Source organism: Pelophylax lessonae, assembly GCF_965119305.1.
Source record: "Pelophylax lessonae genome assembly, chromosome: 1".
Lineage (NCBI taxonomy): Eukaryota > Metazoa > Chordata > Amphibia > Anura > Ranidae > Pelophylax > Pelophylax lessonae.
The window spans coordinates 614722883-614794971 of record NC_138768.1 but is presented as its reverse complement, the minus strand read 5'-3'; positions in this window follow the sequence as shown (position 1 = coordinate 614794971).

Below are 72089 nucleotides of genomic sequence, written 5' to 3'. Positions count from 1 at the left end.
GAACTCTAAGCAAATCTAAAAAGCTAATTTTTAGTTGGCAAACAAAAAAAAATCGCATTTCATTTTAAATACTGCAAGTAAAAGTTTCTGAAATCTCTTCTTATATTAGCTTCTCATGTTTCCCTTTAATAGATGAGAAAATAGCAAGAGCCATGAATGTGAGACAGTTGGGATTCTATTGCAATGCACTTCACTGTGCTCTCAATTGAAACAATTTCAGTATGGTGCTGCTTTTTCACTGTCCAATCAGGAGGCTGAGAAGAGAAAAGCATGGTCCTGCTGGCAGGTGAACCTCCGCCCCAGTCTCAAGTATTTTGCAAAAGTATTGTATTTTGCAAACAATACTTTTGCAAGTATTTTGCAAACAGGTTTTCTTCTAAGATTACCCTGTATTTGGCTCCATCCATCTTCCCATCAACTCTGACCAGCTTCCCTGTCCCTGCTGAAGAAAAGCATCCCCACAACATGATGCTACCACCACCATGTTTCACAGTGGGGATGGTATTTTCAGGGTGATGTACAGGGTTAGTTTTCCGCCACACATAGCGTTTTGCTTTTAGGCCAAAAAGTTCAATTTTGGTCTAATCTGACCAGATCACCTTCTTCTACACGTTTGTGGTGTCCGCCCTCCCTCCCCTGGCTTCTTGCAAACTGCAAACGGGACATCTTATGGCTTTCTTCTTGCTTCTCTTCCATAAATTCCAGATTTGTGGAGTGCACGACTAATAGTTGTCCTGTGGACAGACTCTCCTACCTGAGCTGTGGACCTCTTGGCTGCTTCTCTGATTAATGGTGTAAGATTCTGGTACCTTCGGTACCCTTCCAGCCCATTTCTTCCGCATTGCGTTCCACCATTTAGGTAGGTGGAACGCATATAGCTACCTGTCCCTTTAATTCTCATGACGTCATCACTAGGCGCCGCTCTGAGCGGCTATTTCAATCGCCGGCTTTCACTCACAAGGTGTTCGTGCAAACCGCTTGTTATACAGCCTTTTCTGACGCTGCCGAAGCCTCCAGTTATTTCCTGTATCTCGCTACCTGATCCTTATCTCATTACCGGACCCCTCATCTCTCTAAACCAACTAGTGATAAGTACCCCACAGGGGATTCCTTCCTATCAACTTACACTATCTACTCTTGCATACTAAAGACTGTTGCTATCTATGCATTACTATTTCTATCATCTGCACTGTTACATAGATTGCTAGCTCTTGAGTCTACTACCATCTATATCCTTGCACTGAGTTAGCAATTCCTGTACACTTCATCTGCTGTCCCCTACCACCTGTTATTTGTACATGATTGCTAACCTATCTGCATACTATCTATCACCATCTGCTAACACTCCTGAACATTACTATTGAGTGCCTATCATTGCTATCACTACTCACGCCTGTCCTTTCAGCACATCACCTCTATACTATCGTATACAACCTATCACTCCAGGAACATCTTATCTGAGTGCCTGTATATTTGCATGCTGAGGCAGGCTGGGCCACAATGATGAGTCTGGAGAGTTGGATATGGTGATTCAACACATCTCTACATGACTACTGAGTGGAAATTCTGCAGCTGCAAATCCAGTTCACTAAACAAACGCCGGAGCGTTACAAATGGTCTGTCAGTTTAGGTGGATGGCCATGTCTTGGTGGGTTTGCAGCTGTGCCACACTCTTTCCATTTTCAAATGATGGATCGAACCGTGCTCTGTGAGGTGTTCAAAGCATGGGATTTTTTTATATAATTTAACCCTGCTTTAAACCTCTCCACAACTTTGCCCCTGACCTGCCTGGTGTGTTCCTTGGCCTTCATGATGCTGTTTGTTCACTAAGGTTCTCTAACAAACCTCTGAGGGCTTCACAGAACAGCTGTATTGATACTGAGACTAAATGACAAATAGGTGGACTCTATTAATTAGGTAACTTCCACTAGATTTTAGTTAGGGGTAGCAGAGTAAAGGGGGCTGAATACAAATGCATGCCACAATTTTCACATATTTATTTGTAAAAAAAAATTAAAACCATTTATCATTTTCCCTCCACTTCACAATTATGTGCCACTTTTTTTTTTTTCCAAAAAGTTTTATTATGTAAGAAAATTAGTTCAAAAGTTGGTACAAACATATGAACAAGCCGTACAACTTTCTCTGTGTTCATTGTAACTATAACGGATGTACAGAGATTACATAGGCTAATACAGTCATTTAAGGTAGAAGAATTCAAAGTACAATCAATGACATGTGCTTTACATCAAAACCTAGGTGAGGATAGGAGATGTAACGTCTTCCACTCTGAGAGGGAGAGGGTCATGGTAGTTTGATGTAGGAAAAACAGAGTTTCGATCTGCCACATAGAATATAGTTAAGTAGCCTCCATCCCTATAATGTATGCAAAAAAGGAGAGAACCAGAGTAACGGGACTTTAAATAAGGCATGAAATGAAGAAAAGGAATATTTATTCTATAGGACATACAGTAATACAGTTCATACATTCTGGTAGACAATTAATGTTAAACAGTATACAATTCATAATGGGAATATAAATATAATATAATATAATAGGATCTCACATAGGGTCTTTACAAAGTAATTCCAATATGGAAACACTGTATATATCAATTCATACATAATTAGAATAAGAGAATAAATAAATATATAAAATATTTGCTTGGCTTTCTCTGCACCTCAGCCCCGGGGGAGGCTACGCCACTGATGCCGTCACTTCCCCTCCTAGACCGGGTCTCATTTCTCCTGTGCCCTATTGACGTTGAGATGATTAAGGTATAAGGTTTTGTACAGATCCCAAAATGATATTTTCATTACATATGTTCTGGTGCAATAATGTCTAAATCCCTTTCCTCTTCTCTAGATACTTTATAAGCATCCAATACTCCTGATGAATGGACGGAGGTCCAAGAAACGCGTCGAGATTACACAAAAACTCAGATGCAGTAATTTATTCTAATATTTTATATATTTATTTATTCTCCTATTCTAATTATTTCTGAATTGATATATACAGTGTTTCCATATTGGAATTAATTTGTAAAGACCCTATGTGAGATCCTATTATATTATATTTATATTCCCATTATGAATTGTATACTGTTTAACATTAATTGTCTACCAGAATGTATGAACTGTATTACTGTATGTCCTATAGAATAAATATTCCTTTTCTTCATTTCATGCCTCATTTAAAGTCCCGTTACTCTGGTTCTCTCCTTTTTTGCATAGTTTGATGTAGGATCGAAGAGTGGAATTAGAACCAAATTGGGACAACCCAAGTGATCGGGGGTAGTATATAGGTGGGAGGTGGGGGGAGATGGTTACCAGCACCATCTCTACCCTTGAGGGATAGGGATGGGGGGTAGGTTAAAGAGGGGAAGGGTAAAAGGTGTGGGGTGAGCAGTGTGAGGTGGATGTGAAAATCGTAACTCACTGTAGGTAATTATGAGTATTTGTATTGATATGGGATATGGTAATGCGACAGGAGGAAAAATACCATAACAGGTGATATCCCAGGGAGCATATTCATTTCATAGTTATTGTATAAGTAATTGAAACCATGGATACCAGGTTGAAGCAAATTTGGTTGGGGAGTCGTGGGAAATTGCTATGAGTTCTTCCATTTCTGCAAGTTTCTCAATTTGATTAAACCATTCTTTTAGAGAGGGGATTCGGGGGTTACCCCAGTGTCTTGGGATACAGAGTTTTGCTGCCTTTACAAGGAACATACTAAGTGATTTACAATATTTTCTATTGGCAGAGGGTAGTAAATGGAACAAGTAAGTGAGAGGGGAAAATGCCAAAGGGATGTTTGTGATACTGTGGATAGTTTCATGAATTTGTTTCCAAAAAATCTTTATGGCGGGGCATTCCCACCATATGTGAAATAGACTCCCTTCATTTTCCTGACATCTCCAGCATTTATTATTAATATCCCTATTCCATTTATGAAGTAAGGATGGTGTGCGGTACCAACGTGAGAGGATTTTAAAGTTATTTTCTTGGGTAGAAACATTGACGGACCCTTTGTGGACAGCATAAAAGATCTTTGACCACTGGTCGTCCGACACAGGGGTTTGTAGATCCTTAGACCAAGAGTCACAAAAATGGCTTTCTCCTGGGGATAAATTATCCCAGTGCCACTTCTTATTGGTCTTTTAAATAAAATCACAATAAAATACATTTACGTTTTTGGTTATAACATGACAAAATGTAGAAAATTTCAAGGGGTATGAATACTTTTTCAAGGCACTGTAGTCCACTAAAACCTGCTGAGAGAATACTAATTCTATGACATCATAAAATACTTATTTATCTTGAAAAGTTCAAATTCTTCTCTATTCTCTATGAGAGACATTCAAGTGACAGTAAAAGCCTCATTTGGATGAGTAATGACTTGTGTCTTGTAAACCCAACTCATTACTTGGCAAGTAAACATGTATCCCTGTGGTGGGTGATGAACTTTATTCACCTTTATGGATCAACTAAGCTGTCAAGCAGGTGTACATGTATTGAGGTAGTTTGTGATGGACTATTGCTATGGATGAAAGGAGCTGTCATTGACACACATAGTTTCATCGTTGATCTGAATTAAAAAAGACACAAGTCCTTCCCGTTCAACCAACAGAGAACAAAAACCCCCAAAACACACAAATCAAAAAACTCAAAATACACTATCCTATACCCACAATTGATCCAGAGGAAGGCAAAAAAACCCCAATAAAGCATAATCCAATTTGCTCCAGCGGGGAAAAAAAATATTTCTTGAACCTCAAAGAGGCAATCGAATATTTCCTGGTTCAACTTTATAGGCAAACATAAGTTTATTAGTTTTCATAAGGAGTAAAGAATATATAGGCATAAACATGTAAACATCTGAATGTAATAACTATTCAGATTGTGGTGGTGGTGTCTTTAAAGACACGTAAAGCTATACAAGCCAAATATGCCATAGTGCAATGCTAATTGACAACAGGCTGCATAACAGAATAGTCGCCACTATACAGCATTCCATAGATCATGGTCAAATGTAGAACAATTAAATAAAGATCAGGGGAAAGAATAAAGGAAAATAGAGGAGAGGCAGAGGAAAACAAGTTACTCCCTGGATTGTATCTATAAATATTAGTATCCAGTTATACCATATTATGTGCATTTAGGAAAGATTCTAGGCCTTCTTTTAAAAGAGAAATATGAGTGTGTTTTTTTTTTTTTTTTTTAGAATCATACTCACCTAGGTGAATGCAGCACGTCTGATGCTGCATCTGTCCCCTAATGGTGTTCTGTCAAAATGGCCAACTTGTCAAAATCTCCAACCATGTCACTCTCATGTCAGCATCAGTAATTGGAGATTTCCACATGTTGGTTGTTTTGACAGTACGGTACAGTACAGACGCATACAGTACGGTACACAATATAATGAGTGGAGATTGTTGGTCCGCCTGCTAGTAACCAACAACATGGCCGCCCCCAAGGTAGCAACAACTTTTTTCCTCCTTAGCCAGTGTTCTGTCAAAACAGCCAGCTCGTTGTGTACTGTAAAAACAGCCAACTTATCGAAAACTCCAATTACTAATGCTGGAGAGTCAACGGAAGTGACGTGGTTGGAGATTTTGACGAGTTGGATATTTTGACAGAACACCAGCTCTAAGGCTGAGAAATGAGCGATCAAACACTGCTGATGGCTCGGTTCTCAGTGCTCCCTGAGCAGAGAGCTGGTTACTGTCAGTCACTGCTGTCTGCTCTACCCCCCTCTGAACTCACTGGAGTGCTGAGCTGTGCAGGAGGCGAGAGTGGCAGGGGGCTGGAGTGGCTAGCTCAGGCTCTCAGCAGCTCACTGAGAGGTTAAGCCAGGTGCTAGTCTAGGCTCCTTGGTGAATTCCGACCATATGGCATATGGAATTGCACTCGAGATCCACAGGAGAAGTACAGTCAAACAAGCTTTGGCTGCACTTCTTCTTTAAAACACTCTATTGTGCTGACCAGAAGCAGCTTTAAGGGAGTATATTCCACATTTTCACAGCTCTTACTTTGAAGAAACCTTTCCCTATTTAGAGATTAAATCTCTTTTCCTCCAGACACAAAGAATGTCCCTTTGTTGTCTGTGATGACCTTAAAGTGAATAACTCTACACCAAGTCTACGATATAGACCACTGTTGACGGATGCTCCAAACACTCCACCAGACACCATAACCACCTCAGACCCCACAAACCGCCACAGCTTGGTTGGGGTCTCACTGTCTCCTACCCATTCAGGACCTACGACAAGGCTCCAGGTTCTGGTGGATGATCCTCTCTTTCCCTAGAGAGTGAAGCAGGAACAAGCTCTTACACAAGCTCTTACAAGAGCTTAGTGATTATCCAAGGGAGTATGAAGAGCATAGCAATCCCTTGTAGCATCTTCCCCCCAATAAGAGACAGGAGATTAGATTGAGGGTAAACTAGAACTCAAACTTTATTGAACAAGAAACAAACTTTTATACAGTTTTCCCCCATAAGGTTACCGCCCAGGTGGACCTTGTGGAGAACAGGACATGACATTCACAATCCAATAGAAACAGAGGTTTACACTCCCATACAGTGTACACAATCCCTCCCCTCTGCCTGATTACAGTAGCATATGCAGATGAAAATTGTATACAGAAACATAATTAACCTAAACCAATTATCTAGCCAGCTGGACAGAACAACGTGAGGTCATTAACATTTAACAATGGGACAGGCACAATCCACATTCCATTTCAATACACAAACAATAGGGAAGTCTGCCAATGACAGTATGTGTGTCTCTCTCACAAACAAGCACACAGAATACACATTATCTAGGAGTAAGACTTCATGGCAATGGTCTATAACAGTCTAAGTCTCCCAGTGTAAAGTAGGATTAAATCTTCATATTTCTATATGAAGCTATTGCTGAAAAATATTACTGTCCCATCTGAACCAATTCAAACCATTAATTATCTGTCTTTCACTCCCAGTGACGGTGAACACCGTCACAACCACTAAATGGACTACTTATATATTTATGCATATTGATCATATCCCCCCTTAATATCCTCTCCAAATAATAAATTAATAATAGAGAATAAATACAGTTCAGCTAATCTTTCCTCATAGCTGAGCTCTTTCATGCCTCTTATGAGTTTGGTTCTTCTCTGCACTTTCTCCACCTCCCAAATATACTTTTTGTGAACTGGTACCCAAAACTGAACTGCATATTCCAGATGAAGAATTACTAATGATTTGTACAGGGGCAAAATGATATCTCTCTCTGGAGTCTATACCTCTTTTCATACAAGAATGAATTTTGCTTGATTTGGAAACTGCAGCTTGGCATTGCATGCCATTATTAAGCTTATGCTCTACCAGAACAACCAGATCCTCCTCCACCATTGATTCCCCTCGTTTTACTCCCCCTAATATGTATGATGTGTGCCTATTTTTTGCACCCAAGTGCATAACTTTACATTTATCAACATTAAGCCTAGTTGCCCATTTAAACATAGTCGCCCAACTAAACAGTGCATTGAGGTCGGTTTGTAAGTGTCATCTGCAAAGACTGAAATGGTACTTTTTTCCCAGACTTTATATAATTTAAAAGTAAGGGTCCCAACACTGAACCTTGGGGTACAACACTGATAACCTTAGACCATTCAGTGTGAGAATCATTAACCACTAATTTCTGAATACAGTCTATTAGCCAGTTTTATCCATTTACAAACAGATTTTTCCAAGCCTGTAGATTTAACCTTACAAATTAGCCGTGCATGGGGAACTGTTTGTAATGCTTTTTGCAAAATCCTTGTGTACTATAGCCACAGCCACTCCTTTGTCTAAGGTTTTACTTACCTCCTTATAAAAATAATTCAGATTTGTCTGACAACTTCTGTCTTTCATGAATAAATCCTGGCTATTGATAAAAATGTTTTTTTCTAGCACAAATCCATCTATGTGGTCTTTAACTCTCCAGTATCTTCTCAACTATAGATGTTAAACTAACAAATCTATAGGTACTTGATAAAGACTTCAACCCCTTTTTAAATATAGGCACCACATTGGCCTTACACAAATCCAGTGGTACTATTTCACTCATTAAATAGCCCCTAAAAATTAAACAATGGCTTTGAAGGGACAGACCTCAATTCTTTTAGGACACATGGTAGTATGCCCACACACAATGCATGCAAGTGGACCAGTGATATCAACAATATTGAAAAAAAACAATACATCCCTGCACACCATGGTGCCCACTGGGGCACTTATACCTATTGTATTATTACAGGTACCTATACAGTGCTGTCAATTTACACAGCACTTTACATATTTATAATACTGTATGAATAAAAGCTCCATTTACCCAGAATGATGTGCAGAAGCATGAATATGTGTACAAGTGCATGGTGCCAAGTGGCATATCCAACACACAGCTCTGCATCTTTGTCAATGAGCTTGTAACGTGTTCCTTCTTCTTTAACTGAACTGCAGTTATATTATGTGGCCTGTTTAGCTGCAAATAGTGCTTACTTGAGTTCTTCTTTAAGGTGTCCAGCTAAGCTGTGTAATAAACATTGATATCTGGCTATGACGTAGTGAGTAATTCGGCTAAAAAAAGACTTGTCTGTGGAAAACATTCTGCGCGATGGATTCCTTCTCACTCCCACTCAAATACATTTGATACTAGTAGTTAACCAGCGGCCTTTTAATCTGTTTGGCATGTTGACATTAAGCTGGAGAAAATAACACCAAGATTACATTTATAGTGAATTAATGTGCCTTTTAATCGCATTGTCTTTGTAATTAAATAAACTGCTGTAATTTAAAAAAAAAAAGTTCAGGCTGTAAAATAAAAGGAAATGCTAAAAAACAAATCTCTTTTTCATTTGTCATAATAAAATGACACCAAGACAATAAAGGTCCTCTAGGCTCCTGATGTTTGTGTTGCCAATGCTGATTCCTGCCCCAATGCTTTTCATCAAACCAAACTTTCTTAGGGAAAAAGTACTATGTCTGACTGCCTTGTAGCTAGGAGATGGTAAATACTGTAAGGGCACATACAGAATGCTGACCATGTGACCAGAGACTGAAATGTCGTCTTCATCAAGAAAGTTCTGTTAGGGTCAGCATCTTGGACTGAATGCATTTATACACATCATCAGGTCCCCATTCAGATTAACAGCATACAAGCTAGAAATATGAACGGCTGTCATCATGCTGTCAGCACCCAAACACAAATAACTAATTAGGTAAATATCTTGTGTTAATATATGAATGGTCTAATCTGTATAAATTAAATGTAAGGAAAAGTGAATGAACCAGGAAATAAAAACACATTCTCATTTACTTTAAAGGGTAATCTATATCCCAAACTTTTTTTTTTTTTTTTTTTTTTTTTTTTTTTTAGATTTGGAAAAAAAAGGGCATGTATTTATTTTTCCCATAAAGGAATTTATAGTACTATATTATGGCAAACAAATTTTAATCTTCCACAGACTAAAAAAAATATTATGTGTAAATAAATTTCACATTTTTTTCACTTCCTAAACTAGAAAACAAATGCACTTACCCGAGGAAATGTTTTTGAGAAACTGTGAAATCTAATTTCTTGGAAAGGGGACAATATCCTTCACCCCAATTTCAACTGCCATACATGAGGAAATGGCCTTGGGAAATTGATAATACCCCAGAAATAGCAGAACTGGACATATAGCATTTTAAAGTGCTCAAGCTGTGGAGGTGAACTATAAAGTCTTAGCTCAATGATATATGATAACCAAAAGGCTATCTATTGTAAACCCCCAATATTCCCCTTTATGTTGCGACCAGGAAAGATCAGTTTATCACTTTTGGTGGTTAGGCTCCGAGGTAAATAGATTTTGGATCAGAATCTTCTCTTTAATCCATTCTCTTTAATCCAATGTTTTCAAGTCACCACAGGTGGCACTTCTTATTAAACTCATTCCTAATATTCTTAAGCATTCCCATCCCTCATACATTTCTCTGACTGCTTAAACCACAATAGCCAAATCATGGAAATCCATTAACCTCCCAATGGAGCTAGCTAAACAAAATTGATCATGGATATTGTTCAATAAAAAACTCACTAGCAGTTAACTCGATAAACAGGAGAAATCCCGTGAACTATTTATCTATAGAGTTAGTAACTCCAGATTATTAATTGTTTAATATCCTTCAGATGCTTGATATGCTTCACTTCTTGAAGAGCCTTGATGACACTTGACTACTCTCCATTTTGTTCTGGTACCAATCCTTGCTTCTCTTCTTTCTAACCTATCTTTATTTATATGCCGTATTGCCCTTTTGACATTAAAGCTACACTATATTGTCAAAAGTATCAGGACGCCTGCTTTTACACACCGGTAAACTTTAATGGCATCCAAGTCTTAGTTTCTAGGGTTCAATATTGAGTTGGCCCACCCTTTGCAGCTATAACAGCTTCAACTCTTCTGGGAAAGCTGTCCACAAGGTTTATGAGGGTTTTTATGGAAATTTTTGACCATTCTTCCAGAAGTGCATTTGTGAGGTCAGGTACTCATGTTGGATGAGAAGACCTGGCTCACAGTCTCTGCGCTAATTCATCTTACAGGTGTTCTATCGGGTTGGGGTTAGGACTCTGTGCAGACCAGTCAAGTTCCTCCACCCCACAATCGCTCATCCATGTCTTTATGGAACTTGCTTTGTGCACTGGTCAAAATAATTTGGTGGAGGGGAGATTATGGGGTGGGGCTTTAGGGGTTGGGCTTGGCCTCTTAGTTCCAGTGAGGGAACCCTTAAGGCATCAGCATACCAATAGATTTTGGACAATTGTATGCTCCCAACCTTGTAGGAACAGTTTGGGGATGGGCCCTTCCTGTTCCAACATGACTGCGCATCAGTGCACAAAGCAAGGTCCATAAAGACATGGATGCGCAAGTTTGGGGTGGAGAAACTTGACTGGCCAGCCCTGAGTTCTGACCTCAACCCAATAGAACACATTTGGGATAAATTATAGTGGAGACTGTGAGCCAGACCTTTTGTCCAATATCAGTGCCTGACCTCACAATTGATTACCTGATAAACTGATGACCTAAGGGAGCTTTTAAGATGTTGCCTATGAAAAATGTTGTGTATCAAAGTTTTTTGCTATTTTGCAGTTTTAAGGCTTGATATGTTGAATATCTGTGTACTTGACACAAGGTAATCTTTTACAGTATGTTTCAAAAATAGGGTCCCTGCCTTCATAGGGGTTTAACTAAACTTCAGGCATAAAAGGATTATTTTTACATGTGTGCAAAAAAAAAAAAAAAAAACATTCATAGCAAAAAAAGCTCTGGCAGAAAAAGTGTTAATTGCAACCATAAACATAAGGCTCTTATAAAATTTTGAAGCCTATTATGGAGTGTTCTTTTATGCTGAATAGAAGTAATCATAAATAACGGTGTTGCAACAATAACCTTGTTCATAGTAGTATACTATCCATGCTGACTACTCATCCACTGCCCATCCTTGATTTAGGCATACCTTATGTTAAGATCAATGACACATAGAGTATCTCACAAAAGTTAGTACACCCCTCACATTTTTGTAAATATTTCATTATATCTTTTCATGTGACAACACTGAAGAAATGACACTTTGCTACAATGTAAAGTAGTGAGCGTACAGCTTGTATAACAGTGTAAATTTGCTGTCCCCACAAAATAACTCAACACACAGTAATTACAGTCATTACTGTCTAAACCGCTGGCAACAAAAGTGAGTACACCCCTAAGTGAAAATGTCCAAATTGGGCGCAATTAGCCATTTTCCCTCCCCTGTGTCATGTGACTCGTTAGTGTTATAAGATCTCAGGTGTGAATGGGGAGCAGGTGTGTTAAGTTTGGTGGTATCACTCTCACTCTCTCATACTGGTCACTGGAAGTTCAACATGGCACCTCATGGCAAAGAGCTCTCTGAGGATCTGAAAAAAATAATTGTTGCTCTACATAAAGATGGCCCAGGCTACAAGAAGATTGCCAAGACCCTGAAACTGAGCTGCAGCATGGGGGCAAAGACCATACAGTGGTTTAACAGGACAGGTTCCTCTCAGAACAGGCCTTGCCATGGTCGACCAAAGAAGTTGAGTTCACGTGCTCAGCGTCATATCTAGAGGTTGTCTTTGGGTAATAGACATATGAGTGCTGCCAGCATTGCTGCAGAGGTTGAAGGGGTGGGGGGTCAGTCTGTCAGTGCTCAGTCAATACGGCGAACACTGCATCAAATTGGTCTGCATGGCTGTCGTCTCAGAAGGAAGCCTCTTCTAAAGATGATGCAAAAGGAAAGCCTGCAAATAGTTTGCTGAAGACAAGCAGACTAAGGACATGGATTACTTGAACCATGTCCTGTGGTCTGATGAGACCAAGATAAACTTATTTGGTTCAGCTGGTGTCAAGCGTGTGTGGCGGCAACCAGGTGAGGAGTACAAGGACAAGTGCCTACAGTCAAGCATGGTGGTGGGAGTGTCATGGTCTGGGGCTGAATGAGTGCTGCTGACACTGGGGAGCTACAGTTCATTGAGGGAACCATGAATGCCAACATGTACTTTGACATACTGAAGCAGAAAGTGATCCCCTACCTTTGGAGACTGGGCCACAGGGCAGTATTCCAACATAATACCGATCCCAAACACACCTCTAAGATTACCACTGCCTTGAGGGAAAAGGGGATGGACTGGCCAAGCATGTCTCCAAACCTAAACCCTGTTTAGCATCTGTGGGGCATCCTCAAACAGAAGGTGGAGGAGCACAAGGTCTCTAGTATCCACCAGCTCATGGAGGAGGTATGTACTGTGACATACTGAAGCAGAGCATGATCCCCTCGATTTGGAGACTGGGCCACAGGGCAGTATTCCAACATGATAAGGACCCCAAACACACCTCCAAGATGACCACTGCCTTGCTAACGAAGCTGAGGGTAAAGGTGATGGACTGGCCAAGACCTAAACCCTATTGAGCATCTGTGGGGCATCTTCAAACGAAAGGTGTGCAAGGTCTCTAACATCCACCAGCTCCATGATGTCCTCATGGAGCAGTGGAAGAGATCTCCAGTGGCAACCTGTGAAGCTTTGGTGAACTTCATGCCCAAGAAGGTTAAGGCAGTGCTGGAAAATAATGGTGGCCACACAAAATATTGACACTTTTGGCCAAATTTGGACATTTTGACTTAGGGGTGTAGTCACTTTTGTTGCCAGTTTGGACATTAATGGCTGTGTGTTATTTTGAGGGAACAGCAACATTTACACTGTTATACAAGCTGTACTCTCACTACTTTACATTGTAGCAAAGTGTAATTTCTTCAGTGTTGTCACATGAAATGATATAAAAATATATTTACAAAAATTTGAGGCATGTACTCACTTTGTGAGATACTGTATTTTTACAGTTGACACTGCCAGCTGCCACAAAACAGAGTTAACTGGGGGGAGCCCCATCAGAAATTTTCTATGGGGCCCAGTAATAAGTGGTTATGGCACTGTGTAATATTGTTAAATTCCACAGGGTTGCTGCTAAGGCAACCCAGGCCCCATCAGCTAAACAGGGTGGCCCAGGGAAACTTTATTGTTCATTTCTTCCTAAATGAATAAATGGATTTTAATAGACCCCACCCCCACTCCTACTTTCTTACCAGGCCTTAAATTACATTTCACTGGGCCCCATCAGGTCAACAGAACGGCCCAGGAGGTGGAACTTTTCTTTTCATTTTAAGGGCATAGGGGGGAAAAAATCAGTACTGCTGTTTTGGATTGAGGTGTAAGTGGGGTTGGAGGGGCCCCCTCCGGAAGGCTGTATGGGGCCTTATCATTTCTAACAGTGGCCCTGAAATTCCATATATATCAGCTAATTCACAACTCTTCATGAATATTTTCCAAGGACTGTGTATTGTTTGTGACAACTAAGCATGAAGTAAAGGCTTGGACATCATTCTGATGGTGTTGGAGTTTGAAGCAGAAAGCCATCAAATCCCTCTGTTCTGCATAAAAATTTCATTTTTTTTTCACATGAGTAGTTTGTTATCCTTTCATCATACAATAAACCAGAGAAAAGGGTCCAGACGTGCATACAAATATTTACTGTAACAATAATAAAAGAGATCACTTAGGAGAAAGGGTTGTCTGAGGATACGTAAATGAGAAGGATATAAACATGGCTTCTGTGTATAACTCGCTGTTTGTTATAATAAATATGATTCTGAGCATATTCTAGTATGAAAAATGCAGAGAATAATGAAACTGTAATAAATCTATATGATAATATTGTAGATTTTATACATTATATAATAATTATATTATATTATGTCACTTTCTATAGATATTGTGTACAATATAAATTTTATTGTAATAACAATAGCAAAGGAGAAAATCATTTTCGGTTTTTGCAGGAATCAGTTTTTGAAGGAATCCGTTTTTGAAGGAAATTTAGGGGATTTTGTAAAAAAAGGGTTAAAATCTATTTCAAGTTTTTTTTAATTTTTTTGCTTTTTCTTTATTTCTAAGGAAATCTTTCACTTCTTATTTCAAAACTCAACAGGAAGTAAATGAGCTTCTTTCCAAAGCAAGAAAAATTTCTCTTAGAGCACTGTCATTGGAACAAGTGTCCATATTGGAATATTTCTAGGGTTCCCAAATAGTGGGACTAAATCGCCTTAACGGGGACACAGAGAGCAAAACAACATAGGGGTTCTAATACTTCATCATTTAAAATGCTTTAGATACACTTCAACTTTAAACTCTATAGATGTTTCTACATGTGCAGCAGCAGAAGCATATAAGAAATGATATGTCCTGCCTTGCTGTGAATAACATATTTCCTGTCCCTTGATGGCTTCTCTTACTCCTCCACTGTTTCCATAGAGGGAGCCTTGGTTGCCATACAGGGTGGACTTCAAACATGTCTGCCTTTGTTCATCTTCATAACATAGGGTGGTGATGACATTAAACATTTATGCAAGAAAGATAACAATGTTTTTGCTCCCAGTTCATCTCGCAGGAAGTGACAAGGATGTGGTGCAGAGGCAGCGAGTCACATGGCAACAGTTCATAAATTTCGGCTCATTAAACAGTCTAGGGTAGTGATGGCAAACCTTTTTGAGTCTGAGTGCCCAAACTGCAACACAAGACCAACCTATTTATTTCAAAGTGCCAACATTAAATTAAACCTGCCAGCAGCTCTGTACAGAGGATGGGACTGATCAACCCTCTAAATGAACCCTAAGGGATCAAAAATGATTCTGCCCAAAAAAAAACTTTTGTACTTTTTTCAAACGATGGAACGCTCATTTTAAAAAGTTAGGCTTTTGATAGTAATGGGTTTCTTAATCATGAGCGTTGGTGCATTTCATTATTACACAATCAATATACTATATATGTGGACTATGGGGCCCTACATCCAAGATGAAAATGGTAATTACCTGCTGGTAAATAGCAGTGGTTTCTACTGATGTCCCAATGGCGTCCTCTAAGGCAAAGCTCTGTAGATACAGCCTGCCTGGGTACTGAAATATGGCACTGGATGCCCATGCCCACGTGTAGCTCAGGGGATTACTGCGCATGCATTGAGGCAGTTCTGGAGCCAACCGAGCCTGAAGCGCATGGCTTCCCCTCGACTGCTTGCTAGGTGGCACCATGCGTTCCAAGCCCACCGTCGCACATGCGCAGCTCCATCATTCCACGGGCAGAACCCCCCAGAAAGGAGGCTCTATCCAGCACTGATGACACCATCTGATGGGCCCACACAAGCCAATCACAGGGGGCCCCCCATGCGCCGCGTGGGGACAATCCAGACCCACAGCGGAGACACTCCCTGATCTCCAAGCAACCAGCCAAGCAAAGGCAAAATATTCCCCACCCTGTGAAATATGCGAAAATATGCACTGATACATAAGGAGGAACACATTGATGTGCAGCAAGTAACATTAAACCTTCTTTCTTCTTCCCTCCTCTTCTGCTTTTGACACAGACCAAGCAACTTGGCCCTGTCCCCGCTCTCTTGTCACAGCATTTGATTGACAGCAGCGGAAGCCATTGGCTCTCGTTGCTATCAAGTTTCCCGCTGCTCTCGTGCACGTCGCTGCATCAGATTGGGCTCATGTAAGAACAGGGGGAGGGGGGCTGGGGGGATCCTGTAGCAGGGAAGGTTTTTCACCCTAATGCAAACTAAAAAACCTTGAGGCTTTAGAACCACTTTAATCAATTTACAAATCAGAAGCTTTGCAGTAAGAATCATTAAACATCAATAAAGCTTTCATTTCAGCATCAGCAAATCCATAATAGTGTAGCACCCTCCTCTAGTTAAGCTGCTAGGTTAAATTTCGTTTTTGGCTTTACTGTAATGAGTGGAGCAGTGGTTGATTGTTTTTGTCTGTTCAGGGATACCTGAGCTGAGGGTTTGATTCCTCCCACCTGCCTTTCAAAGACGTTTTCAGAGTAAAGTGCAAGGAGATTTAAATTACCACTGTGAATATTTATTATGCTCCAGCCAATCCCTGGAAGGAAGCATCCAGAAGGTGGCTGGGGAGGTGAGAAATGTTTGGGAAGCCTTGTCAGAGTGTTCTTTCCACTCCAGGAAGGGTTCCAGTTCTCTTGGGGTTACTGCTCCTGGAGGCAGCCTCACTAAGTCAAGGATTGCAGTTTTGGCCTGGGTAAGATTGACAAAAGTTTATACTTGGTGAAGGGCACTGTCTTGAAGTCTTGGTCCTTCACTCAACACCTGTGGACTTTTAGTTGTGTATACACCAAAAGGGAACTGCTGCTACTATAGGGTCCCATATGTACTAGCCATTCCCTATTACCTTGAGGAAAGGTGGCTACAGAGAAGAGAAGTTTACCCCCCATTATTGTTAGTGATCATTTGGAGTATCCTGTGACCCTAAATCCTTCTCCTGTTCAAGTTCTTTTGCAATAAGTACTAAAACTGTACTTAATTAAATAAATAAACAAGTACTTAAAGGGCTGTCTTGGGACTGTCCTCTGTGTTTTTTTAATGTGGCTTAGGGAGCTGTCTTAAGCTGGCCATATATCCATAGATTTCTTTAATTCAGCCTATGGGCTATATGGAAAAAAATCTATTAGATTCTTCCATCCATGCTAAACAGTATTCTGACAGCCGGTGGTACCAGCTGATAGGATGCAGGCAATGTTCAGCCGTGAACATTCTGTCGATCTTCTCTATAATTGACTCTTGCGGATCAATTGTTGCCAGCAAGCGACCCGATGTCTCTGTATCTTTTGAATTGTCTGTAATTTGTCAGTACTGCAAGTCCCTGATGTCATCCTGTAGGACAAAACATGTTGGAAGGAGCTTTGCATACTGACATCACAAGCTATCAGCACAATTTAGGTGACAGCGATTCATGTAAGTTTAGCTGCCTGCATTTATGTTTTTATGTTGGGAAAACTTAATTTTAATAAAAAGAATTTGCTGCACTATTGGAGTGTTTTTCTCTTTTTTGAATTACATCATTGGAAGAATGTTTGGCACTGAAGACTGCTTCAAAGTATATGGTTTGCCAGGAGGGCTGAGTGCATATTGACCTCAATTTATGCAGTGAGATCCTAAATTTTGGTGAGCGTGCATATTTGAAGCGCATGTATTATTTGCTTATTTGACCTCCTTTGTTGTTTGAGGTCAATGCATCTGGTGAGTGGTAGCACTATATTAGGCACTGTCTGTTGATATGGTGAGCACTTTAGAGGAGGACAGGCCTTTTTGCTGAGGACACTGCTCTTTCCTGTTACTATGGTGACTTCTTTTAAAAGAGTCTGGAGTGATGAAATTGCTTCTGCCTGTTACTATGGTGACCTCTCTCATTCATGTCCCCTCACCCTGTGCCTTACGGCTTGCACTATAGACACTATTTTTTACATTTCATACTCCTGACCACTGCACTCAGTATGCTGGACTTTATGTGACATACTGCACTAATACAGATTGCGCTTGGATAGTTTGCTTCCCTTGCTACAGTAGCTGCATAATAAAATACATGAATACAAGCGAACATTAAGTGAAAATAATGAAATGATTGTCGCTTCTGAGTTTAATACTCCCTTGATCTGCCCTTGCTGCCATAGTTGGGGCAGTTTACTGCAGTCCTGGTTCCCCAGAGGAACTGGAAAGCTGGGAACCGCCATGTGTGTGCGTGTGGGGGGGGGAGGGGTCTGCTGTCCCTTTTTTCCTACCTTGAAAGTGATCAGGTGGTTGTAAAACACCTCAGGTCACTTTTATTGAACAGCTGATAGCTGGCTGAAAAAAGTGATGTCAAGCTCAAGTCTGTAGGTGGTTTTATGAGCTTGCTTTAACAGCATTTTAAAAGGGCCTAAGGATGGCAAATGGTTACCGTAGGCTACGGAACAGTTTTAGTTTTTAAATATTAGTGTGCTCAGGTTTATATGTGTCTGTTAGATTCTCTTTTGTGGCACAGTGATGAAATCTTATTGTGTGGCATTTGTGTGTTGTGTATACAACAAGTAGCCCCAGGTTTTATTTACCCATGCCCCTCTAAGCCCCTCCCAATTAGCGCAATTTGGCCATATCCATAATCCAGCAGGGCACACTTTGCATGCTGTTTTATTTCTGCAAGTAATTTTTTTTTGGTGGGTGGGGTGGGTCTTAAAAAGAATGTTCGGCTTGGGTGCCAGGTATGCGGGATACGCCACTGCACTAGTGGTGTTTGTTCTTGATGCAGCACATAATCAGCAGTTTTCACACCTTGTTCCTGGTTCTAGCTCCATAACAGAAAGCTAAACAGAGCTAGGAGCTCACATCACTCTTCTGTGCTGGGACACCGGAGTCAGTTAACATTGCATTTTAAAATTAATCTGGACACTGACAGATTTGACAGTAACAGGTTACTTTATCTAATTAGAGAACCGCTAAATGTCAGCATGCTTTTTGTTCGATGACAGATTTCTTTTTTACCCAAAGCTGACCACAAAAATTGTTGCAGCTTGGGATTAACTGCCATCATCCGTGTCCAAAGATTTCTTCTGAATTCTGATGCTGTATGAGTTTTATTTTGCCAGTATCTACTTCGGTATGCCTTGCTTACGTCAGCTTACTCAAGAAGGTCTAAATTAATCTATAATAGATATTTAATGCATAAATAGATGCAGATTAGGATGCCAACTATGAAATAATAACATTAGGAACATATTCTTCTTCAATTATATCATTTAATAATAAATAACCGTTATAATGGATTTGATTGAAACCATTCTTCAGAACATCATAGCAAGAGGGCTATTACCTCCAGTCATGATAAAAGTTGCCAAAAAAAGTATGTTGGGTCATGTGTAGTTAATATTTCTTATTGGCAGCTGCAGCAGTACATGTGCAGAATTGAGAATAAAAGCATGGAGTGTGCTTCTCTGTAAGCCTGAACTACATTATGGCTAGGATTTTCTTGTGCCACAGAAGCACAGGCAAACCTTTTATTTAATTTATTTTTTTTTGGGGGGGGGGGTGTAGTGGTGAATGGCTATTACTCCTGTAAAGATTTTTTTTGTTGTTCCCATGAGGAAGAAACTCTTTGTCTATTTGGCATTGTGACCATTGTCCCAAGGGCAGAAAGCGAGGGATAATCTAGGATTTTTTAATTTAAAAGTTTTTATTGAGAATTTGTCAAGAACATACAAAGAAAAGCAAAGGTATTTCAGCAGTAATACAACATTTCAAAAGACCACAATATGGCCTCATTTACAGTATAAACAGCTCGGAGTTAACATACGCTTCATCTGTCGCCCAGAAGCAAATAGAATTACTAAACGATGCAAGCAACAAATTTCCATACTGGATTTAACTCAAAAGACATCTAAACAAAGTGACGTAACATACAACACCAACCATAGTATGTTTGTGACCACCGGTTGACACACATAGGCTAGTGTCTCCCGTCTCCCGTGGTCCCGTATAGGGAAATGAAACGGTCGGGCCCACCCCATACCCTCCGCTCCCGGACACCCCCACGGGGATCAAAACTGTGCCCGAGAACGGAGACTACACGGCGGAGCCACTTCATTCCTTCATATGTAACTACACAATAAACATTTCAAGAGAGAAAAGTGAGCTAGCTAGGAGGTAAAATGACTGCTTTGTGCCTAGACCAATGTATCCAAGGTTGCCACTGCAAGGTTATATCCCGTGCAGTGTTGTGTTTAAGGGAGAGAGTACGCTCAAACACGTAGTGCGTGTTGACAAGGCCAACAACATCCTCAGCAGTTGGGGGAAGCTCTCGTTTCCAAGCCCGGGTAATAACTAGTCTCGCTGCTAACAAAATATGTAATATTGAGTGTCTCAGGTTCTTGGGGACTTCTTCTATCCCGAGTGATAGTAGCGCCAAACTCGGATTTCGTGATATAGGCCTCTGTGCTACCTCAGATATGATTGCAAACACACCATTCCAATAAGGTAGTAGTTTCGGACATTGCCACAGAGAGTGGAAAAGAGTACCCTCCTCCCAACACATCCTCCAGCAGGTATTTTCATACTTACTATCAAATCTATGTAGTCTCGAGGGGGTCAGGTACCATTTAAGAGAAATTTTTAACGATAACTCCCATAAACTGGAGCAGCTAGTAACTTTATGGACTGATTGGAGTGCCCTGGTCCATTGACGATCCGAGTAAGTTTTCCCCAAATCCCTTTCCCATTGTATGTGAGGGGTGGTCTTGGTGAATAGCATTTTATGTTGGAGAAGGTTATAGAAGAGGGTGATTCCCTTTTGTCTAGCGGGTCCAGAAGCAGAGAGATATTTCCAGGCCGGGGTGGAAACGAACTGCGGCCATGGTGCAGTCGAGTGCAGAAAATGAACTAATCTCATGTACGTGAAGAAAAATGTGGGGGGAAGGTGGAATTTAGCTTGGAGGGCAGGGAATGACAGCAACTTGGTACCCTGATACAAGTCATCTATATATTCAACACCTCTCCTCCGCCACTCCATGAAGTATGCACAATCCATAAGGGAATGCAGTGCCGTAATGGGGATCCGAAGAGGGGTTTGTGCTGAGGCCAAGGACTGTTGTGCTAACAAAATCCTCCAGGCCGTGGCCGCCGCTTTCATAAATGGTGGGAAATGGGAGGGTATCCTAGCTCCTAAGGTAGTTGCCATAAGCCAGGCCTTTAAGTCCTTTTTAATACAATAGGAGGCTTCGATCGAACCCCACAAAGTCGTGGGAACCGGTCTAAACCAGTCCTGTAATTGGGTGAGAACCGACGCGGTGTAGTAATCTTGCACATCCACATAACCTGCTCCCCCCACTGATCTATGTTTAATGAGCTTGGCATGCGCACATCTAGGCTTTTTACCTTGCCAGATGAATTTAGAAATCGTCGATTGGAGGGACTTAAAATAGTATTTTGGTATGGGGATCGGAAGCATACGAAATAAGTAGAGTAGTTGGGGAAGGTACATCATTTTGAAGGCTGCCAACCTCCCCAGCCAGGAGAACTCAGAGGACGCCAACTGCTTGAGGTTATCTTGTAGAGAGGAGCGGGCGGGGATGAAATTGTGCTTAAATAGTGATTTAGTGGAAGCTGTCAACTGAACGCCAAGATAAGAAATGCATTTGTCTTCCCACACATAAGGAAATTGCTTTTGGAGAAGATTGCTCGTTACAGCATCTATCCCTATGCCCATGATATGAGATTTCGATTCGTTAACTTTATAGAACGAGACCTCTCCAAACCATTGAAGAGTTCTCTGAATTTCCGGCAGGGAGGTGGAGGGATCAGTTACCATAAGTATAACGTCGTCTGCGAACAGACTGATTTTGTGGTGTTGGTCCGATATACGGATCCCTGAAATTTTGGGGTTGGATCTAATGTGTTCAGCAAGGGTTTCCATAATCATATTAAAGATCAGTGGGGAGAGAGGACATCCCTGTCTGGTACCGTTAGTAATGCTAAAGGGGATGGATATGGCTTCTGTGGTGCGAACTATCGCTGAAGGGGTAGAGTATAATGCCATGATGGCATTATGTATGAACCCGTGTATGCCGAATTTATGGAGGACACCCGAAAGGAATCCCCAGTGGACCCTGTCGAACGCCTTCTCCGCGTCCAAGGATAGGAGCAGAGAAGGCGTTCCAGAGAGGCCCGCCTGGTGGATAACATTGATAACGCGTCTCGTGGCGTCTGACGCTTGGCGGCCTTTGGTGAAGCCCGATTGGTCCTTATGGATTATGGAGGGAAGTAGGTCCACCAACCTAGTAGCTATCAATTTTGCATATATTTTTACATCCATATTTAAAAGGGAAATAGGCCTGAAATTCTGGGGTTGATTGGGCTCCTTGCCAGGTTTGGGTAAAGTTACAACCATAGCCTTTAACATTTCACCAGGGAAAGAAGAGGAGGAAGCAGCATCATTAAATACCCCTCGTAACAACGGAATCAATGAAGACTGAAATGTTTTATAATACTCGGCCGAATAACCGTCGGGGCCAGGAGATTTCAGGTTGGGAAGCTCCGATATGGCTACGGCAATTTCCCGATCTGAAAAAGGGCGATTAAGGGACTCCAGATCAGTAGAGGAAATAGATGGTAGTTTAATGTGGTCAAGGAAGGAAGCAATGTCCTGTGGGGAGGGTTGGTGTGTCATCGGATCATCCTTGAGATTATATAGGGATGCGTAATAGGAACTGAAAGCATTAGCTATGAGATTTGGCTTAAGCAATTTTGTTTTTGAATCAGGATAAAGCATATAGGGGATCTTGGATTTAATTCTTTGCCCTTTAATACGTAGGGCCATTGCTTTGGTGGCTTTGTTGTTAGTGGAGTAAGCGGTAGCTTTCCATTTTTTAAGAGAAGTGCTAAATTTTTCCAACAGGAAGGCTCTAAGTTCCTGTCGCAGGGCAAAAATTTGCGATTGCAAGGCAGGAGAAGGTGATTGTTTGTGTCGCGAGTCCAGGGAGGAAAGTTTACGGGTAATCTCGTCTATTTGCTGTGACCTCCTCTTCCTGTCCCTGGCTCCTAACTGCATGAATACCCCTCTCAAGACTGCTTTGTGAGCATTCCACACGACCAACGGATCAGAATCATGGTGTAAATTGTCAGAGATATAGTTGTCAAGATGCAGTTGGATTTCCTCAACATAGGACGGTTTAGAAATTAAATGATTGTGCAACCTCCATACAAAAGTGGAGTATGCTGGTGGTCCATGCGAAATTGTAATGCTCAGCGGGGAGTGGTCCGACCAGGTGGCCGTGTGGAGCTCAGCAGCCGAAACACGTTCTAATAAATGCTTATCAGAGACACATAGGTCTATGCGCGAGTAGGTGCCATGACGCGGGGAGAGGAAAGAGTAGTCCCTCTCCGACGCATGACAGCACCTCCACACGTCATAGAGATCATTGGTCCACAGAAACTTTGACAAAGAAGAATTATGCCGTTTAGACACTGCGGAGGAATCCAAATCATTGTCCGGAACTAGGTTGAAGTCTCCACAAACAAGGAGATTGCCAAATTGAAGTGCCTTAGCTTTACTTATCACAGAGCGAATGAAAGGCATTTGATGGTTGTTGGGTGCGTACAGGTTCACAATAGTATATCGTCTATTGTCAATAGAGCATCTGAGTATGATATAACGCCCTTTGGGGTCCAGGATAGATTCATGGTGCTGGAACACCAGAGAATGCTTGATGGCCAGAAGAACTCCTTTGCGCTTCTTTTTCCCCGATGCTATATAGATGTTAGGGAAGTGCTTATGGCTACATTTTGGGGTGGCAGAACTAGCAAAGTGCGTTTCTTGTACACAAATGATATCTCCCTTAAGTGAGCATGCTGTGGACCACAAAGAGGCCCGTTTGGCAGGGTGGTTCAAGCCCCTAGCATTGATGGACACAATGGTAAAGGACATCGCTTACCGATGGTAGAAGCAGATACACTGATCAGTATAAATGTACAGTTACTTTACCAGGATAGATAGGGCTGGACGGAAAATGTTCGTGATGCTGTAGGTAGATGCACAGGACACAGGAGACGGTGAGTGCTCTGCAGGGAGGGCAACGGTGGTCACTCCTAGAACAACACACTAGTCACTCGGAATCAGTTGCTGAAGTACTGCGATGGGTCAAAACTTGCAAATTAGTAAAGGTCACTTCTGGTGAGAAGAAATAAAAAAGTTATAACACAAAAACTCGTACAATTGTGCACCGGCACTAAAAGTAGAAACTATGCTTTTCGGTCTGGTGAGCAACAAGTGCCAATATCCAGCAAGTATAACCCTATGACAGGCTTGCTGAAACAAATCGGGGGTTTTCCACAAAAGTGGAAGGACAGAACGTGAGGAAAAGTAGGTGATCACACATTTGTAGCCCGGCCGGACTATGTGAAGCTAGTAAGGGGTAGCTCTGAATACACGTTTAAAACCTGAAACTCGGGGACCCCTGTGTAGATCTGGATCTAGGTGGAAGGGGGGGTCTTGCACCTTCATGTGAGCCCTTGGGGAGTTCCGGAATGATACCCCAAGAATGCAGTAGCTTCATTCCTCCCTCGATGGTGGAGATGGTGTGGGGAATGCCATTGTACGTGACCATTAGCGTGGCAGGGTGGCGCCATTTATAGATGATTTTATGGTTGAAGAGAGCCTTGGTCAGGGTCTTCAATTGCCGTCGCTGCTGGAGAGTGTGCTGAGACAGATCTGCATATAGCTGAATAGCCTCATACGGAGCTGGCAGCGTGCCCATTTTCCTGGACATTTGTAGGATTCTTTCCTTAGCAGGGTAAAAATGTATGCGTAAAAGTACATCCCTGGGGACAGAGTCCTCAAGATGACGGGGTCTGGGGAGTCTATGGATCCGGTCTATTGTCAGCTCTATAGGTGTAAGTTCTGGAACCATAGAAGAAAACATAGTAGTTGCATATTGTTGCAGGTCAGCAGGTTGCACAGACTCAGGGATACCTCTAATTTTGATATTGTTACGGCGAGATCGGTCTTCAAGATCCGCCAATTTATGCTTAATCCAGTCAGTGTCCTCTCGCTGTTCATTATAAGCATCAATGAGATCATTCACTGTGTCTGTGCATTCCTCCATCTTGTCTTCTATATGTGTCACTCTCCTGCCCATCTGCAACATCTCACATGAAAACTTCTGCATAATAGTAGACAAGTTCGCCATCAGTGATGATTGGAAGGTCATCAGCATATTTTTCATAGTGGTATCTAGCACAGGTTGCCCTGTGGTGGGGAATGCAGCAATAGAGGACTGCAGCGCCGACATGGCACACATAGCCGGGAGTGGTGTACTCACAGCGGGATCGGACACGTCCTCCGGCTCCATCCTCATGCGGGTCTTGGCGGGGCTGCCCGTGACCGGGGTTGCCGGAGAGGGTGATGAGGACTGGTCAAGTGCTCGGTCATCCGGGAACAGCGGCAGCGCGTCCGGCAGATCTGTGTAGGCCGCGGCATCTCCCCTCTCCTCAGGCGCGGCGGCGCCATCTTTGGACTTCCCGGGCCTCGTTGGCGGTTTAGAGAAGAAGGCCGTAAGTTTTGTAGGTCCCCTCTCGTCCTTTCTTTTGCGAGAAGACATGTTCCCAATGAGTCAGGGGTGTCCGAGGATCAGTTTTGGAGACTTGATGGCTTCTTGCTGCCCCGATGCTGGTGGATTCTCCGGCCGGTTACAGGGAGCTCTCAGCTCATGCAGCCATTCAGCTCGCGCGCAAGCCACGCCCCCCGATAATCTAGGATTTTGAAAACAGAAATAGAGGTGAAGTTTTCTCAATAGGGATAATTTTCATTTTGGAGAGATTTCCTCTCACTTCCTGTTGTGTTTATAGGACAGGCAGGGCCAGATTAACGTAGGGGCTATTGGAGCTGCAGCTCCAGGCCCCTACCTTTATATAGGCCCCGGGTTGGCCATATTCACTGTTACCGCTCTTCTGTCACTTGTAAACACAGAAGTCTGGCTTCTATGCTCGCTTCCCCAGGCAGCTCCCTCAGAACCTCCCCACACATCACGAAGGCCGGACAAGGAGGGACAGTTGCAGATGCATGGATGTGTTTATGGGCTTCAGAGACAGCATCCCATGTTGAATTAGGCATGCATGGCTGCACCCTTCCTCCTCTGGGTGCATGCCAAGGCACGGCCCTTAAGGCCCTTCAAAATCCTCAGCACCAAGCCCATGATGCTCTTAATCCGGCCCTGAGGACAGGATGCGAAGGGAAATCTTTTCAGGTTCCAAAAAACAATTTAAACATTCCCTAATCTGTTCAGCTATAGATTTACAAGAGGTTATGGATATAAAGAGGAATCAAACTCTGGAAGCTGCACCCCAAAAAAGGCTAGTCATCAGTGGGGAATAGTCAATTGGGCAACGTTTGGTTCACAGGAGGTTTGGTGAACCATGTAAAAAAAAAAAAACCTGCTAAACCCAAAGGGACAGTACACATTTTGTTATTTAAAGTGGAAGTATAGGTCTTTTAATGATTTATACCTACAGGTAAGCCTATAATAAGGCTTACCTGTAGGTTCAGTATCTCCTAAACGTGTACCAGTGATGCACACTAGCACATAATGCTCTTAACTTGCAGGGAGAAGATTTTTTTTTTTCTTTTTTGTGGTTTGAACAATATAATGAAGTGCTGCGCTGCTGACCAACTTATAGTAAAATATAACAAAATAAACAGTATATGTTCCAATTAAACTGTAAAACTCTATTGCATTAATGAAAGAGTAGAAAATATGTGCTTATCAACATGGGTGTATAACAATAATAAAATAGATATTATTCAGGTATCTATATATTATTACTGTTAGGGTGCTGGTGGTAACCTGGCGACAGAGATAGGCCCAGATGTCCGCTAGAGGGCGGAGCTTGGACAGAACCCCCCAAGGTAAGTGACACAGGCTAGCCTGAGGTGCGGGGTCTAAGTATCCACCGGTTTTTGCCAGAGCCTCTAGTGGTGAGGATGGAGTTCGCTGCGTGTGGATACCAGGTTGCGGTCCTCAGGGTCGCCCCACCAGGGGTGAACCGATCAAGGTCCGAAGGCGGGTAAACAGACAAGGGAGATCCGAGAGAATGGTCAAACAAGCTGGGGTCAGGACGGGCAGCAGACGAGCGGAGTCAGGAACAAGCCAAAAGGTCAACAGGAAATCAGCAGCAAACAGGTCACAGGTTCAGGAACAACGGCAGGAGCTGAAGACAAGACAGCACTGAACCTGTGTGCTGATCCAGCTTAAATAGAGCTCTTTCTAGATGAGAGGGGTGGAGCCGGAATAGCCTGTGAGTCTTAACTCATCCACTGCCAGAGCTTTCCTGACAGGTTCCTAACATTGCCCCCCCCTTAAGGGCAACCTCTGGGTGCCCAACAAGCTCCTTTTTTGTGGATGAGAACGAAAAAATGCTTGGATTAGGTCCGCAGCATGGACGTTCCGTTCAGGCTCCCAGGAGTTCTCTTCCGGACCATAACCCTTCCATTTGATGAGAAACTGTAGCTGGTTGCCTCTCTTTCGACAGTCCACCACAGCCTCAACCTCATACTCCACATCTCCATCCACGAACACAGGTTCTGGGGTACCTGAACTTCTACCAGGGAAGTTATCGGGAATCACGGGCTTCAGTAAGGAAACATGAAATATGGGATGGATCCGAAGGGTATCGGGTAGGGATAGTTCATAGGACACATCATTGAGTTTCCTTTTAACTGGAAATGGACCAATAAATCTGGGAGCCAGTTTCTTGGACAGACAGGCTAGGCGGAGATTAGCCGTGGAAAGCCAGACCCGATCGTCAGGTTGAAGAATCAACTCTCCCTTCTTTCTCTTGTCAAAGATCCTTTTGGACGCAGTTTGGGCCTTGGCTAAGGTCTCCCGCAGAAGGTTATTATTCCGGGAAAAGAAGTTGACAGTGTCTTGGACTGCAGGAACTCCGGATTCACATGGAATATCTGGTAAGAAGGAGGGATGAAATCCGTAATTAGCGAAGAAGGGAGATTGGCCAATAACAGAGTGCTTGGAATTGTTGTAGGAGAATTCTGCAAATGGTAACAGGGCTACCCAGTCGTCCTGGACAAAGGTGGTAAAGCACCGCAGGTACTGCTCCAGGGTTTGGTTTGTCCTCTCAGTTTGTCCGTTGGTCTGTGGGTGGTAGGCTGAGGACATAGACAGCTCGATCTTTAACAGTTTACATAAAGCCTTCCAGAAGCGGGACGTAAATTGTAAAGAGATGATGTTTCTGGGAATCCCATGGAGTCTTATGATCTCCCTAATGAAGATCTCTGCAGTTTCCCTTGCAGAGGGAGTACCCTTGAGGGGCAAAAAATGGGCCATTTTAGAGAGTCGATCTACCACCACAAAAATGGCAGAGCACCCTGCAGAAGGTGGAAGTTCCACGATAAAATCCATGGCAATTGTTTGCCAGGGCCGATCAGGGAAGGGAAGAGGTCTGAGAAGGCCCCATGCCTTACTTCTGGCGGTTTTACACCGGGAACAGGTGGTACAGGAGAGTACATAACTCCTGCAGCTCTCTTCCATGTTAGGCCACCAAAAAGAACGCTGCAGGAGGTCAAGGGTTCTATGGACGCCAAAATGACCGGCCAGAGGGTGATCATGACAGGCAGCCAGAATTGCTGTTCTGACCTCTTCCGGGATGAAGATCTTGTCTTTAACCCATAACAAGCCATTTTTGTGCACCAGGGGTATTCCGGGTGGACCAGGAATGTGGGCAGAGGCTTGCTCAAGACGGGCCTTCAGATTTGTGAATAAAAGTAGGAAGTTCTTTTCGGATAGGATGGTGTCAGGTACTGAAGTTTCCTTCGGCTATCAAACATCCGGGACAGGGCATCCGGTTTAACATTTTTAGACCCAGGCCGATAGGTGATATGAAATGAAAACCTTGAAAAAAAAAGTGCCCACCGTGCCTGACGGGGTCTCAAACGTTTTGCAGATCTCAGATACTCAAGGTTTTTGTGATCTGTAAAAATAAGAATAGGGTGTACAGCCCCCTCAAGCAAATACCGCCACTCTTCAAGTGCGGCTTTGATCGCCAGAAGTTCCCGGTCCCCAACATCATAATTCCTCTCTGCAGAGGAGAGTTTCCGGGAAAAGAAGGCTATCGGGTGTGTCAAGTCCTTGGTTCCCTGTCTTTGGGAGAGGACTGCCCCGAAAGCAACTTCAGAAGCGTCAACCTCGATGAGGTAGGGTAAGGTGGGATCCGGGTGACTCAACACAGGGGCTGACGTGAAGAGCTTCTTAAGGACCAAGAAGGCAGACTGGGCTTCGGGGGTCCATTGAAAGCGAACACTCTTCTTGGTGAGCTGAGTAATGGGAGTGATGATATGAGAGAAACCCTTAATGAACTTTCTATAGAAGTTGGCGAAGCCAACGAATCGCTGCACTCCCTTTTTGTCAGATGGAGGTGGCCAATCTTGGATGGCAGAGACTTTCTGGGGATCCATCTCTATACCCTCTGTAGAAATTATTAACCCCATAAACGGGATGCTGCTCCACTCGAATTCACACTTCTCGGCCTTAACATAGAGACCATGCTGACGGAGGCGGCCGAGGACATTTCGAACATGCTCGCGATGTTGCTCCGGGGATGTAGAGAAGATTAGGATGTCATCTAGGTAAACTATGACAAAGATATCCTGCCAATCCCGGAAAATATCGTTCACAAAGTGTTGGAATGTAGCTGGGGCGTTGCAGAGGCCAAAAGGCATCACAAGATATTCGAAATGCCCGAACCTGGTACGAAAAGCTGTCTTCCACTCATCGCCTTCTCTAATACGGACTAAGTTGTAGGCCCCGCGGAGATCCAACTTAGTGAACAGGACAGCAGATCTGAGCCGCTGAAAGAGCTCGGGAACCAGAGGGAGAGGGTAGCGGTTCTTAATGGTAACTTTATTCAAGTCTCTGTAATCGATACAAGGTCGAAGGGAGTGATCCTTCTTTTCTACAAAAAAGATACCTGCCCCTGCCGGAGAGGTGGAAGGACGGATAAACCCCTTCTTCAGACTTTCATCCACATAGTCCTTTAAAACGTCCAGCTCACGTTCAGATAGTGGGTAAATTCGGCCAAATGGGATCTCGGCTCCCGGGAGCAGGTCGATGGGGCAATCATATGAACGGTGAGGAGGTAAAGTCTCAGCTCCCCGCTTACTAAAAACATCCAGGAAGTCGTGATATGCCTTGGGTACAACAGAACATAAATCAGGCTCAGATTCGAGACAGAACAGAGTTTGGGGGGACTTGGATGGAGCGGGTAGACAGGAGTTCCTGCAGTAAGGAGACGGGAATTGGACGGCTCCTGTGATCCAGTTGATTTGCGGGTTGTGTGCTTGCAACCATGGCAATCCCAGGATAATGGGAAATAAGGGAGATGCGATGACATCCAAACGTATCAATTCCTTATGGCCAGATGGAGAGACCATTGGAAGAGGAAGGGTTTCTTGGATCACGGGTCCAGACTTGATGTGGGAGCCATCGGCCAGGAAGATAGTGAGGTCCTGGGTCTTGGTCTGGAGAGGTATGCCTTGCTGCCCCGCAAAGGAACGGTCAATGAAACAACTGCAGGCTCCCGAGTCAATGCTTGCTGTAACCTGGACGGGTCCTTCTGGGAGTTGCAAAGACACAGGAAAGGCTAAGTGGGAGGTGGAGGTAACTGATGCCACACAACTGGAGGGCGAGACTGGCAAAGACTTATGGTGTTTCGCTGCGCAAGAGCGCACATAATGGCCAGCTTCTCCGCAATACAGGCAAAGATTACCCAGCTGGCGGCGACGTCTCTCCTCCGGAGACAAGACAGGCCGCATGACCCCAAGTTGCGTGGGTTCAGGAGCATCAGGCATGGCTCCGGCGGGAGCAGGGCTGGGAGAGACTGCCCCAGCGGAAGGGAAGTGTACAGGAGGTGCTACTCGTGGCAACATCCAGGCTGGCCGAAACTGCTGCGTTGATCGTTCCGCCCGGCGTTCTCGGAGCCGACGGTCGATTTGAATGGCCTAGGAGATCAAATCCTCTAGTGCGTCGGGGATGCCCACCCGTGCCAATTCGTCCTTCAGTGCTTTGGACAAGCCTAGACGGAACTGGTACCGGAGTGCAGCCTCATTCCAGGAAGTGTCGGAACTCAGGCGACGGAAGTCCGTGACATAGTCTTCTACGGGTCTGCGCCCCTGCTGGAGAACGTGTAGCGCAGCTTCTGCAGTGGAAGATCGCTGTGGATCATCATAGAGTTGGGCCATAGCCTCAAAAAATGACAATAGAGAGTTCAAATGGGGGCTACCCTCTTCAAGGAGCCGATGGGCCCAGGACTGGGGTCTGCATAGTAGCAATGAAATAACAAACCCCACCTTGGTGGCCTCCAGGGAGAAGGTCCGGGGTTGCAAGGAGAAGTAGAGCTGGCAGGCATTGCGAAACGCTCGGAATTTACCCCGATCTCTGGAATATTTTTCAGGGGTAGGGACCCGAGGTTCCGGTGGCAGCATCACTACTGTGGGGCTGGAGGCCGGTGCTGCGGTTGCAGCTGATGGCGCAGTGGAATCTGCCTTGAGGGTTACAGAGCGTAATCGTCCCTCTAACTGTGTATAGCCATCCTGAAGCGTCCTCACGGCTTGAGACAGGGCTGCTAGGTGTTGGCAGATCTCCTCTAACGGTGAAGCCTCTCTTGCAGGTTCCGACATGGCTGTCTTGTACTGTTAGGGTGCTGGTGGTAACCTGGCGACAGAGATAGGCCCCGATGTCCGCTAGAGGGCGGAGCTTGGACGGAACCCCCAAGGTAAGTGACACAGGCTAGCCTGAGGTGCGGGGTCTAAGTATCCACCGGTTTTCGCCAGAGCCTCTAGTGGTGAGGATGGAGTTCGCTGCGTGTGGATACCAGGTTGCGGTCCTCAGGGTCGCCCCACCAGGAGTGAACCGATCAAGGTCCGAAGGCGGGTAAACAGACAAGGGAGATCCGAGAGAATGGTCAAACAAGCCGGGGTCAGGACGGGCAGCAGACGAGCGGAGTCAGGAACAAGCCAAAAGGTCAACAGGAAATCAGCAGCAAACAGGTCACAGGTTCAGGAACAACGGCAGGAGCTGAAGACAAGACAGCACTGAACCTGTGTGCTGATCCAGCTTAAATAGAGCTCTTTCTAGATGAGAGGGGTGGAGCCGGAATAGCCTGTGAGTCTTAACTCATCCACTGCCAGAGCTTTCCTGACAGGTTCCTAACAATTATATTCATACATACATATTCATATTATTCATTCATCAATACATATTTAAATCCTAACATGCTGACAGTTTTAATTAATTTGAAATTGCACTTACAATATATATGCTTTAAAAACACCACAAAATTAAGTCAAGAAACCAGAATGAGCAGCCTCTTACATCACTTTCAGTCCGTGACTGCCTCCGACACACCCTACTCATTACGTCACAACCACTTGACTTCATATGTTTCTTGACAGAATTCTGTGGTGTTTTTACAGCTTATATATGGTAAATGCAATTTTAAATAAATAAAACCAACACAGATCCAAATGCTGCACTGTGGTAGGTTTTCCATTTGCTTTTTCCTAACATGCTGATAAGTAAAAGTAAGCATACGTAAGCGATAGGTAAGCAAATCTTGGGCGAGGGAGAGAAGGTGTTCTGAGCTACTGCATTGATGGTACTCATTGCAATAATAAGAGATAGCGGAACATGTCCAAAAAACATGGAAACAATCTCTATCTGGATATGCACAGCATTAGCAAGAGGAAGAGATTGTGGAATTTAGCTTGTGAAGCCTATGTGGTGTAAAATAGGCGAGGTGCAACGTTTTGAATTGTATGGGATGATCTCTTGTGGACACTAGTAGTTTAAAGGGCATTTCCCATATCTCCTCTAGTCCTTATTATCCATGCCAGGAACACATCCACCAGCCATTTTTGCTGTAAACTAGACAGACCGACGGTAGTAATTTCTAAGATGATACAAAAGTGGCGTCTCAATTGCTCACACTGAATATATCTGTGTAGAGTGAGATCGGGGACTTTGAGTGTGCCATAAATTATACACTAAACAAAATCTAAAAATATGTTGTTTGTTGTTTCTATACATTTTGTTTGGTGTATAATTTATGGCACATTCAAAGTCCCCTATCTCATTCCACACAGATATATTTAGTGTGAGCAGTTGAGACTCCACTTTTGTATTTTCGCTTCTGGCATGGTGCCATTTTGCAATTTCATTGTAAACTCCACCCCCATGGACATTACTAATGTCTAAGATATGTTGGTATAAGCCAGAGGTCTTTAAGTTTAAAGCGGGCCAGATTTAACCTCCCTGGCGGTATGATTATGTCAGGAATTCTGTACCAAAAGTGGTACAATTTTTTGCATGGAAATTTGGCGTTATGTATTATAGGCCTACAATTCTTAGTAATTACTGACTTAAACCTGACCAAAACAAGACTCTAGTAGACATCCCAGATGTGATAAATTTGAAACACAAACGCATGAATTATAATCTAATCAATAATATCATTTTATTATATAATATATAATATGATATATATATATATATATATATATATATATATATATATACAGTGGGTACGGAAAGTATTGAGACCCCCTTAAATTTTTCACTCTTTGTTATATTGCAGCCATTTGCTAAAATCATTTAAGTTCATTCTTCTTCCTCATGAATGTACACATAGCACCCCATACTGACAGAAAAACACAGAATTGTTGACATTGTTGCAGATTTATTAAAAAAGAAAAACTGAAATATCACATGGTTCTAAGTATTCAGACCCTTTGCTCAGTATTTATTAGAAGCCCCCTTTTGATCTAATACAGCCAGGAGTCTTTTTGGGAAAGATGCAACAAGTCTTTCACACCTGGATTTGGGGATCCTCTGCCATTCCTCCTTGCAGATCGTCTCCAGTTCTGTCAGGTTGGATGGTAAACGTTGGTGGACAGCCATTTTTAGGTCTCTCCAGAGATGCTCAATTGGGGTTAAGTCAGGGCTCTGGCTGGGCCATTCAAGAACAGTCACGGAGTTGTTGTGAAGCCACTCCTTCGTTATTTTAGCTGTGTGCTTAGGGTCATTGTCTTGTTGGAAGGTAAACCTTCGGCCCAGTCTGAGGTCCAGAGCACTCTGGAGAAGGTTTTTGTCCAGGATATCCCTGTACTTGGCCGCATTCATCTTTCCCTCAATTGCAACCAGTCGTCCTGTCCCTGCAGCTGAAAAACACCCCCACAGCATGATGCTGCCACCACCATGCTTCACTGTTGGGACTGTATTGGACAGGTGATGAGCAGTGCCTGGTTTTCTCCATACATACCGCTTAGAATTAAGGCCAAAAAGCTCTATTTTGGTCTCATCAGACCAGAGAATCTTATTTCTCACCATTGGAGTCCTTCAGGTGTTTTTTAGCAAACTCCATGCGGGCTTTCATGTGTCTTACACTGAGGAGAGGCTTCCGTCGGGCCACTCTGCCATAAAGCCCCGACTGGTGGAGGGCTGCAGTGATGGTTGACTTTCTACAACTTTCTCCCATCTCCTGACTGCATCTCTGGAGCTCAGCCACAGTGATCTTTGGGTTCTTCTTTACCTCTCTCACCAAGGCTCTTCTCCCCCGATAGCTCAGTTTGGCCGGACGGCCAGCTCTAGGAAGGGTTCTGGTCGTCCCAAGCGTCTTCCATTTGAGGATTATGGAGGCCACTGTGCTCTTAGGAACCTTAAGTGCAGCAGAAATCTTTTTGTAACCTTGGCCAGATCTGTGCCTTGCCACAATTCTGTCTCTGAGCTCTTCAGGCAGTTCCTTTGACCTCATGATTCTCATTTGCTCTGACATGCATTGTGATCTGGAAGGTCTTATATAGACAGGTGTGTGGCTTTCCTAATCAAGTCCAATCAGTATAATGAAACACAGCTGGACTCAAATGAAGGTGTAGAACCATCTCAAGGATGATCAGAAGAAATGGAAAGCACCTGAGTTAAATATATGAGTGTCACAGCAAAGGGTCTGAATACTTAGGACCATGTGATATTTCAGTTTTTCTTTTTTAATAAATCTGCAACAATGTCAACAATTCTGTGTTTTTCTGTCAGTATGGGGTGCTGTGTGTACATTCATGAGGAAGAAGAATGAACCTAAATGATTTTAGCAAATGGCTGCAATATAACAAAGAGTGAAAAATTTAAGGGGGTCTGAATACTTTCCGTACCCACTGTATATATTATATAATAAAATTATATTATTGATTAGATTATAATTTATGCGTTATATATATATATATAAAATATATATGTGTGTGTGTATATATATATATATATATATATATATATATATATATATATATATATATACATATATAATATATATATATAATATAAATGTTATGTGTTTGTGTTTTGTGCAACGTTTGAATTTCCCTCCCTAGTTCCGCTCCCATGCAGGGAACGGAACCAGGAAGTCCTCATACCGACGGACGAGCGGCGGGGATCTCGGCTGGCGATCACAGCAATGGGAGATCATCGCTGGATCGCCAGGAGAAGGTAAGAGACACCGCTGCTCGCTCTGCACATCTACCCCGAGCGTGACTCGGGGATACCGATAATAGCATGGAAAATCCACCCCGAGTCACGCTCGGGGATACCGCTAAGCAGGTTAAATGGCACTGGGGAAATTTTCCTCTGAAGGCATGTGGAATCTTCAAGCATCTGAAGTGATACTGTGGAGGAATACTGTATTTAGTGCAAAGGCTATTAAAGGAGAGAGGACAGTAATCCTCTACAATATGGGCAATGATTTTTTATACAAACCCAATTCCAAAAAAGTTGGAATTGTACAAATTGTGAGTAAAAAAGGAATGGACAAATTTACAAATCTCATAAACTTATATTTTATTCACAATATAATATAGATAACATATCAAATGTTGAAAGCAGGGGCGTAACTACAGGGGTTGCAGGGGTTGCAATCGCTACCGGGCCCCATGCTCCAGGGGGCCCGGTAGCAAACCAGTGGGTGAACTTCTAGGATCTCAAAGGTCACACTTGCGACCGGGCCCTGGCATTTCACCACTGTGGGGAGGCCCCAAGATTGCAGGAAGGGGGCCCACTGCAGAACTTGTGAAAGGATCCTGATGCGGGACCATAATAAAAGGCCATGCAATGAGATTAAAGAGCCCCAGGATTAGTGGGAAGAGCCCCGGGCTTGAAGGGAAGGGCCCCGGCCAGGGGTCTGGGGGGCCCTTCATGGTTTCTTGCATCGGGGCCCTGAAGGTTCTAGTTACGCCTCTGGTTGAAAGTGAGACATTTTGAAATGGAAGGCCGGAAAAGTTAAATGTACATATAAGGAACAGCTGAAGGACCAATTTGCAACTTATTAGGTCAATTGGCAACATGATTGGGTATAAAAAGAGCCTCTCAGAGTGGCAGTGTCTCTCAGAAGTCAAAATGGGCAGAGGATCACCAACTCCCCCAATGTTGTGGCGAAAAATAGTGGAGCAATATCAGAAAGGAGTTTCTCAGAGCAAAATTGCAAAGAGTTTGAAGTTATCATCATCTACAGTGCATAATATCATCCAAAGATTCAGAGAATCTGGAACAATCTCTGTATGTAAAGGTCAAGATTTGAAGTTCTTTTTGGAAAACTGGGACGCCATGTCATCCGGACTAAAGAGGACAAGGACAACCCAAGTTGTTATCAGCGCTCAGTTCAGAAGCCTGCATCTCTGATGGTATGGGGTTGCATGAGTATGTGTGGCATGGGCAGCTTACACATCTGGAAAGGCACCATCAATGCTGAAAGGTATATCCAAGTCCTAGAACAACATATGCTCCCATCCAGACGTCGTCTCTTTCAGGGAAGACCTTGCATTTTCCAACATGACAATGCCAGACCACATACTGCATCAATTACAACATCATGGCTGCGTAGGAGAAGGATCCGGGTACTGAAATGGGCAGCCTGCAGTCCAGAACTTTAACCCATAGAAAACATTTGGCGCACCATAAAGAGGAAGTTTAGACAAAGAAGACCTAAGACAGTTGAGCAACAAGAAGCTTGTATTAGACAAGAAACCTCTGTCCCCAGACATTTGAAGACTGTTATAAAAAGAAGAGGGGATGCCACACAGTGGTAAACATGGCCTTGTCCCAACTTTTTTAATATGTGTTGATGCCATGAAATTTAAAATCAACTTATTTTTTCTCATAAATGAAACATTTTCTCAGTTTAAACATTTGATATGTCATCTATATTGTATTCTGAATAAAATATTGAAATTTCATTCTGTTTTTATTTACAATTTGTACAGTGTCCCAACTTTTTTGGAATCGGGTTTGTATTAATTTGGGGAAAGGGTAGACAAAGACACAAACTCCATGCATTCCAAGCTTTGGTGGTCAGTATAGACAGTATCTGGAGAATATGGAACTTTCCTCCAACGAAAGAAAAAACTGAAGTGCCTCGAATTCGAATGATTGTAGGATGGTGGCTTCTAGCATGGTGAAGGAGTTGCTAGTACCTGGTTGCAGCCACCAACATGCTGTGACTAATTGGGTGGCAAGGAAATATTTATAAAAGTCTGGCATACCCCCCACCCCTCCTCTTTAAGAGGAGGTCTGGTCAAGGTGGTGAATTTATATCCATCGTGCCTATTTCTACTGGTCACTACTGTCACCGGAATAAAGAGTGATGGGAAAATCCAAAATGTTACAGTTGTTACAGGTACAACGTGAACACTTCCAATGGGGTCATCTGTTCCAGGCAAAATGTATTTTTAATTCTTGTTTATCTCTGGGACATGTAGTGAGGGGAAATCTCCTCAACTGAACACAGACAGAAAAACACTTATTTTCCCATTACAGGTCAGGGCTATATTTGCTATAAGGTACTACATTGCATTTGGGGCTGTATTTACCATAAGGTACTACATTAGTTAGAGCTATATTTACCATATGGTCCTACTGAACCAGTGTGTAGAGTGTCAGCACCAAGCATCAAACTCTACAGATTGTGACCATTTTTTCTTTTTCTCCTGTTTCCCACTTTTGGCCATCTCTGGACATCTGTGACTCAATTCAGCAAGAGAGCTACCTGGGAAGGGAGTGCAAATTATGTTGAAAGGAGTCAATAATCCATCACTCTCTTCTCTTGTTTGATGTGCTGTAAGATGAAAAGAAGTTCTGCATTAAAAGCTGACCATATGCTACCTCCAATAGTGCTTAATGGTACAAGATTTCCTAAAAGAATTACATGACACAAGGGCAGAGGCAGAGCTAGTACAAGAAGACGTCCTCGCTCAGATATTTCATGATATCTAACTCATGCCCACAATTCAAAGAACATCAACTTTTCTTTAAGCAGAATTCTCATTAAAAAAGTAGGGAAACCTAAACAGAACTTGACATCACACATTTATTAACACGTTTCCTGTTTCTTTCTCAAGCTCTCCTTTAACCGGTTGCCGACCGCCGCAAGTACATATACTGCGGCGGTCAGCCCCAGCAGGCAAAGTGACGTACCGGTACGTCACTAGCCTGTCACTAGCTTGTGAGCCAATAGCGGGCGAGCGCGCGCCCACCCCGGCTCGTTCCCTAACAAGTTAGTGCGTGTGACCGGCGGACCCGATGTCCGCTGGTCACTCGCGATCGTTCGCCGTGAAGGGAGAAAGGCAGGCAGCTAATGTAAACAAAGCCGCCTGTCATTCTCCCCTGTGTAAAAATGGAGATCACACGGTTCTACTATGTAGGACCGTTGATCTCTGTTCTTACACCAGTAGCCCCTTAACCCCTCCTTCCCCAATAAAGTTAACCCCTTCCCTGCCAGTGTCATTTTTACAGTAACAGTGCATATTTATAGCACTGATTACTGTAGTAATGTCACTGGTACCCCCAAAAGTGTCAAAAATGTCAGTCAAGGGTCCGATCTGTCCACCGCAATGTCGCAGTCCCGCAAAAAAAAAAATCGCAGATCGTCGCCATTACTCGTTAAAAAAAAAAACAACAAAAAAGACAAAAATCTTTCCCTTAGTTAGTAAACACAATAACTTTTGCGCAAACCAATCAAAATACGCCTATTGTGATTTTTTTTACCAAGCATATGTAGCAGAAAACAAATTGGCCAAAAATGTTAAAAATTTTGATTTTTACATTTTTTTGGGGGGGAATTTCATATAAAAAAATGTGAAAAATATTGTTATTTTTGCAAAATTTTCGCACTTTTTTTGATTATAGCGCATGATCAAAAAATCGCACAGGTGATCAAATACCACCAAAAGAAATCTCTATTTGTGGGAAAAAAATGACGTCAATTTCATTTGGGTACAGCATCGCATGACTGCGCAATTGTCCGTTAAATTCACGCAGTGCCGAATCGCAAAATACCCCCTGGTCAGGAAGGGGGTAAAATCTTCCGGGGCTTAAGTGGTTAAATGACGTTGTCTTGCTATACTGTATACTGTATTTTCAAGAAATCATTCTTTTTATTACATAGTTGATGAAAACATATTCCACAAATGTATTTGCCCTTGTAACAGCCAGCGCTCAGAATAAACTTGATATAAATAACATGCAATATGAAGTCAAAGGTAATCTAAATATGTTCTTTTGTGGTCTGCATAGTATTTCATAACAGGGTACAATGTGCTTCAGAGGCAATGTTATTATAAAGCATATTACAGGAATGATCTGCACTTGACTTCCTGCTCTAGTACTTAAACTGCCAAGACCTATTTATTTCAGTGATTTAGAAAAGTGTTATAATAATGCTCTGGAATCCATTCATGTGTTTGCTTGGTATGCTGTGTCAAAGGCCTACTGAGTCAGAACGGTAACAGTGTAAGTCACAGCGATCTCAAAAGACAGACTCTTTAAGCCTACAAAGGCACGGTTTCAGTGAGGGCAATGCTTTGTTCCTTGTATGTAAGAAATGCACATACGGAAACATACCTCCAAATTCTTATGATGAGAAAAGGGGACACCTTTTAGCACACAATTTAGATAAAAGACACATCCCTGCCACATCCCCAGTTGAATGGACTATGGAGTATTAGCCAGTCTTGATATGGTAAACCCACAAGAGCTTCTTTTTTTCACCACAATTTTTTTTTTTACTGACTTTTAACCACATAAAGCGGAGTTCCACGGAGTTCTGCCCCCCCCCCCCCCCCAACAAAAAATACACATACTGTAGCTGCTGACTTTTAATATTAGGACACTTACCTGTCCTGGAGTCCAGCGATGTCGGATGTTTGCACATGGGCTGTCGGGTGCTGCCGCCGCCAATGGCAGTCAGGGAATCCGGCAGTGAAGCCTTGCATCTTCACGGGCGGGTTCCTACTGTGCATGCGCGAAGTGCGCTGCACATTCGGATTGGCTCGGCGGCGGGGGAAGGAGGAAGGGGCCAAAACTCCAAGGGATGGTGCAGCGGCGCCGTCTCCTGGGAGTGGGGAAGGTACCCGTTCCTCCCTCCTCCATGAAAGGTGCCGAATGTGGCACTGGAGGGGGGGGGGAACAAATGAGCGGAAGTTCCACTTTTGGGTGGAACTCCGCTTTAAGGACCAAGCCTATTTCTGAATTCTGAGACATGTTGTTTACAAGTTAAAATCAGTATTTTTTTGCTAGAACATTACTTAGAAACCCCAAACATTATACAGTATATATTTTATAGGAAAGACTCTGGAGAATAAAATGGCGGTCATTGCAATATTTTATGTCACAATTTTTTTTAGAAAAATACACTCACTGAATTAAAAAAAAAAAAAAACGAAACAGTAAATTTAGCTCAATTTTTTTGTATATTGTGAAAGATAATGTCACGCGGAGTGAACAGGTACCTAACATGCTACTCTTTAAAATCACGCTTTACATTTTTTTAACGGTTACCAGTTTAGAGTTACAGAGCAGGTAATTTTCTAGAAATATTGCTCTCGCACTGACAATCGCGGTGATACCCCACATGTGTAATTTGAACACCGTTTACAAGTGCGGGCGCAACACGTATGTGTTTTCTTTGGTGCACAAACACACAGGGACAGGGGCACTTTAAAAAAAATAATAAAAATCCTATTTATTTTATTTTATTTTTTTCACTGTTCCTTTAAAAAAAAAAATCTGATCACTTTTATTACTGTCACAAGGAATGTAAACATCCCTTGTGACAATAATAGGCAGTGACAGGTACTCTTTATGGATGGATCCGGGGTCTAAAAGACCCCAAATCCCCTCCTTTGCACTTAAAAGTATTCAAAACGCCAAAATCTGCATTTTTGAATACTGTCAATTTTTTTAAAATCGGCACCATTGGCAGCCAAGTAAACCGGAAGTGACGTTGTGACTTCACATGCCTCCCTCATTCTGTGACATGATAAATATCTGCCTTTATTTCTCAGTATTAAGGACACTATTGATCCTGACCAAATCTCCACCTCCAATTGCAGAAATGCAGCCCCAAACTTGCAAGAAACCTCCACCGTGCTTCACTGTTGCTCGCAGACACTCATTATTGTACCATTCTCTAGCCTATCGGTGAACAAACTGCCTACTGCTACAGCCATATATAATTTTGACTCATCATTTTAGAGCGCCTGCTAATATCTTTCTGCACCCTAGTTCCTATGTTTTCGTGCATAGTTGAGTCACTTAGCCTTGTTTCCTCATCATTCTGAGGTATGGCTTTTTGGCTGCAATTCTTCCATGAAGACCACTTCTGGCTAGACTTCTCCGGACAGTAGATAGGTGTACCTGAGTCCCACTGGTTTCCACGGGTTCTGTACTGATGGCACTGCTGGACATCTTCCGATGTTGAAGGGAAGGAAGAATAATGTGTCTTTCATCTGCTATATTAAGTTTCCTTGGCCGACCATTGCATCTACAGTCCTCATTGTTGCCCATTTCTTTGTGCTTCTTCAAAAGAGCTTGAACAGCACATCTTAAAACTCCAGTCTGCTTTGAAACCTTTGCCTGGGAGAGACCTTGCTGATACAGTATAACTACCTTGTTGTGCTCAGTCTTGCCATGGTGTATGACCTGTGATATGAAACTGTCTTCCACCACTTCACCTTATTAGCAGGGTTTGGCTGTTACTTATGCAGTTTTAAGCCTGCTACATAGCTATTTCTGTTTCAGTTAATGATTGTGTTTCAGCTTGCATTTGAAATTGATGATTATTAGCACCTGCTTGTGCATAATTGGTTAATCATACGCCTGACTCGAATTCTGCAAATCCCCTGACTTTTTGCAAGTGTACAAAGTGTGCAAGTGTAAGGGTCCTTTCACACGGCCGCTCCGTGTGTCCGCAAATCATCCTATTTTTTTGCGGATGATTTGCGGACATAATGTAAGTGAATGGCACTGCGGATGTCAGCGGAATACCATCCGCTGACATCCGATTTTCCTCCTTTCAGTTCTGTTCCGTTTTTTCGAATGGAACAGAACCCTATTTTTTCATCCGTGTAAAAAACGGAAAGGAAGGAAAATCGGATGTCAGCGGTGTCATCCGCTGACATCCGCAATGCCATATACTTACATTATGTCCGCATATCATCCCCAAACGGATGGGATCATATGCGGGCACACAGAGCGGATGACAGAAATGTCATCCGCTCCGTGGAAAAAAAAAAAAAAAAGTCCCGCAGCGGACTAAAGCAACGGAGCGGCCGTGTGAAAGAAGCCTAAGAGTTGATCCTGGTTAGAAGTGTAGTAACACAAAATATTGATTTTTTGATTTTCTTCTGTTCACTCACTTTGCATTTTGTAAATTGATCAAAATAAGCAATTAAAACATATATTTTTGAAAGCATTCTTACAATTCTTTCCTCGCACCCCTACCCCTTTACATTCCTGTCCTCAACCCCAGTACCCCTTTACATTCCTGTTCTCACCCCTCCTACCCCTTTAAATTCCTGTCCTCACCCCCAGTATCCCTTAACATTCCTGTTCCCCACTACCCCTTTACATTCCTGTCTTCACCCCCTAGTACCCCTTTACTTTCCTGTCCCCCAGTACCCCTTTTGATTCCTGTCCCTCAATTCCCCTTTATATTCCTGTCCCCACCCTCAGTACCCCTTTACATTCCTGTACTCACCCCTAGTACCCCTTTACATTCCTGCCCCCCACTACCCCTTTAGATTCCTGTCCTCACCCCCTAGTACCCCTTTACTTTCCTGTCCCCCAGTACCCCTTTACATTCCTGTTCCCATTTACATTCCTGTCCCCCAGTACCCCTTTACATTCCTGTCCCCCAGTACCCCTTTACACTCCTGTACTCATCCCTAGTACCCCTTTACATTCCTGTCCCCCAGTACCTTTACATTCCTGTCCCCCAGTATCCCTTTACATTCCTGTCCCTCACTACCCCTTTATATTCCTTTCCCCCCTCTACCCCTTTCCATTCCTGTCCTCACCCCCTCTACCCCTTTACATTCCTGTCCCCCAGTACCCCTTTACATTCCTGTTCCCCATTCCTGTCCCCCAGTACCCCTTTACATTCCTGTTCCCCATTCCTGTCCCTCACTACAACTTTTCATTCCTGTACTCACCCCTAGTACCCCTTTACATTCCTGTCCCCCACTACCCCTTTACATTCCTGTCCTCAGCTCCCCCCTATCTTTGGATTCCTGTCCTCGGCCCCCCTTTCACAGAACCCTCAGCTTCCTCCACTTTACTCACAGCAGTCTAGAGCAGACATTGGCAGCAGGACAGCTCCGCATGGACAGCGGGAGGCATGAAGCTGACATCAGAAGCAGGACCGCTCTGGAAGAAGGGTGGGATCTCCACAAGCAACCAATCACCTGCTAGTTAAATTCTCCTACTAGAATGAATGCAGTGTTGGATCTGTTAATTACTAATGACCCAGATCTGATCTCAGATGTAGCAGTCCGCGGCAACCTGGGTTCTAGCGATCACAGGTCGATCACATTTAGCGTAAATCACAACATAGCAAGGCATGAGGGGAACATAAGAACCCTAAACTTCAGAAGGGCAAACTTTCCCAAATTGTGCTCAATGATAGAGGAAATAAACTGGGACCAAACCCTAGGATCACTGACCACAAAGGAAAAATGTGAATGTTTTAGGAACATATTAAACAAATGCATCTCGCAGTGCATTCCAGTGGGAAATACATTTAAAAGAGGCAAAGCCAAACCTGGCTGGCTTAGCCGTAATGTAAATAAACTTATTAGGGGGAAAAAAAATGGCCTTCAAGAAATATAAATCAGAGGGGACGTTATCGGCTTTCCAGCTATACAAGGAATTAAATAAGAAATGTAAATCCAAAATCAAAATGGCTAAAATCAGCTTCGAGAGACAAATAGCGGAGGATAGTAAAAAGAACCCTAAGAAATTCTTTAAATATATCAACAGCAAAAAAACAAGGTCAGAACATGTTGCACACATAATTAACGATGAGGTGAGGATGGTTACAGAGGACACTGATAAGGCAACTGTGCTTAATGCTTTCTTCTCCTCAGTCTTTACACAAGAAAAGGAGGGGTACACTGACCATGATGGTTTGGTTAGCAGTACTTCACAGGACTTGCCACTATGGCTATCAGAGGGTGAAATAAGGGAAAGGCTGGAGAAAATTAACACAAGTACTTTGTAAATCACCAGGCCCGGATGGCATACATCCGAGAGTACTTAAATAACTCATTAAGGTAATATCTAGACCACTGTTCCTGATCTTTGCTGACAGTATTTTGACAGGAAATGTACCAAGGGACTGGAGAAAGCTAACCTGATACCAATATTCAAAAAAGGGCAGAGGCATATCCCAGGAAATTATAGGCCGGTGAGCTCGACGTCAATCCTATGTAAACTTCTGGAGGGGATGATAAGGGACTATATCCAAGAGTTTGCTAAAGAGAACAACATCATCAGCAGTAATCAGCACGGGTTTACAAAGGGGCATTCTTGTCAAACCAATCTGTTAACATTATACGAGGAGGTGAGCTGTGAGCTAGATAGGGAGAGACCAGTGGATGTGGTGTACCTGGATTTCGCTAAGGCATTTGATACAGTTCCCCACAAGCGCTTAATTTATAAAATTAGGTCTGCAGGCATCAACCGCAAGGTTTACTCTTGGATACGGAACTGGCTAAAAGGGCATGTCCAAAGGGTGGTAATAAATAGCGCATACTCAGACTGGTCTGAGGTGGTAAGTGGGGTCCCCCAAGGGTCAGTCCTGGGATCAACCCTGTTCAATTTATTCATAAACAGCATTGAGGACGGGATCAGTAGTTCTATTTCAGTTTTTGCTGATGACACAAAATTGGCCAGGGCAATAACTGCACAGCATGAAGCAGATATCCTACAGAATGACCTGGACAAAATAACGGAGTGAGCAACGACATGGCAAATGAAGTTTAATGTGGAGAAGTGTAAGGTTTTGCACTTGGGGACTAAAAACATAAAAGCACAATACACTTTAGGCAGGGGAACTTTGGGGGAATCAAAAATGGAGAAAGATCTGGGAGTCTTGGTAGAGGATAGACTAAGCAATAGCATGCAATGTCAAGCGGCAGCTGCCAAGTGTACCTGGATTTTGCTAAGGCGTTTGATACAGTTCCCCACAAACGCTTGTTTTATAAATTAAGGGCGACAGGCATCGACCACAAGGTTTGCTCTTGGATACGGAACTGGTTAAAGGGGCGTGTCCAAAGGGGGGTAATAAACAATGCATACTCGAACTGGTCTGGGGTGGTAAGTGGGGTCCCCCAAGGCTCAGTTCTGGGACCAATTTTGTTCAATTTATTCATAAGTAGCATTGAGGACGGGATCAGTAGCTCAATCTCAGTTTTTGCAGATGACACAAAATTGAGCAGGGCAATAACTTCACATCGTGAGGCAGAAATCTTGCAGAATGACCTGAACAAAATAGCAGGCAACTACATGGCAAATGAGGTTTAATGTGGATAAGTGCAAGGTATTGCACTTAGGGACCAATAACATAAAAGCAATATACAAGCTAGGGGGGAACCTCTGGGGGTATTAAAATGGAGAAAGATCTGGGAGTCTTAGTGGAAGATAGATTAGGCAATAGCATGCTACGTCAAGCTGCAGCAGCCAAAGCTGGCAGAATTTTGGCAAGCATAAGGAAGGGGATGTATTCCAGAGATAAAATTATAATCCTACCACTTTATAAAACTCTGGTCTGTCCCCATCTGGAGTATTCTGTCCAGTTCTGGTCGCCGGTCCTCAGAAGGGATGTATTGGAGCTTGAGAGAGTACATAGAAGGGCAACAAACTTATTAGGGAATTAGAGGACCTTAATTACGAAGAGCGTTTAGAAGCACTAGATTTATTCTCCCTGGAGAAGAGACGCGTGAGAGGGGTCATGATAGCGATTTACAAATACCTCAACGGTGATCAGAGCATAGAAAAAAAACTATTCAGTCGCAAGGAATGCATGAGGACACAAGGTCCTACAATGCGTTTAGAGGAGAAGAGATTTAACCACAGGATAGGCAGGGGGTTCTTTACTGTAAGGGCTACTAGACTATGGAATTCCCTGCCACAAATGGTAGTAGCTGCGGGGAGTATGGCTATTTTTAAAAGACTCTTGGATGTACATCTCAAGGATCGAAACATTCAGGGGTATGAGAAATGTATACATCCACACACACCTACACAGGTTTAACTGGATGGACTATTGTCTTAATTTAACCTCACCTACTATGTAACTGTGTAACTTGAAGTCCAGCCCTCCATCCGAAGCTGTACTGCCTCCGATATCAGCCTCATGCCTCCCGATATCAGCCTCATGCCTCCCGCCGTCCATGCGGAGCTTGTTTAGGATGACAGCAGTGAGTTTGGCTGAGCGGGCTCCAAAATGGCAGGACCGTGGCCGGTCTTAATGGAACAGTGACTCAGGCCAGACGCGGACTGTGGGCCGCCATTTAGCGATGCCTGGCTTAAAACATCTCTCAGTGCATACTATTAGACCACAGGATTTTGCTTTTCATATTGTTCTCACATAATGTTTGGTAGGTTGGCATTTTTTTTTTTAGCAGTTTGCTTTTGAAGCCACTATTATGACTTATACTAGATGAACAACCATCGACGATATTTAATAAAATTTTCAATAGTGATCACAAATGATCAATATATGCTTTTTATGCTCACGGTTATGTGTCTTTTGGTAAAGGACACACCACACCACTTATAACAGTTTATTTGAAGCATCAAGCTTAATCTCAATCATTATCCTGGGTTTATAAATAATTTATAAATAATTATAAGGGTCAATTTCCTTAAGCATAACACATGTGGTTTTTTATTGTTGTGTTTTATTGGCCACTTTTAGAGGCTGTTTTTCTTTTTTTTTATTAAGCTTATGGAAAGGCTGTGCTTAAATCATCAGAACCTGTTGTTAATATTTTACCTTATGTGGCATTATGAGTATTAAAATAATTTTATAAAGGCATTATAACCCCTTCAAATATGGCCAGCTTCAGGAATAATCATGAGCTTTGATAAGATTGATGTTGAGAAGAGCACAAGTAAGAATCAATTGAGGTGAAAATAATATGATGATTCGTGAGAATAAATATATAGGCTTTTATTGGTTAATTGTCAATTGTATACTTTAGCAATATTTATATCTGTGAACTAATTGTGAAAAAGAGATGATTTCAGACAATAATCTTTGCTCAGGCTCTTCCTGTTAAAGAGTTATGCTCTGTCCTTTTGTTCCATTGTTGTCACATTGGCTTCAGATGGCAGTTTCAGCAGGCGTTCCACAAACGTAGTCCACTGCTGTCGCCCTAAGGAAATTCACCCTGAGAAATGCCGTTCATGCAGCTGTTGCAGGAGTATATGCATGTGACAAGAAGTGGCTGCAAAGAGGTTGCAGGAGATCAGCAGCGTGGAGCTTCAATCAATGGATAAAAAATAAAAATAAGAGAAATAAAGATTTTATTTTAGAAAAAAGTACAATTGGTAGTGATCCACAGTGCTTTAGCAAACTACATGTCATTCAGTTAAAGCAGAAATAAACCCGCCACCACACAAAAAAATAAAAATAAAAAAATTGGGCCCCCCAGGAGCTTTTTGCCATAATGTGCTAGCATACACAGCAGAATAGCATTGTATGGCGGATTTACCTGGCAAGCAATCCCCTCCAATGCATTCAGCACTCCCCCCCCCCCCCCCCCACACACATTGCCTGCGCTTCCATGGTGCTTTTCTGGGTTGGGATTCATTCTTTTAATCAGCTGGGCAGGAATGATGTAAATCCCATGCTGTGAATGTACGGTGAGCTGCGTATGCGCGGTTCAGTGTACACAAATGCACACGGGCAGGGAGAAGCAATTATGACAGAAGTCTTTTCTATCATAGAACCTTACCTGTCAGTATTTTTATTAAATGTTACTGTAATTCCACATTAAGATTTACCTCTCATTGAAAATATCTCCATCATCTTAGTGAATTGCCCCTCTAGCTTCCATATTATCCTCATGTTATAATTAAAATGTGGTCACTTTGCTTCATTTGATGACATAAAATTGCTGGAAGGCCTTGTGTTAATTATGTTCAAGATTCAGGTAAATAGTAAAAGTTACACAGAAATCTTAAGATATTTCATTATAGCCTATACATATTGGAAGTCATTAAAATGTAAGTTATAGGACGTAAGACCTAAAACGCAATGAGTACGAATTATGCCATGTGCATTTGGATCGCTAGCTACTAACATCCATATGTTAAGTACTTGAACAGTCTGAAAGTGCATGGCTTTTAGAAAGCAAACCATTCATGACCTAAGACACGTGCAGATGACAGAACGTTTGACATTCACCAGGCTGCCTCTCCTATGTGCTCTACGACCTCCTGATCTTTGGGTCAATCCCCAACATTTGTAGCTAAATTACCGCAACCAATATACATTTCATCCCAGCAAAAGCATGGGTGGGTTTATATGGTTTCATTGAACGTATCACAAAAATAAATCAATCTCTCTTATATTTATTTGGCTTTTTTGCCATTAAATTAACCCCTAAGCAGATATATATATATATATATATATATATATATATATATATATATAATAAAAAAAAAAAAACACAACACCAATGACTACAATGATGCATTCATTAAAAAATGATTAGGTAATAGGAATTAGTTGATTTACTCAAATTTGACCGATATCAACCCCCTGTAATGCAGACCTCACACTGGAAGTAAGACTGTTGGCACTAAAAGCCAATTAGGTGTATTGCAGTGCTCATTTGTAGACAAAGACTATGCTGACAGAAGGAGCATGAGTACATCACTCTGCTGCTTCTCCTGGATTGTCCAATCACAGGCTGGAGGCAGGGCAGGGGAGTCACCTTAATACATTATTTCTCTGCAGTAGTTAAAAGGTGGGTCACCAATGCATGTAAATATGCTTTCCAGCAGGGCTTTGCAAAACTCAAGAATGAATGGACAGTATTACAAATCCTTTGGCAGGTTTTGCTCACCTATATGGATTGATGCTGCACCTGTCCCCTGCTGCCTCTACACCGAGACCTGAGTGATCAAAGACTGCTCTGAGTTCAGAACGGTGGCTGCCAGTTACTGCTCTGTGCTCTGCCCCTCCAGCACTCATTGGAGCTCTGGGCTGTGAAGGGGGTGGGAGCAGCATGCTGAGAGGCTGAGACAGCTGCTGATCAGGCATCTGGGTGAACCCCGATATTATTGTATGCATCCCTGGAGAGCCTCGACTTGTTCTGTGCTATCAGCTGACAGCAGACTTTGGCCAGACATATGGGTAAATCCAAACATTAAAGTCGGAATCCCTCCAGATCCTGGACTGACTTAGTCAAAGGAGTGCAGAACTAAGTGCACACCTGAGACCTAAGTAGGACCAAAAAAACACACAAAAAAATATCAGGGAACAGGAGTCTGTGCCTCTGTTTTCACTTTGTAGAAATGATCAGGAAGGTGTTACTCTGCACTGCTGCCTAAACAGGGAAGTTAAGTATATGTGAACCCTCACCTTGACTTTGTGAAGCAGCCCACTCAGTTTAAAACAGAAATGAAAGGCAAAATGTTTGTGTGTATGTATATATATATATATATATATTAATAGTATATCACAAAAGTGAGTACACCCCTGACATTTTTATAAATATTTCATGTGACAACAGGGAAAAAATTACACTTTTCTGCAATCTAAAGTAGTGAGTGTACAGCTTGTATAACAGTGTACCCCTAAGTGAAAATGTCCAACTTGGGCACAATTAGCCATGTTCCCTCCCCAGTGTCATGTGACTCGTTAGCGTTACAAGGTCTCAGGTGTGAATGGGGAGCAAGTGTGTAAAATTTGGTGTTATTGCTCTCACTCTCTCATACTGGTCACTGGAAGTTCAACATGGCACCTCATGGCAAAAAACTCTCTGAAGATCTGAAAAAAAGAATTGCTGCTCTACATAAAGATGGCCCAGGTTGTAAGAAGATTGCCAAGTCCCTGAAACGGAGTTGCAGCATGGTGGTCAAGACCATACAGTGGTTTAACAGGACAGGTTCCACTTCAGAACAGGCCTCACCATGGTTGACCAAAGAAGTTGAGTGCACATGCTCAGTGTCATACCCAGAGGTTGTCTTTGGGAAATTAGACGTATGAGTGCTGCCAGCAATGCTGCAGAAGTTGAAGGGGTGGGGGGTCAGCCTTTCAGTGCTCAGACCATATGCCGCACACTGCATCAAATTGTTCTGCATGGCTGTCAGCATGTGTGGCGGTTCAAATGGTTCAGATGGTGTCAAGCATGTGTGGCGGCAACCAGGTGAGGCGTACAAAGACAAGTGTGCCTTGCCTACAGTCAAGCATGGTGGTGGAAGTGTCATGGTCTGGGCCTGAATGAGTGCTGCTGACACTGGGGAGCTACAGTTCATTGAGGGAACCATGAATGCCAACATGCACTGTGACATACTGAAGCAGAGCATGATCCCCTCCCTTCGGAGAGTGGGCTGCAGGGCAGTATTCCATCATAATACCAATCCCAAACACACCTCTAAGACGACCACTGCCTTGAGGGAAAAGGTGATGGACTTGCCAAGCATGTCTCCAAACCTAAACCCTGTTTAGCATCTGTGGGGCATCCTCAAACAGAAGGTGGAGGAACACAAGGTCTCTAGTATCCACCAGCTCATGGAGGAGTGGAAGAGGACTCAAATGGCAACCTGTGAAGCTCTGGTGAACTCCATGCCCAAAAGGGTTAGGGCAGTGCTGAAAATAATGGTGGCCACACAAAATATTGATACGTTGTGCCCAATTTGGACATTTAACATTTGGGGTGTACTCACTTTTGTTGCCAGCGGTTTAGACATTAATGGCTGTGTGTTGAGTAGTTTTGAGGGGACAGCAAATATACACTGTTATACAAGCTGTACACTCACTACTTTACATTTTAGCAAAATGTAATTTCTTCAGTGTTAAATTGAAAAGCAGCGCTATATAAAAAGTCCAGGTATAGGTAGGGTCCAGCTGATTGGTCTCATTGAAGTGCCACCACCACCAGAGAGAGAGCAACCCCAATCACACTGCCGCTTACCGTCCCAGTAATAAAAGAAGGCTCAAAGGTTCTACCAAACCGCTCCTCCAGAAATCCTCAGCGATTCCAGGATCAAGCCAATTAGGTGCAACTCCATACAGATGGTACAAGGCAGACTGATCACTCATATATACCAGAAAAAAGCAAAAAAGAAAACCATAGTGAAACACCTAATGAACCACCATTTAATTTCCTTATTTCAAATAAATGCTTACAGGTAATAAGAGTAAAAAGAGCTTATCTGCCAGAAATGTTTGACTGCCAACGAGATGACCGCTGCTTCACTCTGTAGTGACGTCCCACATCACAGGTCCCGCCCGACGCTGCGTTTCGTCCAATGTTAGACTTCTTCCGGGGCTTCTTCCAGGGACCCTACCTATACCTGGACTTTTTATATAGCGCTGCTTTTCAATTTTATACTGTTTTTATGTTTTATCCAGCATATGTGCAGCAGCTGTTTTATATTTAATAGACCCAAGCGCAGTTTTTTGTTTCATTTTTTTTATTTTCAGTGTTGTCACATGAAAAGATATAAAATATTTACAAAAATGTGAGGAGTGTACTTACTTTTGTGAGATCCTGTATTTTTAAAATGTTATTTTATTGGTGTGCATTAATATCAGTTTTATACCCTAAATAAGGGTAATAGATGTGTCTGGAGAAAGAGGGATAATTTATTGTAAAGTATTAACAGCACAGACCAGAGAGATTCCTCTCTTCCTGGGGTACTTCTGTGTCACAGGACACAGAATGTAGGGACCAAGGAACATAGACCTTAGAACCATGTAATTATATATATATATATATATATATATATATATATATATATATATATATTTGGTTGGTCTCATTTAAAAGTAAGAACATTCACTTTATTCACTTATTTTTTACATCAAGTCTCTGTTATTTATTACATTAATATTAATTATTTCCTTTAGATTAGATTAATATTATTATTTCCTTTAGATTGCATGCTTTTGCTGACAGGACACACCTACTTTTATTAGCCCTAAAATGTGTATTTCTTTTTTTTAATTCCCACAATCAAAAGTGCTGTGGAATATCAGAATTTATATAAAGACTGATAATTACACCATTAGTTACATGTTTAGCTTGGTTATAAAGAATCTGTACTTTAAGAATGTGAAACTGGTATCAAAAGAACTCAATGTTTGTTTTTAACAAGAATTTTTAATGATTACTATTAGGTAAACTGTAAAAATCCATCCATTTCAATACATCTTAAAGAAAGGTTATACTTAATCCTTAAATTAAGTAAAGCAGCTTAAGCTAAGAATAGGTTTTACCAGTCATTAATGACCTAAAACATGACATGGCCACATGTAAATTATCAGTAAACGTAACACAAAGTGGAGTTCAAAAGTTTGTTTGATTAGTGTTATGTCTATTTAAATTTCCGATGTGTCTAGTGGTGATTACTGGTTAAGCCTGACTATAATCATGACACAAGTTGGTTTCCACAGCTATAATGAGGTTAAGAGAAATCGGAAGCATGTAGTAATAATTTAGTGAGGCATAGATCACTGCAGGCTTCATTTAGGTTATTAGAAAGGTTAAAGTTCTTCCATCTGTAGGGGACAGATCTAGATTTTTGGGCAGGTTTCCCCCAACCAAATGTCATTCATTAACACTATTAGATGCAACTGGAGCACTGTTTCATTCTGGTTCAGGTGCTGGGAATTAAAATAAAGATATAGGGATAAAGGTTAATCCATAAAAAGAGGAAAGCAGAGCAGTGGGATTGGTCAGAATTGCACTGTCTTCCGCTCATTTCTTTCAGACAGCAGCATTTGGTCTTAAGTAAGAGTTCCCTCTACACAAACCTCACAGATGAGGGTCTAAAGAAAGCATTAACTGCCCACTCAAAGGCTTTGTGATTATCCTTAAGGTCACACCACAATCTCTCTGCCTTTTGACCCAAGAGGACATTATGTATGTCCAGGCAGTCAAAATGAACTAAAAGACAATAAATGTATTTTAGAGGTATTAACACATATGGCAAACATAATCCCTTCTGCACTAAAATACCAAGCTAGACCAGACTTTCATAAGCCCATTACGGTCGGTCAAGCTTATACTACTAAAGTATATCTGTACATCACTTTTTTACAAATGGCATGTGTCCATATATAGGGAAAATGCTTAGTGTCTGCATCTTATACCTGCTTATAAGGGTCTGGGATATTGTATTCTTTGATTCTATGTTTAAGGCTCTATGTGATACTATAAAGTCATTTGACAGCTATAAGGATTACTAAAAAAACAGAAAGGTAACACTACTTTGTTTATAGCTTGGATGCAATCTAAAGTAAAATAATTTTGCTTTATGTACGGACTGTCTTCCTGTAAGGTATTACATTACCCAAGAAATTACAAACTGCTAGTTATAAGTTGTGAAATCTTTGTGACCCCACCATGGTATTAAACTGATATTACTGGTCTGAATTTGACATTTAGAAAAATGCACTGGTGTTGACTCTGAGATATAAAAAATATACTGCAAAAAATATCTACCATGCATGACATCTGTTCATATTGGGAAAAGCAGACCTTCAGAAGATCATTATTTTATCTTATATGTGTATAGGGCTGTATGTACTATAAGGGTACCTGTAGGACAGTTATCTATCCCCTTATGGCATGACCAGGTCAGCCTACACCTCCCAGCAAGGCATACTCATCAATCCGTGCTCCTAATTGCTGCAGGAGCCCAACCCCTGGGTAAGCTCCAGTGTTTACTGGAGTCAGCGCTTACCCAAAGTGGTTGCCCGTTCCCACTTGCCACTGTCACTTGGAGCAGGTCACATGCTCACCCATACTCAGGCCTTTCTCTATTAAGACAACAGAGCAAGGGCTCTGACTAGGTGAAGAAGTGCTGAGGGAGTCCAAATGAGAAAGAATGTTTAGTTGGGGGAAGGTTGGTAGAAGGCAAACAGCAGTCACTATCAAAGAAGCAGTCTTAAAGCGGAGTTCCACCCAAAAGTGGAACTTCCGCTTTAGGTGGTTCTAACCCCCTGACATGTCACATTTGGCAAGTCATTTTTTTTGGGGGGGGGAGCGGGTACCTAGCTTTGACAGGTACCCGCTCCCGCTTCCTCTCGGAGCACCGCGGCGCCCTGAGGGGAAGTTCTTCTCTCCCCCTCCCTCCCTGCAATCTTCTGGGACTTGTCAGAGGTCCCAGAAGATTGCCGGCCAATCACGACGCGTAGCGCAACTTGCGCATGCTCAGTGCATACCCGGCTGTGAAGCCGCAAACTGTCACAGCCGGGTGCCCACACCAGTGATGCCGGCCCCGCAGAGCAGAGAGGGAGAAGAGCAAGGCTTTGGGCGGCCGCATCGCTGGACCGTTGGACAGGTAAGTGTGGGAGGCTGGAACTCCGCTTTAAGGGAGAAGCATAGGATAATAAAAAAAGAAACACACATACTCCCCTCCATGCAGCAGCACTAATCAGATGCTACATCTGTCCCCCATCGGCTCTAAGGATGAGAAATTAGCAATCACACAACCACTGATCACTCAGTTCTCCAGTTCTCTGGTCTGTTCTGAGCAGAGAGCAGTTTCTGTCAGGCACCGCTCTCTGCTCTTTCCCTCCAGCATTTTTTGGAGTGGTGGGCTACAGAGAAGGCAGGAGAAGTTGGCTCAGGCTCTTAGCGGCGGTCTGAGAGGTTGAGCTAGCTGCCAGGGAATAATGTTGGGATCCTTCCATAGCTTGAAATGGCTCTGTGATGTCAGTGGACAGCAGGCTTTAGCCCACTATCGGCTGATTCCAAGTCACAGGACAGCACAAGTAAGTGCACTTTTGTGACCCAAAAGAGAAGTCTGGCCATAAAATCTTTAGCCATACTTCTCTTTTAAAATGGGCAGCACTAAGCCTTCAAAACTTTACAAATTTGGTAATATTTCTTTATTTTTTCTCTTTTCTGGCCACCTCAGGACATATGTTGGCAGGTGCTTGGAGGAGTCAGAAGACTCATTGTAGCTTAAGGAACAAGAAACCATCTTTCCTTTCTATTCTTTGTTGGTATGTACAGTTAAAATTTGCTGTGAATATAACTCAAAACCCATGCAGCCTTCAAAAGCACCTTCTAGCATAAGTTAGTGCTAAAATAAATACATGATAGAAAGGGTGGTGGTTGTGTAAAAAAATAGCTGTGCCAAGGGTAGCATGATATGCACGCCTAATATGCACATTTACTGTGAAGTGTATGCTAGGCAAGCTTTTAATTTGCTATGAGATAAGTATAGCTGGTGGATCATGGAAATCTTCCAAAACTTTCACATCACCTAATTAAAGTTCTAATGTTTGGTGTGACTTTTACACACCAACATCAGCTTGTCACATGACTGTTTTGAAGCGTGACATTCTGAATCTGTCATGGTCATTTTATTAGATGTGACTGGCATTGGATACACAACTCTGAGATCACTTACTGTAAATCTTTATAAAATATGTGTGGCATATTATCTCATATAACACAGAAGATGTAGCTTGTGATTAAAGCGGAGTTCCGGCCACAAAAAAAAAAAAAATTCAATGAACATACCCCCGGGACAGTCAGGGCTAGTGCATTCTACAATGGCTAGCCTCTGATCTGTCCCGGTTCGCACTTACCTTTTAGAAGAAATACTTACTTTTAAAATTTATTCTCCAGCGCTGCCATCTCAGGTGTGGGCAGCTTGAAGCCAGCGCAATCCTCTTCCGCGTCCACTTCCGTCCTCTTCGGTCCCACGATGCACTGCACCGGCCCCGCCGTCACTTCCGGGGCTGCAGCGTCATCCCTGCACAGCTTCTGGGCATGCCCAGAAGCTGTTTAGCAAGGTCAGTGTTGGGGTAGTTACTCAAAAAATTTAATTAGATACTAGTTACTAGTTACTTCTGTAAATTGTAATGAGATTACTTTACTAGTTACTGCATTTGAAAAGTAACTTCACTACTTATTACTTTACTTTCCTCTTTCTTAATTGACCGTGTAGAAGAAGATACATGACACTCTTTCTGCATAGAGTTTATTGTATAAACACAGGCTTTGGGAAACATGAGAACAAAACCTGAAAAAACAGAATAAAACATAAAGTGCAACAAAAAGTCATAAACTTCATCCCTCTCTATTCTTCCAAATAACGATTGTATCGCACGGCTTGGGTAACGCAGGAAAGCGCGTTCCTATAGCCTAGTAAAGTAGTGTAGTTACTTCCTATAGCCTAGTAAAGTAGTGTAGTTACCAATATTAGTATTGTAACTAGTTACATTACTTAGTTACCAAAAAAAGTAATGTAGTTACTGTAATCAGTTACTTTGTAACTAGTTACCCCCAACACTGAGCAAGGTATGACGCGCCTGCACCGGAACTGACGTCGGGGCCGGTACAGGCGCATTGATTCCTGGGAGCGATGACATTCAGCTCCCAGGAATCATTGCAAAGCGTGCGGCCGAGGGATGAAGTGGAAAGAAGGTGAGTATTTTTTTTCTGCAATTACAAGGTAAGTAAAAACTATGTCGATTTTGTGTCCGGAACTCCGCTTTAACACTGGGCTGACTTGTGCATTGTAACCACAAGTTCAGTAAGGCTAGATTCACATCAATGGGTGCTTGGTAATTTGTGGTAAAATCTGTATTTGCAAGCCGCTGAGAGTCTAAGCCAGTCACTCCCGCCTCCCTCTACAGCCTGGCGCTCCAGTGAGCATAGAGCGGTGACTAAAAAAAGCCACTGCTCTGTCCTCAGAGCTAACCCGAGAACTGAGCAATCATTGGTCTTTGATTGCCAAAGTTTGCTGCTGGCTGACTTCACAGAGCCGACCCAGGCTCTTCAGGGATCCGGATAATAATGTTGAGATCTGCCCAGATGCCTGCCTAGCAGCTGGCTCAGCCTTTCAGCACACCGCTGAGAGCCTGAGCCAGCCACTCTTGCCACCTCCACAGCCCAGCACTCCTGTGAGTGCTGGAGAGTAGAGCACAGGGTGGTGACTGATAGTCGATGCTCTGTGCTCAGAGCAGACCCAAAAACTGAGAGATAAGCGGTCTTTGATTGCCCACTTTTCAGTCTTAGAGGTGGTAGTGGACAGCTGGAGCATTGGACCAATGCTGCATCCACCTAGGTGAGTATGGATGTTTATTTTTTTTTAATTCCACACTTCTCTTTAAAGCAGATTCCTTAGCATTTAATGCTTTAGTGAGTGTTGGGTGCCTACAGTGCCTTGAAAAAGAATTCATACCCCTTGAAATTTTCCACATTTTGTCATGTTACAACCCAAAAAATTAATGTATTTTATTGGGATTTTATGTGATAGACCAACACAAAGTGGCACATAATTGTGAAGTGGAAAAAAAAATGATAAATGACTTTCAAAATGTTTTACAAATAAATATGTGAAAAGTGTGGCATGCATTTGTATTCAGCCTCCTGAGTCAATACTTTGTGGTCCACCTTTCGTTACAATTACAGCTGCAAGTCTTTTTGGGGATGTCTCTACCAGCTTTGCACATCTAGAGAGTGACTTTTTTGCCCATTCTTCTTTGCAAAATAGCTCAAGCTCTGTCAGATTTGATTAAGAGCGTCCGTGAACAGCAATTTTCAAGTCTTGGCTTTGACTGGGCCATTCGAACACATGAATATGCTTTGTTCTAAACCATTCCATTGTAGCTTTGGCTGTATTTTTAGGGTCGTTGTCCTGCTGGAAGATGAACCCCCACCCCAGTCTTTTACAGACTCTAACAGGTTTTCTTCTAAGATTGCCCTGTATAGGCTCCATTCATATTCCCATCAACTCTGACCAGTTTCCCTGTCCCTGCCGAAGAAAAGCATCCCCACAACATTATACTACCACCACCATGTTTCACAGTGGGGATTCAGGGTGATGTGCAGTGTTAGTTTTCCGCCACACATAGCATTTTGTTTTTCGGCCAAAAAGTTCAATTTTGGTCCCATCTGACCAGAGCACCTTCTTCTATATGTTTGCTGAGTCCCTCACATGGCTTCATGCAAACTGCAAATGGGACATCTTATGGCTTTCTTTTAACAATGGTTTTCTTCTTGCCACTTTTCCATAAAGTCCAGATTTGTGGAGTGCACGACTAATAGTTGTCCCCTGGTCAGATTCTCCTACCTGAGCTGTGGACCTCTGCAGCATCTCCAGAGTTACCATGGGCCTCTTGGCTGTTCTCTGATTAATGCTCTCCTTGCCCGGCCTGTCAGTTTAGGTGGACAGCCATGTCTTGCTAGGTTTGCAGTTGTGCCATACTCTTTCCATTTTTGGATTGAACAGCACTCCGTGAGATGTTCAAAGCTTGGAATATTTGTTATACCCTAACCCTGATTTAATTGTATCCAAAACTTTGTCCCTGACCTGTCTGGTGTGATCCTTGGCCTTCATAATGTGGTTTGTTCACTAAGGTTTGCTAACAAACCTATAAGGGCTTTAAAGAACAGTTGTATTTATACTGAGATAAAATTACACACAGGTGACATATATTTACTAATTAGGTGACTGAAGGCAATTAGTTCCACTAGATTTTAGTTAGAGGTATCAAAGTAAAGGGGGGTGAATACAAATGCACGCTACACTTTTCATATATTTGTAAAAAAATAAAAATTAAAACCATTTATCATTTTCCTTCCACTTCACAATTATGTGCCACTTTGTGTTGGTCTATCACATAAAATCCCAATCAAATATATTTATGTTTTTGGTTATAACATGACAAAATGTGGAAAATTTCAAAGGGGTATAAATACATTTTTAAGGCACTGCATGTCCCCTTGTCATGTACTATACACCATTTCAAGTCCATACATCACTGGTGCATCCTGTAACAACATATGGATACAAAAACCAAGAAGATTAACTAGATAAAAAACTCCTTCCTACTATGTCAGGATAGGATATATAAAGCAGAGATGCTCAAAAAAAAAACCAACACAATATACTGTATATAGAGGACAGTATACTGTATGTTGTATAAGTGAGTAAAGTCTACTGCAGTGGTGCCATCGATTTTACATAGGTTGTGGTAAAATGACAACTGAGGTTCTAATAGGTATCTGTTGTACTTTAAAAATGGAGATTTACAAGGAAGGGGCATAATCTATATGTACCAGAGAGCCCTGAGATTTGTTCAAGAACTGTTCTAGTGCATAAACGCACTAGAGTCCCACCATAAATATTTAAGTATATTCTTTTCAGGATGTCCACTAATTCTAGTAGAGTTCATGCCTCCCAAAACTGTCTTGATAGACATTTTGTGGAAGCAGATCTAGCTAGGAAACAATCACCATTAATCAGCAAGGTTTACAAAGAATCACAGAAAACAGAATAGTGCATTTAATGTGCCCAAAATCTACAACACCACCAAAGTCAGTGTAGCACCCTCCTAGGTAGGTGCTAGAGCGGGAGACTATAGTTTTGAATCCTGTCTGCTTAATAGAAGGATTGCAGGTAAATCTATATTGTTCTCTGCCTACCAGAGAGCAGGATCTGTTTGTGAGGTCTGCTCATTGTGCTCAGGTGCAACTCATTCTGTCTGCAGAGTGTTTCACACTGGTCCAAAACGAAGGAATTTTGAACAGTGGGAGGAAACCTGACAAATTAGTGCACAGGTGTTTGATACAGCCATGGTGATTTGGCAGAGGAAAGTGCCTCATTGCATGCTGGGATACTGTATAAATGCCAAGGAGCACATGTGCTCGGGGTCTTTCGTCTGGATAGCAGAGTCCCAGAGGGAGGTGGCAGTTGCCTACTCCTCTGTAGAGATGCCATGCAGCCTCAGGTAGTCCACCTGAGGGCCTAAAGAGAGCTAGATAGGAACTGAACCCAGAGGTCCTGTGAAGTTGACTGGAAGGGGAGACACTGAAGCATCTGATTCTGCAGTACAGTGAGTACAGATCTGTGTCAAGGGGCCTGACCTGAGGGGGCCACCCCTGCAGCTAGAAGTGTCAGTGGATGGGTGTCAGTAAAGGGCATACTAGTGAGTGTCCTGAAGACAATGTAGATCACCAAGTCTATTGCTGGAGATTAAGAGCAAGGAGGCTTAACCATTTCCATACATGTGGCAGTATGATTCAAGCAGTGCAGCTGCTTCCACAAGTAACCTGGTGAGGCCAATTGAGAGTTGTCCTTATCCAATGTACATAGTTCCAGTTGGAGTATCCCACTATTCACTTCTCCCATCCAAGTTCCAAAATAAACACTAAAATCCAACACCCCTGGACTGTTTATTGAGCAACAAGCTAAGGATGAATGTGTGAATTGTACCCTAAGTGACTGTGTGCTGGTAATCAGAGGAGGCCCAACAAGTCATCAAACAGCAAGCCCTACGGGGACAGTGCTACATCAGCTAGGTCACATTTTGCTTGTTTTGTCGCTGTCAGTGCTGAATATGATAACCTGGCCATGAAACAAAACAATAATCTGGAAATTGACTGAACAATATGCAGTGTGCCAGACAGGACAGAGGCCTCCCAGAAGCTGTCCGCTAATAATGCTAATGAGAGTGTCTAAAAATGTACACTGTGCTTGATAGTATGCCAAACCAAAGGAGAAAACATTCTGTATCTATACTAAGATGCAAATCCTGCAAGCTGGTTTTTCTATGGTGGATCTTTTGCAAATCCTGCAAGCAGTCAACTCACAAAGAGGGGGCTTTTCTACTGAAGGAAACAGGTTAAGGATGAGGTGAAAAAGTCAGAAACTATTGAAAAGTGTGATGGCTTACCTTAATTAAATGGCCAAAACAACAGTGACAGGGGTGTAAAGGATTCCTGGTTAAGTAAAACTTGTGCGTACTCACTGTATACACTGCGCACATATGCCACTGTGCTTTTACCCATGTAGCACAACCCCCATAGGGGCTGCTTGGTAATAGCACCTCCTCTGCACTCCCTGGACCCTTTACCAACTTTAGTGTCATCTGTCCCCTTTACATCCCCCCACCTCCACTTTAGTGCCCTCTGCCCCCCCCCCCCCACTGTAAAGTCCTCTGTCTCCTTCACACCAGTGTGTAGGTGGCACACTCCTACCTTACACTGGCATATAGCAGAGCGGAGAACAGTAGTATGACAGTTCTGGACAGAGGACGGGAGCTGCCGAAGTTAACTTTTTACATGAACAAGTTAGTGATTGGTTGCTAGGACTGCCCAGTCGAGGTCAGTCAAGTTCCTCCATCCCAAACTCGCTTATCGTTGTGTTTATGGACCTTGCTTTGTGCACTGGTCCAAATCATTTGGTGGAGGGGGGATTAGGGTGTGGGGTTGGTTTGTCAGGGGTTGGGCTTGGCCCTTAGTTCCAGTGAAAGGAACTCTTAAGGCGTCAGCATATGAAGACTAGGGATGATCGAACGGTTCGGGTCCACCATCGGTTCGGCCCGAACATTGGGTGTTCGAGGTTCGGCCGAATTTAGAACTTTTTGCCCAAAAAGTTCGGAATTCGGCAACCAGAACCGCCCAAAATGCAATGCTTCAGGAAATGGGCTTTAAAAGCCCGTGATTGGACCAGAACCATTAGCAAAAGCCAATTGAGGGGGCAGGAGAATGCTAGGAATGTGATTGGAGTGACTAGGGGGTCCCTAGACCAATCATTAGTGAATACGCCCCCCAGTATATAAGATCGCCCCCGCCATATTCCCAGCATTGTTATACTGGACATGGAAGAGAGTGGAAGCAGTTCTGTTAATTTTACTTTAAAAGTGTCATTTAGCTATTTTTAGTGTGAGGAAAGGGATATCTAGTGTAGTTAGAGTGCTCCTTTACACTTAAGTTAGCTTCAAAAATTTAGTTTCTGTAGGGAAAGTGTTAAGTGTCAGGGGACCGTAGTGTAGTGTAGGGTTAACTGACAGTGACTGCTATGGCAGGGTGACAAAACCCTTCCATAGCAGGGTGACCGCTATAGAGTAATAATGTGGCAAGTGGAGAACCACAAAAAAACATATACAATATAAGCAAAATAGTGTCCAAAATACTGAATAAAGTCCCAAAACAAAAATGCAAATGAAAATGAATCCGCATGCAAGGTGTTGAGGAGAACAATCCTTTTCAGTGACACCCAGGGAAAAGTGAAGGATGGGGACACCTCTGTGCACAAGTATCACAAGCAGCTTACCAGAACTCCTTGGCTACTCAATTTAATGAGACAGCCTCTCCCAGCAAGATGTTATACCAATGTCACCAGCGGTTGTCAAGCTCCAATGCTTCATAATCACTCCATCATATAAGCATGAGTATATAAAAAGAATAAAAGCCCATAGCGTAATTCCGTAACATATAAAATCCAATTTATTAAAAGAATACTACTCACAGTGAGAAGGTAAAAAACAGGTACATAGAACAGTGCGGCGTCCCGCAATTGTCCAAAACAGCATCAAGCAATGTAAAGCAGCCGGCTCCGTAAGGGGGCGTGTGGACTTTGCATCTGGAGTCGCCAACGTTTCGTCATCAAAAGACTTCGTCTGGGCGTAGACGCCCAGACGAAGTCTTTTGATGACGAAACGTTGGCGACTCCAGATGCAAAGTCCACACGCCCCCTTACGGAGCCGGCTGCTTTACATTGCTTGATGCTGTTTTGGACAATTGCGGGACGCCGCACTGTTCTATGTACCTGTTTTTTACCTTCTCACTGTGAGTAGTATTCTTTTAATAAATTGGATTTTATATGTTACGGAATTACGCTATGGGCTTTTATTCTTTTTATATACTCATGCTTATATGATGGAGTGATTATGAAGCATTGGAGCTTGACAACCGCTGGTGACATTGGTATAACATCTTGCTGGGAGAGGCTGTCTCATTAAATTGAGTAGCCAAGGAGTTCTGGTAAGCTGCTTGTGATACTTGTGCACAGAGGTGTCCCCATCCTTCACTTTTCCCTGGGTGTCACTGAAAAGGATTGTTCTCCTCAACACCTTGCATGCGGATTCATTTTCATTTGCATTTTTGTTTTGGGACTTTATTCAGTATTTTGGACACTATTTTGCTTATATTGTATATGTTTTTTTGTGGTTCTCCACTTGCCACATTATTATTCAAATTACTTTAGCGCTGCACTTTTTGTAAAGATTTTGGTTATTGATCACTGTTAGTTGATTTTGGTGCTAGCTGCTCACATAATTCATATCGAATACACTGCCATTTATTTAACTTAGCGCAGGAATTTTTTTCTCTCCCTTTGACCGCTATAGAGAAATGATCATTTCTCTGTGTTGCTTCGGCACAGGCATGTGGCTTCTCACCAGCAAGCATTTTTTAATGCTGCAGGGGCTGCCACTGCCAGTGCTTTTTTGAGGACATGTTTGATGTCAGACATGACATCTGAATATGTGTATAGGGGGAATATATAGACATATATGTCTGAATATATACCCCTAGACATATATAGGTGTGATAGTAGCAGAAATAAATGCTTGCGCTAATGAAATCATTTACAGTAATATATTTCTGCTACTATCACACCTATATATGTCTAGGGGTATATATTCAGACATATATGCCTATATATACCCCCTATACACATGTTCAGATGTTTTGCCTGCCTCAAAAGAACCCCAAAAAATGCCAAAAAAACGCTAGCGTCAAAAAAAAAAGATGCCCAGGTGTGTTTTTGCTGGCATTTTTTGGGGGGTTTTGGAGGCAGGCAAAACATCAGAACTTGTGCACAGTACCACTATACACAAGTTCAGATGTTTTGCCTGCCTCAAAAGAACCCCAAAAAATGCCAAAAAAAACGCTAGCGTCAAAAAAAAAATGCCCAGGTGTGTTTTTGCTGGCATTTTTTGGGGGGTTTTGGAGGCAGGCAAAACATCAGAACTTGTGCACAGTACCACTATACACAAGTTCAGATGTTTTTCCTGACTGCAAAGAACCCAAAAAAATGCCTGCTATTAAACCGGCAAGGTGTTACAGCAGAGAAGCCATATTCCTGTGCTTAAAGTTTTTCTAATACAAACGATCTTTTTTTTTATGGTTCTGGACATGCAACAGAGCTGAAACTTCACAGGTACACCTTTTAGACCCCCCAGACACAAAATCACACAAAAAAAAGTTCTTAAAAATTGTCATTTTTGATAAAAAAGCCAATTATTGAAAAATTAAAAAAAAAAAAAAAAAAAGAGATTTTTTGATTTTTACTTTGGATTTAGTATCTGGGGGGTCTAAAAAGTGTACATGTGAAGTTTCAGCTCTGTAGCATGTCCAGAACCCCCCAAAAATTAGCATTTTCTTATAATTTTTATTAGAACAGGTATACGGCTTCTCTACGGCGCTTTTTCTTGCATTTATCGGGCATTTTTGGAGGCAGGCATGACTTTTTTTGGATTTAGTGTCTGGGGGGTCTAAAAAGTGTACCTGTGAAGTTTCAGCTCTGTAGCATGTCCAGAACCAGAAAAAAGATAATTTTTCAGTAGAGCAGGGATGGTGGGACCCCTCTTTTACACTTATATGAGGTTTTTTTGGGGTTCTGGACATGCTACAGAGCTGAAACTTCACAGGTACACCTTTTAGACCTCCCAGACACAAAATCACACAAAAAAAGTTCTTAAAAATTGTCATTTTTGATAAAAAAGCCAATTATTGAAAAATTTAAAAAAAAAAAAAAAAAGAGATTTTTTGGATTTAGTATCTGGGGGGTCTAAAAAGTGTACATGTGAAGTTTCAGCTCTGTAGCATGTCCAGAACCATAAAAAAAAAAGATCGTTTGTATTAGAAAACTTTAAGCACAGGAATATGGCTTCTCTGCTGTAACACCTTGCCAGTTTAATAGCAGGCATTTTTTTGGGTTCTTTGCAGTCAGGAAAAACATCTGAACTTGTGTATAGTAGTACTGTGCACAAGTTCTGATGTTTTGCCTGCCTCCAAAATTCCCCAAAAAATGCCAGCAAAAACACATCTGGGCATTTTTTTTTTTGACGCTAGCGTTTTTTTTGGCATTTTTTGGGGTTCTTTTGAGGCAGGCAAAACATCTGAACTTGTGTATAGTGGTACTGTGCACAAGTTCTGATGTTTTGCCTGCCTCCAAAACCCCCCAAAAAATGCCAGCAAAAACACACCTGGGCATTTTTTTTTTTTTTGACGCTAGCGTTTTTTTGGCATTTTTTGGGGTTCTTTTGAGGCAGGCAAAACATCTGAACATGTGTATAGGGTGTATATATAGGCATATATGTCTGAATATATACCCCTAGACATATATAGGTGTGATAGTAGCAGAAATATATTACTGTAAATGATTTCATTAGCGCAAGCATTTATTTCTGCTACTATCACACCTATATATGTCTAGGGGTATATATTCAGACATATATGTCTATATATCCCCCCTATACACATGTTCAGATGTTTTGCCTGCCTCAAAAGAACCCCAAAAAATGCCAAAAAAACGCTAGCGTCAAAAAAAAAAAATGCCCAGGTGTGTTTTTGCTGGCATTTTTTGGAGGGTTTTGGAGGCAGGCAAAACATCAGAACTTGTGCACAGTACCACTATACACAAGTTCAGATGTTTTTCCTGACTGCAAAGAACCCAAAAAAATGCCTGCTATTAAACCGGCAAGGTGTTACAGCAGAGAAGCCATATTCCTGTGCTTAAAGTTTTCTAATACAAACTATCTTTTTTTTTCTGGTTCTGGACATGCTACAGACCTGAAACTTCACATGCACACTTTTTAGACCCCCCAGATACTAAATCCAAAGTAAAAATCAAAAAATCTCTTTTTTTTTTTTTTTTTAATTGGCTTTTTTATCAAAAATGACAATTTTTAAGAACTTTTTTTTGTGTGATTTTGTGTCTGGGGGGTCTAAAAGGTGTACCTGTGAAGTTTCAGCTCTGTAGCATGTCCAGAACCAGAAAAAAAGATCATATAGGTGTTAAAGTTAACCGGTTGCCGACCGCCGCACGACTATATACTGCGGCGGTCAGCCCCGGCCAGGCAGAGTGACGTATCGGTACGTCACTCGCCTGTCACTGACTTGCGAGCCTATCGCGGGCGGGCGCGCGCCCGCCGAGGCGCGCGCCCGCCGCGGCTCGTTCACAGGCAAGTCAGTGCGTGTGACCGGCGGACTCGATGTCCGCCAGTCACACTGCGATCGCTCCTGTGAAGGGAGAAAGACAGAGCAGCTTGTGTAAACAAGCTGCCTGTCAGTTCTCCCTGTGTAAAAGTGGAGATCTGTCCGTTCTACTATGTAGAACGGTTGATCTTTGCTTTTACACCAATAGGAATGTCCCTACACAGTTAGAATCACGCCCCTAGGACACACTTAACCCCTCCCTGTCCAATAAAGTTAACCCCTTCCCTGCCAGTGTCATTTTTGCAGTAACAGTGCATATGTATAGCACTGATTACTGCAGTAATGTCACTGGTAACCCCAAAAGTGTCAAAAATGTCAGTCAAGGGTCCGATCTGTCCGCCGCAATGTCGCAGTACCGAAAAAAAATCGCAGATCGCCGCCATTACGCGTTAAAAAAAAAAAAAAAAAAAATGACAAAAATCTTTCCCTTTGTTAGTAAACGCGATAACTTTTGCGCAAACCAATCAAAATACGCTTTTTGCGATTTTTTTTACCAAACATATGTAGCATAAAACAAATTGGCCGAAAAATGTTAAAAAATTTTGATTTTTACTTTTTTTTTTGGGGAATTTCATATAAAAAAATGTGAAAAATATTGTTATTTTTGCAAAATTTACGCTCTTTTTTTGTTTATAGCGCGTGATCAAAAAATCGCACAGGTGATCAAATACCACCAAAAGAAAGCTCTGTTTGTGGGAAAAAAAGGGCGTCAAATTTGTTTAGGTACAGCGTCGCACGACCGCGCAATTGTCCGTTAAAGTCACGCAGTAAAAAAGCGCAAAAAAACCCCTGGTCCTTTAGCAGCCAAATCCTCCGGGGCTTAAGTGGTTAAAGGAGGCTCCCGAACCACATCCCTGTTCTACTGAAAAATTATCTTTTTTTTTTTCATGGTTCTGGACATTCTACAGAGCTGAAACTTCACATGCACACCTTTTAGACCCCCCAGATACTAAATCCAAAGTAAAAATCAAAAAAATCTCTTTTTTTTTTTTTTTTTTTTAATTTTTCAATAATTGGCTTTTTTATCAAAAATGACAATTTTTAAGAACTTTTTTTTGTGTGATTAATAGTTAATGGGGCATGACCCAGAACCCTAGGCACTTTTTAGGGGCATTTATTGGGTTTTAGGGCTTAAAAATTGTGTTTTTTGATTACAGAAGTTCGGGTCCCATTGATTTCAATGGGGTTCTGAAATCCGGGCCGAACTTTCGTGAAGTTCGGGTGTTCTGGTCGAACCGAACTTTTCAAAAGTTCGATCATCCCTAATGAAGACATTTTGGACAGTTTCATGCTCCCAACTTTGTGAGAACAGTTTGGGGTTGGACCAGTGGCAGCTGGTGAAGTTTTAAGATGGTGGGGTGCAAGACCCGCCCCCTTCCATTTTGACCACTCCTATTTCTCAGAAGCGCCACCCCTTATAGACTCTATCCATTTTGTCCCCTATATTTTGCTTGCGTGAACAAATTCTCCCAATATATCACATATTAAGGGGTCCATCAGTACTAGTAAATCCCATAATAGGGAGCAGGGGCCCCATTATGGGATATACTGTGAGAGACACCCTATTATGGGATACACTGACTGAGAGTGGCACAAACCCCACAGTACAGACCCCCTAGCGCAAACCCCACAGTACAGACCCCCCCAGCACAAACCCCTCAAGCACAAACCCCCTAGCACTAATCCAACAGTGCAGGCCCCCTAGCACAAACCCCACAGTACAGACCCCCTAGCACAAACCCCACAGTACAGGCCCCCTAGCACTAATCCCCCAGTACAGGCCCCCTAGCACTAATCCCACAGTCCAGGCTCCCTAGCACTAACCCTACAGTCCAGGCCTTCTAGCACAAACCCCACAGTACAGGCCCCCTAGCACAAACCCCACAGTACAGGCCCCCTAGCACAAACCCTACAGTACAGGCCCCCTAGCACAAACCCTACAGTACAGGCCCCCTAGCACAAACCCCACAGTACAGGCCTCCTAGCACAAACCCCACATTACAGGCCCTCTAGCACTAATCCAACAGCACAGACCCCCTAGCACAAACCCCACAGTACAGGCTCCCTAGCACTAATCCCACAGTACAGACCCACTAGCACTAATCCCACAGTACAGGCCTCCTAGCACTAATCCAACAGTACAGACCCCCTAGCACTAATCCCACAGTACAGGCCCCCTAGCACTAATCCCACAGTACAGGCCCCCTAGCACAAACCCTAGAGTACAGACCCGCTAGCACTAATCCAAAAGTACAGACCCCCAGCACAAACCCCACAGTACAGACCCCCTAGCACAAACCCCACAGTACAGGCCCCCTTTCAATGCAGTGACCAGCGTACATGCCCCCTTCAATGTAGTGACCAGTATACATGCTCCCTTTCAATGTAGTGACCAGTATACATGCCCCTTTCAATGCAGTGACCAATATACATGCCCCCTTTCATTGTAGTGACCAGTATACATGCCCCCTTTCAATGCAGTGACCAGTATACATGCCCCCTTTCAATGTAGTGACCAGTATACATGCCCCCTTCAATGTAGTGACCAGTATACATGCCCCCTTTCAATGTAGTGACCAGTATACATGCCCCTCAATGTAGTGACCAGTATACATGCCCCTCAATGTAGTGACCAGTATACATGCCCCTCAATGTAGTGACCAGTATACATGCCCCTCAATGTAGTGACCAGCATACATGCCCCTCAATGTAGTGACCAGCATACATGCCCCTCAATGTAGTGACCAGCATACATGCCTCTCAATGTAGTGACCAGCATACATGCCCCCTTCAATGTAGTGACCAGTATACATGCCTCTCAATGTAGTGACCGGTATACATGCCTCTCAATGTAGTGACCAGTATACATGCCTCTCAATGTAGTGACCGGCATACATGCCTGTCAATGTAGTGACCGGTATACATGCCTCTCAATGTAGTGACCGGTATACATGCCTCTCAATGTAGTGACCAGTATACATGCCCCTCAATGTAGTGACCAGTATACATGCCTCTCAATGTAGTGACCGGTATACATGCCTCTCAATGTAGTTACCAGCATACATGCCTCTCAATGTAGTGACCAGTATACATGCCCCTCAATGTAGTGACCAGTATACATGCCCCTCAATGTAGTGACCAGCATACATGCCTCTCAATGTAGTGACCAGTATACATGCCTCTCAATGTAGTGACCAGCATACATGCCTCTCAATGTAGTGACCAGCATACATGCCTCTCAATGTAGTGACCAGTATACATGCCTCTTAATGTAGTGACCGGTATACATGCCTCTCAATGTAGTGACCAGCATACATGCCTCTCAATGTAGTGACCAGCAAACATGCCACTCAATGTAGTGACCAGTATACATTCCTCTCAATGTAGTGACCAGTACACATGCCTCTCAATGTAGTGACCAGTATACATTCCTCTCAATGTAGTGACCAGCATACATGCCTCTCAATGTAGTGACCAGTATACATGCCTCTCAATGTAGTGACCAGCATACATGTCTCTCAATGTAGTGACCAGCATACATGCCTCTCAATGTAGTGACCAGCGTGCGTGCCCCCTTCAATGCAGACACAGTACTGTGTCAGTGACAGTGTGTGGGCCAGGCCCCCCCCAGGCATTACTTGAACACTTACCTCGGTCGATTGACTCGGCTCACTCACGGTCCCGGACGGCGACCTGCGTCGTGCACTGCTGCAGCTGCTCTGCCTCTGAGTCGTGCCCTGGGGCGGTGGCGGGAGTCGGAGTCACTCTCGATCGGATGCGGATGGTGGGATGCGATGCGGACTCTCTCGCGCGGCTCTCCTCTGAGTCCTCTCTGCGGGCGGGAAGCTCTCCTCTCTGCTGGCGGGCGGGCATTACTGGCGCACGCACCGCCCCTACACATTCACGTCACCAGGTCGCCGGGAATCATGTCCTCCTGTGTGATTGGTCTAGGCTGGAGTCTGGACCAATCACAGCCAGGACATCACAAAAGTGGGGAGTGTCGGGGCGCATTGCTCTGCGCCCCGATGACTCCCAGAAGGCCGCCAATCGGCGCCTCTACACCGCCGCATGTGGGGTGAAAAACCCCACCCCCCCCATACCCACCACTAGTCCGGCGCCCCTAGTGGGCTGAAAAATTGAATTTTTTTTCTTTTTTTAAGCTTTTTTTGCTGTGGCCACAGATTGGGGGGGCGGCGCCCCTGCGCCCCCTATAGAGCGGCCTCCACTGGGTTGGACCCTTCCTGTTCCAACATGACTGTGTACCTGTGCACAAAGCAAGGTCCATAAAGACATGGATGAGCGAGTGTGAGGTGAAGGACAGAGGGCGGGCGCTGCCGGAGTTAAATTTTTACATTAACAAGTTAGTGATTGGTTGCTAGGACCGCCCGGTTGAGGTCAGTCAAGTTCCTCCATCCCAAACTCGCAGTGTTTATGGACCTTGCTTTGTGCACTGGTCCAAATAATTTGGTGGAGGGGGGATTATGGTGTGGGGTTGGTTTGTCAGGGGTTGGGCTTGGCCCTTAGTTCCAGTGAAGGGAACTCTTAAGTCGTCAGCATACCAAGACATTTTGGACAGTTTCATGCTCCCAATTTTGTGAGAACAGTTTGGGGTTGGACCCTTCCTGTTCCAACATGACTGTGCACCATTGCACAAAGCAAGGTCCATAAAGACATGGATGAGCGAGTCTGAGGTGGAGGAACTTGACTGGCCTGACCTCAACCCGATAGAACACCTTTGGGATGAATTAGAGTGCAGATTGTGAGCCAGGCTGTCTCTCCAACATCACTGCCTGACCTCACAAATACGCTTCTGGAAGAATGGTCAAACATTCCTATAGACACACTCCTGAACCTTGTGGACAGCCTTCCCAGAAGAGTTAAAGCTGTTATAGCTGCAAAGGGTGGGCCAACTCAATATTGAACCCTACAGACTAAAAATGGGGTGCCATTAAAGTTCATGTGCGTGTAAAGGCAGGCATCCCAATACTTTTGGAAAATGCGTATATAATTTTTTTTTCTTTTTGTATATATATTTTGGAAGGAAAAGTGGAAGAACCCTGATTGAAAAAAAGGCATCGCAGACACTGAGTTGTTATCAAGCTTTATTTGACCCATATATATCTTAAGGGTCGCACAATCTGGTGAAAATTTAGGATTTTATTGAATAAAGATGGAAGATAAAATTACAAGACATGAGATTGTGTTATGGACACTGATATTTAGGCTCTGGTACACATATACACTGTGTATATAGTGCAGGCCTATGTAATGCACACACTTCAGGTCTTCAGGGATTGGGTAATGCACAGAATGCAGGGTTCAGGAGTGCACAGTACACAGATTGCAGGGCTTGGGAGTGCTTATCACACAAAGTTCAGGGGCCAGGAGTGCATAATACACACAGTACAGTTCTCAGGAGTGTGTAACACATGGAGTTCAGGAGTCAGGGGTTCATATCACACAGAGTGCAAGAGTCAGGAGTACTTAACAGAGAGTGCAGGGGTCAGGACCTAAAATAACTTTTTGGGTCTTT